The 72,089-nt window shown below is 40.3% G+C and overlaps 1 protein-coding gene across 1 annotated transcript; it reads left to right on the forward strand.

Moving 5' to 3' along the window:
• The first annotated feature begins 23,647 nt into the window (after positions 1 to 23,647).
• Positions 23,648 to 26,666, forward strand: LOC134944289 (olfactory receptor 2T1-like). The gene is made up of 2 exons (XM_063932868.1): positions 23,648 to 23,816; positions 26,056 to 26,666. The coding sequence occupies exons 1-2, from the start codon at positions 23,648 to 23,650 to the stop codon at positions 26,664 to 26,666; spliced, it is 780 nt and encodes a 259-aa protein (XP_063788938.1).
• Positions 26,667 to 72,089: the final 45,423 nt, after the last annotated feature.

Raw genomic sequence — 72,089 nt, forward strand, 5'->3', positions numbered from 1 at the left:
AGCGGACCCCGGCGCCTAACAGTACCCCCCCCTTGATAAGGGGTCAAGGAACCCCTAAAGCCAGGTTTCCGAGGAAATTCCCGAAAAAATTCCCTCTTGAGCCTCGGGGCATGGAGATCCTTATCCAGGACCCAAGACCTTTCTTCTGGACCATAGCCTCTCCAGTGTACCAGAAAATAAAGCCGACCCCAGGACAATTTGGAATTGAGAACCTTCTCCACCAAGAACTCCTGATGACCCTGTACATCTACTGGTGATTTCCCCTGAGAGATCTTCCGAGGAAATCTACTGGAAGAAACGTATGGTTTCAACAAGGAGCAATGGAACATATTTCCGATCCGGAGAGCTCTTGGTAAACGTAACCGGAAAGAAACTGGATTGATTTTTTTTATAATATGAAATGGTCCAATAAATTTGGGGCCCAATCTAGCTGAGGTTTGTCGAAGTTTAATGTTACGAGTCGACAACCATACCCTATCTCCCACCTTAAAAGTGCAAGGCCCCCGGAGCCTGTCAGAAATTTTTTTCTCTCGAAATGCCGCTTTTCTGAGAGCAAGGTGCACTTTTCTCCAAATGAGTCTGAGATGAGAGGTTAAGGTTAGCGAGAAGACAGAGGAATGTTGAAAAAAAAAATTAGCTCTAGGGTGAAAACCAAAAACTGAAAAGAATGGAGACACATTGGTGGAGGAATGACAGGAATTGTTGTAAGCAAACTCCGCCAAAGGAAGAAACTCGGACCAATCATTCTGGAGTTTGGCTGAGTACAAACGCAAATACTGTTTTAATGATTGATTAACTCGCTCGGTCTGCCCGTTGGATAGGGGATGGTAGCCGGACATTAAAGACAATTTCATCTTTAATGAGGCACAAAAAGACGTCCAAAATTGTGCAATGAATTGTGGACCCCGATCAGAAACAATATCAGTGGGTAACCCATGGAGTCTGAAAACATGGCGGAGAAACAAAACTGCCAATCCCTGGGCAGATGGCAGTCGGGGAAGAGCAATGAAGTGGGCCATCTTGCTAAAACGGTCCACAACCACCCATATGACTCGGAATCCGGCTGACAGAGGTAGGTCTACCACAAAATCCATGGAAATATGAGACCATGGCCTGAGAGGAACATTTAAGGGCATAAGTTGCCCGATAGGCAAGGAACGGGGAACTTTATGCTGTGCACAGACCTGACAAGAAAAAACAAACTCCTTAATGTCTTTAGAAAGACCAGGCCACCATACTGAGCGGGAGACTAATTCCAAAGTCTTAGAGATCCCCGGATGCCCGGCAACTTTGCTATCATGAAACTCAGTCAAAACAGTAGCTCTCAAAAACTCAGGGACATAAAGACGACCAGCAGGAGTATTTCCAGGAGCTTGATGTTGAAGCTGCTTTAACTGGGTAAATAAATCTTGTGTGAGGCCTGCCCGAATGACTGAAGACGGAAGTATGGGATTAACAGGACTGTTATTATGAACTGGAAGAAAACTGCGTGACAGGGCATCCGCCTTGGTATTCTTGGAACCTGGCCTGAAGGTGATAATAAACTTGAAACAAGTAAAAAATAAAGCCCAACGAGCCTGCCGGGCATTCAGCCGTTTAGCTGATTCGATGTACTGAAGATTTTTGTGGTCAGTCAATACTGAAATGGTATGTGTTGCTCCCTCAAGCCAATGCCTCCACTCCTCGAAAGCCCATTTAATAGCCAGTAACTCCCGGTTACCAACATCGTAGTTGGATTCAGCGGATGAGAATTTCCTGGACATAAAGGCACAAGGATGTAATTCTAGAGAGTCCGGATCCTTCTGAGATAGGATAGCCCCCACTCCAACCTCCGAGGCATCAACCTCAACAATGAAGGGCAATTCTGGGTTGGGATGTCTGAGGACTGGGGCTGAGACGAAAGCTTGTTTCAAGGCCTGAAAGGATAACTCAGCTTCACGTGACCAGTTGGTAGGATCCGCTCCCTTCTTAGTCAGTGCCACAATGGGAGCAACCAGGTCAGAAAAAGAATGAATAAATCTTCTATAATAATTCGCAAACCCTAAAAAGCGCTGAATTGCTTTTAAGTTGGTGGGTTGCGCCCAACAAAGGATGGCTTGGAGCTTCTTTGGTTCCATACAGAATCCCCGAGGGGAAATAGGATACCTCCGTGACATGAAACTCACACTTCTCCAGCTTGGCATATAGGTGATTTTCACGTAATTTTTGAAGAACCTGACGCACCTGGGTAACATGTTGTTCAATAGAATCAGAATAGATCAAGATATCGTCTAAGTAAACGACCACGAATCTTCCAAGAAAATCACGGAGCACATCGTTAATGAGATCCTGGAAAACTGCCGGAGCGTTAGACAAGCCGAACGGCATCACCAGATACTCGTAGTGACCCGACTGAGTACTGAACGCCGTTTTCCACTCATCTCCCAACTTGATTCGAATGAGGTTATACGCTCCCCTCAGGTCAATCTTAGAAAAAATCACAGCCGAACGTAGCTGATCAAAGAGGACAGAAATCAGCGGCAAAGGGTAAGTATTTTTAACTGAGATCTTATTCAGGGCTCTAAAGTCAATGCAAGGTCTGAGTGATCCATCTTTCTTCTCCACAAAGAAGAAGCCTGCACTTAAAGGGGATTTAGATGGCCTGATAAATCCTTTCCCTAGGCTCTCCTTAACATACTCATTCATGGCCGCAGTTTCTGGTCCGGACAATGCATATAACCTTCCCTTTGGCAATGTGGCGCCAGGAATTAGCTCAATAGCACAATCATAAGGCCGATGGGGAGGCAGAATGTCCGCATTGCCCTTTGAAAATACATCAACAAAGTCCTGGTATTCCACGGGAATGGAAAATACACAAGGAGTAGACCTGACAGGTGCTCCTTTTTCAGCCCTTCGCTCTCTGAGACGACGATCAATCTTAATAGAAAGCTCCAGGAGTTTATCGAGAGTCTCAGGAGCGTGATACTGAAGGAGACTGTCTTTTATAGACTCAGATAGGCCGAGGCGAAACTGACTGCGCAGGGCTGGGTCATTCCAGCCACAGTCATTCGACCAACGGCGAAACTCCGTACAATAAACCTCCGCAGGATCTCTACCCTGTCTGAGAGCGCGCAACTGACTCTCGGCGGATGCCTCTCTATCAGGGTCATCATACAAAAGCCCTAAAGACCCCAGAAAGGCGTCTACTGATAACAATGCCGGATCCTCTGCTTTTAAACCAAAAGCCCAGGTCTGGGGATCCCCCTGGAGCAAAGAAATAATAATTCTGACCCGCTGAGATTCAGTACCTGAGGAGATTGGTCTTAAACGAAAATAAAGCTTACAGGACTCTTTAAAATTAAAAAAACTGCTTCCTATCACCAGAAAAACGGTCAGGCAAGTGCATTTTTGGTTCAGGGACTACCCTCGGGGAAGTTCGTAAAAGATCTTCCTGCGACTTCACCCGAAGGGAAAGATCCTGAACCATTTGAGTAAGTTCTTGAATCTGGCTAACTAGAAGCTGGCCAGGATTTGGCCCTAAACCAGTGGGATTCATGAGGCCGACAAATCTTACCAAACTGAATAAGGAAAAAAATCAAACCCTGTTTAATTTTAAGTTTTGGTATGGCCGGTAATAATGTTATGATTCCAGCACTCTGGTCTGAGGTGGTCCTATTGCAAGGACCGGAGCACTGGAACGGAATGCTGGGGAAGGGAGCGGGAATAGAAAGTAGCCCCTGGCGCCCTAACTCCGTTGTCTCGCCCGTGTTGTCAGAAATCCCCTGCGAGACTTTGGTTGCTTGAGCCCATGGCAGCCGCGTTTGAAGGGCGGATTATGTCTGCCCAACTCCGATGCCCCCTCAGGTCTTAATGGGAGACAAAGGGAAATCCGAGACAGGGTGATAACAAGGGGCCCTCTGACTAAACAACCAGGCCAGGGGCTACAAGCTAACTGACTAAACCTGAGGTATGTGCGGTAACCCGCCAGGGAAAAGGACAACCAAAATCCACTAGTCCGTACTCCTACCCAGCACCGCTGGATACCAGAGTGGATCTGTGGGAGCGGAATCCTCCGCAAAAGCTCCGAAACACAAATAATAAATTATAAACAATAAAGCGGCCCAAGCCGCAACACACGGCTACGCCGTGACTCACGAACACCAGTGGATGTTCAAAGGTGCTCAGTCAGGACTCCAGGAACAGATGACGACTTCCGAGTACAGGACAACTGAGAACAGGAACGACCGGATACAGCAGGACTGGAAACACTCTCAGCAAACAGATTCAGCATGCAGGAAGCTATTACCGGCGTCTGTGAGAAGCCCAGGAAGTGTATTTAACAGGGAGTCCTCCAATCAGCTGTTTGGAGGCTGATTGGATTAGATGCCATACAGCTGCCAAGCTGCATGGCCAGGAAAACAGATATCTAATTAATTCAATTGAACCCAGCAACGGGGAAACGCAGTCCGCAAGTGGCGTCCCCGTTGCTAGGGTCCGTGCGGCTCCGTGCGCCCGGCGTCTAGCGTTGCCAGGGAGCCGGCGGCTGTACACGCACGGCGTCCCTGGTTGCTAGGCGCCGTGCCGCAGCGACGAGCGGACCCCGGCGCCTAACAAAGAAAGAGTTGTGGAATATCTTAAATCAAACCACTTCCAGGATCCAAAACAGCATGGATTTACTGGTGGTAGATCATGCCAAACAAATCTTATTGACTTTTTTGACTCTGTGACAAAAATAATAGATCAAGGGGGAACTGTAGATGTAGCATATCTAGACTTTATTAAGGCATTTGAAAATGTCCCACATCGCAGACTGCTAAAAAAAAACTTGAAAGCATGGGGGTGGATTATAAAACAGTTAAATGGATAAGAGCCTTGTTGCAGGATAGGAAACAGACAGTTGTAGTTAATGGAGTGCAATCTATGGAGGGAAATGTTACCAGTGGAATACCCCAGGGATCTGTACTTGGTCCAGTTTTCTTTAATATCTTTGTTGGTGACATTGCAGATGGTATTGAAGGGAAGGTATGCCTTTTTGCAGATGATACAAAGATATGCAAAAGGGTAGACACACCGGGAGGGGTAAAACAAATAATTGATGACCTAGGTAGGTTTGAGAAATGGTCAAGAACGTGGCAACTACAGTTTAATGCTAAAAAATGCAAAACCATGCACTTAGGTCTAAAAACCCCAAAGGCTAAATATAGTATTAAGGGTACTATAATGGAAACTACTGATGAGATAAGGGATTTAGGAGTCACTATTTCAAGTGACTTGAATGCAGGAAAGCACTGCAACAAAGCAATGAGAAAGGCAAATCAGATGCTTAGTTACATAGGGAGAGGAATCAGTAGTAGAAAAAAAGAAGTGATAATGCCACTGTAAACGTCATTGGTGCGGCCCCATCTAGAATACTGTGTCCAGTTCTGGAGACCATATCTCCAGAAGGATATAAATACATTAGAGAGTGTACAAAGAAGGGCAACTAAAATTGTGCATGGCCTACATCACAAAACGTACCCGGACAGGCTAAAAGATCTTAACATGTATAGTTTGGAGGAGAGAAGAGAAAGGGGGGACATGATAGAAACTTTCAAATATATCAAGGGTCTTAACAAAGTTCAGGAGGGAAACATTCTTCAAAGGAAGAGAAATATTAGAACTCGAGGACATTCTCTGAGACTGGAGGGGGGAGGTTCAGGGAAAATTTAAGGAAAAATTACTTCAAAGAAAGGGTAGTGGATAAGTGGAATAGTCTGCCATCAGAGGTGGTAGAGGCTAAAACTGTAAAGCAATTTAAACATGCTTGGGATAGGCATATGAATATCCTTACAAAGAATTAAGGTTCAAAAAGGGTTGAGATAACATAAAGGATAAAAAAAGGGGCAGACTATATGGGCCAAGTGGTTCTTATCTGCCGTCAAATTCTATGTTTCTATGTTTCTATGTATTTTTACAACATACAGGACAGGGCCAGTTTACCTTTATTTATGCAACACCACTGTATTTTTACAGCATACAGGACAGGGCCAGCACCCCTGTATTTTAACAACACCCCTGTAATTTTACAGGATACAAGACTGGACCAGTGTACCTTTATTTATACAACATCCCTGACATTTTTACAGCATACAAGACAGGACCAGCAACCCTGTATTTTTACAGCATACAGGACATGACCACCACCCTAGTGTTTTAACAACAACACCCCTGTATTTTGACAACATACAGGACAGGGCCAGCACCCCTGTATTTTGACAACACCACTGTAATTTTACAGCATACAGGACAGGACCAGCACCCCTGTATTTTCACAGTACTCCTGTAACTCTACAGCTTACAAGACAGGGCCACTGTATTTTTATTTATAAAAAAACCCTTTATGTTTATAGCACACAGGACTGGGCCAGCACCCCTGTATTTTGACAGCTCCCCTATAATTTTACAGCATACAAGACAGGGCCAGTGTACCTTTATTTATACAACATGCCTGTAGTTTTTACAGCATGCAGAACTGGGCCAGCACCCCTGTTTCTTTTAATAACTACACCCCTGTATTTTACAGCATACATGACAGAGCCAGCACCCCTGTATTTTCACAGCACCCCTGTAATTTTACAGCACACAAGACAGGGCCTATGTACCTTTATTTATACAACACCCCTTTATTTTTTACAGCATACAAGACAAGGCCAGCATACCTTTATTTATTCAATGCCCCTTTATTTTTTTACAGCATGCAAGACAGTGTACAGTACCCCTAACAGCACTGGACACAACAGGACAGCACCCCTAACAGCACACAGGATAGCACCTCTAAAGAGCACACACTGACCCTACCTGATGCCACCACCCACAGAGAGACAGAGATCTGTCTCCCTCACTCTCCAAATCTGGAGTGAAAATGGTGGTGACACATGGCTCTTTATGTGGAATACAAAGCCAGCGAGAATCTGACAGCAGGATTATGACATTTTGCCTCATCCTGGGATCTGAGTCTGGTGGGAAATCCTGAGCTGGACTAGGATCTCAGCTCAGATCTTGAAGTTAAGGGGGGTTCAGATCTCTGAGATCTGAACCTGCTCATCTACAATTTAAGTTCAATGTATTTGTAAGGCTTACAACATGACAGCTACTGTAACCATTTGATCAAAAGCAAACAATTACAAAAGCAAGTGGGATACTTCCAAAGATCCAAGATACTTCCCTTCCAGAAATCACTATTATAAACTAGTAAGAAAGGAAAGAAGAAATGTCCACCTATATGGCGCAATGCTGCCTGTCCACTATAAACACCAACGTAAAATCACCGTTTTACATACACAAATTAAACTGACAAAGGAGGCGGTGTTTAAATATGTCCAAAGCGCATAAGAGACAAATGATACAAAAAGTAAAAGAACTGGTACATTCCTTCCTTTTACTGGAGGTAACCGATGTTCTTCATAGGAGTTTCACTGATGTAGCTTTCCTCCTCAAGGTGTCATATTGTAATCATGCAAATGAAAGAAGAAGGATATATGTGTAGACCAATTTTCACACAAATTTCAAGGGTAATCTTCTATAGCATTAAGACAAAGGGGCGTACCCAACTCACACAAAGGCAAGTGGGTGGAAACCCATAAAGGTATCTTTAAGGGATTTCTTTCAAAATGGACGTGAAAATTTCAGGCGTACCCAGAACTCACACAAATGGTAAGATGGAAAATCATATAAAGGTATCTTTCAGGTCTGTCAGGGGCGTAACCAAACCCTCACGGAATGGGAATGAATTGCACAGATATACCAATATCTATCTCAGCAAACAATTAAATGCGTACCACAACTCACTCAGGGTTAGGGTAGATGACTCCTATCAAGGTATCTTTGGCTTTCCAGCACTTGGTCTTTGCAAGAGGATATTATCCCAGAGAATTTCAGGACAAAACCAGAAAAAAAATCCTCTTTGATAGTATAAAAGGAGGATTTATTAACAGCAGTCCAGAATACATCAAAGTACTTCCGAATAAAAACAAAATGATAAAATCACAAGAAGTAGATCCATAAAACAAAAAAATCAAGTGAAAAGATTAAAAAAAGTTTTAAAAATCCTGGTTAGGTTATCCAAACTACTAACAGTACAGCGGTTCTACGCGTTTCGGTCCAGGAAGGACCGAAACGCGTAGAACCGCTGTACTGTGAGTAGTTTGGATAACCTAACCAGGATTTTTAAAACTTTTTTTAATCTTTTCACTTGATTTTTTTGTTTTATGGATCTACTTCTTGTGATTTTATCATTTTGTTTTTATTCGGAAGTACTTTGATGTATTCTGGACTGCTGTTAATAAATCCTCCTTTTATACAATCAAATAGGAATTTTTTTCTGGTTTTGTCCTGAAATTCTCTGGGATAATATCCTCTTGCAAAGACCAAATGCTGGAAAGCCAAAGATACCTTGATAGGAGTCATCTACCCTAACCCTGAGTGAGTTGTGGTACGAATTTAATTGTTTGCTGAGATAGATATTGGTATATCTGTGCAATTCATTCCCATTCCGTGAGGGTTTGGTTACGCCCCTGACAGACCTGAAAGATACCTTTATATGATTTTCCATCTTACCATTTGTGTGAGTTCTGGGTACGCCTGAAATTTTCACGTCCATTTTGAAAGAAATCCCTTAAAGATACCTTTATGGGTTTCCACCCACTTGCCTTTGTGTGAGTTGGGTACGCCCCTTTGTCTTAATGCTATAGAAGATTACCCTTGACATTTTTTGTGAAAATTGGTCTACACATATATCCTTCTTCTTTCATTTGCATGATTACAATATGACACCTTGAGGAGGAAAGCTACATCAGTGAAACTCCTATGAAGAACATCGGTTACCTCCAGTAAAAGGAAGGAATGTACCAGTTCTTTTACTTTTTGTATCATTTGTCTCTTATGCGCTTTGGACATATTTAAACACCGCCTCCTTTGTCACTATTATAAACTAGCAACTCATCCCCAAAACTCCACCCCTTAACTGTACTAGGACTATAAAAATCATTCAGGGGCTGCTACAGAGGTGGGGCTGCATCTCAGTTCAAAATCCATATAGAGGAGCCACACCAACTGCCAGTGAGTCAGTTTGAAATGACAGTTGGAGGTAGTTGGTGTGGCTCCTCTATATGAAATTTGAACTGATCTGCAGCTCCTCCTCTGGAGCCACCACTGAAATAAACCATAAAAAAATTGTAATCCTCTGATCCTAAATGTAGTCTGATACAACCTTTGTATGCCAACATGTAGCTGAAATGCCTATGTTCTATTTTTTTATTAAAACTGATTATATTATAAATTTGGTAAAAAAACAAACATTATTTTAGAACAAACATAATATGGGAAGATATAATGTTTGAATTTTATATATATATATATATATATATATATATATATATTTAGTAGAATAAAAGTCACAATGTTACTGTATAACAAAACTAAATTGTAAATTAGTCTTAATAAGTAGAAATGTAAAAGGTTTTCTAATTTATCTCTAAAACCATTGTAATCAAACCCCAAAGGTAAAATGTATGGGTGATGCAATTCAATTATTTTCTAACCCACAAAGTCACATCTTAATTATAGTGATTACTCATTGATTATGGTTCCACACTGTATAAATAAGAGTCTTTCATTTTCTGTGTCTTTTCTTAAGGCAAAGTATAGGTGAGTTATGATCCATCAACTACATTATAATATAAAATGCAAAGAACATGGTCTATAGCTGTGATGGTTCTGGTATTGAAGAACATTTTGTGTAATATTTTACTTACTTTATCATTACTTTCAATGGTGCATTTTTTAAAATAATGTAAAACATATCTGCAACTATTTTATTACCATGTACATTACATATAGTTTACCCTATATAAAGTCTTGCTGCTATCATATTAAAACAATGTGTTTATTAAAGTACCAGGAGCTTATGTCAAATTTCATAAAAGATAAGATTGTGACTGACAGAGGAATATTTCCTATCTCTGTAGGACTCACCATTATGTGTGAGAGGCTGATTACACAGGATATTATGTTTGCACTAAGGTCTATACTGATGGTAAACACAATGCAAAATATTTCCATATTTCCAGATCTGTGAACTTTAACAAATTGATTAATATTACAAGATGTTATTAATGCTGAATATTTTTAAAACAGTTCTACATCAGCTATAGTATTATGGAATCTTAGTAGGGAAAAAGGGAAAATGTCAAATAGATTTGGACTAGAATTTTTTTTTTATTGGCCAGTAATTTTCCTATTGTTTTGCTAAATGCCATGTCTCTTTAGAAATACATCTCTGTCATTTACTGTTGTAGTTATGCTTAGTTACCCTGTACTTGTCCTATATTGTCTTCAACTGACAGCCACTGTTTTCCTGTTTTGATTATGTGAATATGTACTCTGTAATTGGGCTCAGCGGAAACCCTGTGGTGCCATATAAATAAAGGATAATAATAATAATAATAATAATAATAATAATAGTACATATTTAAATGTTAATATCTTTAAAGTTTGTTATCTGAATGGATGAGTGATGTTGTTTTAGTATGTTTAGTAATATTATTTGACTTACCAGGTAGCTGTAAACACATAAACTTCGATGTGCTGATCGATGTATATCCAGCTCATCACACATCATGGCATAACTCTATGTCCTGGCTAATCTGGGTGGCTTGATGCTATAAGAGCCGCTTGCTTTGTTTCCAATTTTTTATAGAAGATTTTGCAAGTAACACAATGGTCGGGAAATATACTGTAGAGTGATTTTCAGAATATAAAACTGGAGTATCTAAATAAACAGTTTTGCTTCTAAAAAAGACTACAAATGTCACACTGAGACAGTTGTAGTACAGTAATCTACAGTTTCTACATATCACTAGCACCAAAGTTTACTTTCGTTAAGACATGCATTAGTAACACTTATAATAATAGACAGATGAGATATATTATATAACCTGTATTTCATGTAGAGCTGTATTTGAAACCACAATCTCCCTACACCAGATTTAGAGAAGGGCTACCTTGCTCTTCCTTCCATCTACCTGTCCAGCAGGCGTGTCTAATCCTAATCACAGTATAACACTCTCTATTCAACAGACAGATCTGTCATCTCATAGAAAATCAGACAGAGAGACAGGTCCCTGTCTTCCACTGGCTAGCATACTTCTCTTTTTAAATTCTCTGCAGACATTCTAATGATTATTTATCATACTTGCCTACCTGACCCTCTCCATGAGGGAGAAAATTATCTGTTCCTGGAGTTACCTGGTAATGTATGATTGCCATCACCTGTGGTGAGCTAGTTAATTGATAAGAAAGGTGTTTCACCACAAGTGATGGCAATCATACATTACCAGTAAAGTCCAGGAACAGAGCACTTTTTGCCTCATGGAGAGGGTCAGGTAGGCAAGTATGTAATTTATCTGTCTATAGGTTGCTCTGTCCTCACATCCTGGGACTATGAATGTGCAGAAGATAAAGAGTGATTACACAAAGTGATTTTGGCCTCTTCTAGCACACCATAAATATTGAAATTAATAAAAATCTAATTATTGAATGAAGAATGAAAAATCACACTTATGTCTTATCAAATAGGGTGTTATTTATTTTTACTTAGACATAACAGGAACGTTTAAATTCCTTCTCATCTTTGTAAGTACAGCAAGCCACTAATAAATTATTCTTGTAAGTCTGACAAAGACAAGGTGATAAATCATAGGTACGTGTATTTTAATGTTCATTTTGCTTTAGATCCCATTTTATTTCAAATTAATTACTGATGTAAAATTATATGTTTATATATGATATTGTACTTTTTATCTGCAATCCTATCAGTTAATGGACTTTGTCAGTTGACTTGATTAATTTAGATTATGTATTAGATCTGCAGATCATTCTCTACCAATTTAGACAATGTATGCTATTTATCACTTTCTAAAGTCAACCTGCACTTTATTATACTTTTGGCCTGTTGAAGTTTTAAAGTTGTAATTTATTCATACTTGCCTACCTGACCCTCTCCATGAGGGAGAAAATACTCTGTTCCTGGACTTTCCTGGTAATGTATGATTGCCATCACCTGTGGTGAGCTAGTTATTTGATAAGAAAGGTGTATCACCACAGGTACAGGTAAGGTAGGTAAGTATGAATGTATTTATATAAGCACATAAGAATCTAAAGTCAGACTAACATATGTCAATTTATTTTACATTTTATACCCACAGTAGGCAAATATATGTTTTATCCAATCACATCATAATACAATATATTGTTTTACAGTGTTTCCACAACTGAATAACAACAACAAACATTTCCTATACTACTTCTAAATAGTTGTCACTAAATAATTTACTCTGGCTGGTAATCACAAGAAAATATAAAGCTTGGTATGTACTATATGATATATTGGCCAATCTTGCAATCTGCAATATAGTGAGTATCCCTATTTCAGTGTTTGATGAATGGTCTGATCATATCTTCCCATCTGATGTGCTGCACATAAGGTGGAATGTGACATATTGTATTATGCAGTAACTTTACACCAGTAATGATGCATCATGTCTTTATAAGGCAAATCACATATTTTTTATTTATTAATAGTTTCTTATATAGCGCAACATATTGCATTGCACTTTACAATTGGAACAACAGTAATAGATCAAAACTGAATAAAAACAGACAGACATAAACTTAAAATGTATAGGGAAACAGGCATTCATGCACAAGAATAGATGCTACCTATTGCATAGCTGCCTACCTGACCCTCTCCATGAGGGAGAAAATGCTCTGTTCCTGGACTTTCCTGGTAATGTATGATTGCCATCACCTGTGGTGAGCTAGTTTATTGATAAGAAAGGTGTTTCACCACAGGTGATTGCAATCATACATTACCAGGGAAGTCCAGGAACAGAGCATTTTCTCCCTCATGGAGAGGGTCGGGTAGGCAAGTATGACCTATTGCATAATGGTCCACCAGATTGCAAATGTTCTTAATGGGCTGTATGACATGGTCCCCCAGCAAATGGTGGCCTGAGGTCAGGAAGGTGTGAAAGTGAAGAAAGACAAAATATGTGAGGTTACATGTGGACTGAACATAAGGGATGTAATTAGATAGGGAGGCATGGTAGGTTATGTGGGTTGGTCCAGAATTTGATAAGCTTTCCTGAAAACGAGAGCTTTCAAGGAATGCTTAAAGATTTTGAGGCAAGAGGTGAGACTTATTGTACATGGGAGGGCATTCCATAGAGTTGGTACAACATAGATAAAGTTCTGTAATATTGGGGTAGATGTATGAACTTTTTTTCTGTGTAAAAACGGTAACTGCGCACGCTATTTGCTGCAGTTACCGCACCTCCCGATGTATGAATGAGGATTTGGATGTTTTTTTCGTGCTGCGCTATGGGCCCCTCCCCTTTTCGCTGTCACCACCCTCTAGCTGGCGGCGGCAGGACTTACCAATGTATGAAGGGCTTTTTCGGATCTCCCCTTCGGCGATTGCAGTCTTCGACTTCGCTGTTGTTTTCCATGCGGTGCGGCTCCCAAATGTCTTTTTTCTGCCGACGGCCATGTTTGTTTGTGAAATGTTGAATAAAGTTAATTGTTACCCGCCACCTCGGCACACATCCACAGCATCACAGGACAGAGGACGCGCATGCGCACTACTACAGGCGCGGTGGTCAGTGGGAAGGAGATGTCGTACGCATGCGCAGAGATGCACCGATGAACGTGGTTTTTTTTTAGAATGGGAGTAATAACTGCATTTTTAAACAGAAATGTAAAGATACCAGTAGACAGAGATTACAGATATAGTTAAAGTTGGGATGAGCACAGGAGACAGAGATTCACTTATTTGTGAGGGTATGGTATCAAGGGGAGAGGTAGTAGGGCAGGCAGAAGAATACAGATATTTCATCTTAATTTGTGAGATCAAGTGAAGGGAGGGTTCAGAAAGGGAATTTAGCAGGGCACTGGCTGTGGAAGAGCATACAATTTCATGTTTGATCTTATAAATCTTGTCCTTGAAATAGAAAGCAATATCTTGTGCACTGATAGTAGCTGGTGGAATTGGTGAGGGAGGTATAAGAAATGATTTAAATGTAATAAAAGTTGCTTGGGGTTAGAGGCTTGAGCAGAGATGAGAGATTGGAAATATGTTTGTTTGGCAGTGTCCAGAGCATTACGATAAGAGTGGAAAAAGTTTTTCTGTGTGAGGAACATGAACTACAAGATTTAAGCCACTGACTTTTTTATTTCCGTCAAAGTTTTTGTAGGTGTCTTGTGAATATACAGTAGAGTGTCACGGTTGACATCTAAGTCTACATGGAGTCTGATGGGTAGCTGGAGCTACTTCAATAGGTGCTGTTTCTAAACTCTGGTTCAGGTGTGATACATCCGTCTCAGGAGAGTTGAATGTAGAAATTGGTGAGAATATTTGTTGCAGAGAGGTGAATAGTTGTTAAAAATTGATAGCGTTTATATGTCCGTGGGTTTGAGGAGGTTTGGTGTAGTATGTATACTGTCACAATATATTGTTACATCATATTGGACCATTGCTAGATCAACACATCACTCAGGGATCCACCCAGCTTTAGACATCTCAGGAAATAGCTCCCATGGTTTTGTTAAACCACAAGGAACAATGGAAAATGAAATGCCATTTTTTTAAATATTCAATATATACATTTATTTTCCAATAAGTGAAACTTTCAAAATGCAATTGAAATAAATGTAATTTTTCCCCTCTCTGTTGACTTAAGTCAACAATACAGTACATGCTACATATGAATATCTATCAAAAGAGAAAACAAACCACAAAGTGAAGAGAAAACATACTGTAAAACAGGAATTCCTATACTTTGGAAACAGAGAGCTGACTAGATAGTGTGACGTGGGGGATATATTTTTCATAAACTTTTTCCTGTATATCCATATTTTTTTTTCCAAATCATAATAACCTAAGTGGTTGAGTATTTATTTTTATTTTTTTTGCACCTTCTGTGATATTACAACTATCATTATGTATCCATTTTTTCTGGAAGGTTAAAGTTTATTGGAAATTAATTCTCCTTCCCAGCCCTGTTTTGGCCCAAATTATAAAAAATTAAAATATGAAAAAACACATACATATTCTTCACATGCTCTTCACATATCAATTGTGGAACTAAGTAAACCCAGATAGGAGTACTCAGCTTTGTCGCTGAGCATCATTGTGGCAGCAAACCTGTGTCTTTTTGCCATAATCCTGTTTACTTTTTGACTCTTCCAATTACAAGACAGCTAGCAACACAATGGTATAGCAGAGTATGAGCTCAAAAGATCTCTATTTTACTGCAGATTGAGGTAGAATCGACATAATGAGGATGGTCTATAATAACCTTCTGATGTAAGCATTGGAACAAATCTGGTGACTTTGCCCGATGCCTTAATGTTGCAGACTCACAAGGAACTCAACAATGCTTATAAGTCACAGGCATTTACATTTCCCCCATGTTGAGAATTTGGACTGATTAGTTATGTTCTAGTAATTCAGTTTTGGACATCCCTCAACTACTATTGGTATAATTTGTTCAAATCTACATCTCTTGCCAACAATGTATTATTATTTTAACTTTAGGTTTTATCTTTTTATTTATACAACATAATGTAAATTTCATTAATTAAGTAGTCATTGATATTTGAAATTTTCAACAATCAGTGGTTTAAGTAAGAACATTATACTGGAAGTGAATATCTCAATACCATGGCAGCAAGAGCTTTAGATGATGATGATGATGATGATTAATTTAATTTTCTTTATTTTTTTATGGTGCCACTGGATCTGCAGCACCCAATTACACTGTATATAAACAAATAAACAAAACAAGTAACCAGTGACTTACAGTTTAATAAGATATAAGACCAGTATAGGGTTTATAAACATATTGTAGCTGCATCAGCAAACAAAACTAAAATAAGCATCAGGGTGGAAAAAAACCCCAAGGGATATGGTGCATTCGAAGGGAGTATGGAGTAGACAATATTTTAAGTAAAAGAAGGAAAAGCTCATAAGGAAAGAGGGCCCTGCTCATGAGAGCTTACATTCTAGAGGGGTCAGTAAGACAGACAGGGGTGACAGAGATGGGGTAGACAGTGAGCGTGGGACAGAGGGTTAGGATAAAAGTTTGCTTAATTTTGTTAAGAACTGGGTAAAGAGAGCCCATTTGAAGTTTTATAGAGAGGTGCAGAATCTGAGGAGAAGTGGTAGAGAATTCCAGAAAAAGGAGCAGCACAGCCTAAATCTTGGGAGTGGGATGAGGTAATTAGTAGGCAGAAGAAGCGGCATGAATTTGTGACATGAATAGGATGAATAGGAGTGTAAAGAAATATAAGGTCAGATTTGTATATGGAAGAGTAATGGGTGAAGGCTTTGTAAGTGAGTGCCAGTACATTGAATTGGATTCATAAGGGGAAGTGGTACTAGTGTAGGATTTGGAGTGTAGCTAGGCATTTTTGTTAGAGAGGCCAGATAGGTGGAGATTACAGTAGTCCAACCTGGAGATTACCAGTGAGTGGATGAGGATTTTACTAGCATCCATGGTAAGAAAAAGTTTGATCAAGTCAATATTTTTGAGATGAAAATGGCAGATTTGTGAGAGGTACTGAATGTGTGGTTTAAAGGAGAGAGAGGAGTCAAGGATTACTCCAAGAAAGTACATTTGTGGGCTAGATGAAACAGTAGTGCCATCAATAAATAATGAAATTGTGAAAGTTGAGGTTGTGCAGGAGGGTGGGGAGATGATCATCTCATTCTTAGACATGTTCAGATTAAGAAAGCATTGGGACATCCAAGGGGAGATAGTAGTGAGACAGTTGAATTATGAGTGTTAATAAAAGGGGAGAGGTCAAGGGATCAAAGAAAGATTTAAGTATATTCAGCAGAGAGATGATATTATAAGTCAAAATAGCTAATGATCTCACGTAAAAAGGAAGTATATAGAGAGAAAAGGAGCAAGCCAAGTACAGAAACTTGGGGACAATTACAGTTAGTGGGAATAGTGCAACGTGGAGTCATAAGAGGAGACAAAGCAGGAATGGTCAGAAAGGTAGGACAGCCAGGAGTGGGCAGTTTCATGCAGACCAAGGGTATGAATGATTTTCAGGAGGAGACGGTGGTCCACAGTGTCAAAAGCAGCATAAATGTGAAGGAGAACAAGCAAAGCCTAGTGGCCCTTGGATTTAGTGACAAGGAGGTCATTGCAGACTTTTGTGAGGCTAGTTTCAGTGTAGTGGAGTGGAGTGGATGGAAGCCAGATTTGAATATGTCAAGTGGGAGTAAAGAAAGACAGTTTGCTCAATGAGTTTGTAGGCAAAAAGGAGGATAGAGACGGGTTGATAGTTAGAAAGAGTATTTGAATCAAGGGTAGTTTTTTAAGAACAGGGCAGAAGAGTGCATGCTTGTATTCAGAATCTGCAATTCTCGATGAGAGTGAGAGATTGATCAGGTGGGCAAGATGGGAACATGCAGAAGGAGTGAGGTAGTGGAGGTGGCTGGAAGGGATAGGGTAAAGTAGTTAGGTGGAGGGGAGAGGAGTGGATGAGGGACACGACTTCCTCACCTGATGCATGGGAGAAAGTTGACAGCATTGGCAAGAGTGATGGGGAGGGGTAGTAAGGGAAATGATGGGGAGTGGTGGTAAAAGTGATGAGGAGGGGTGGTAAGGAGGTGGCTGGTTATAGATGGTCTGGTGGGATTTGATGTCCTGATGTACAGAGTAAATTTTCTATGTGAAGGAAGCAGCAAAGTCAGGATCAGAGAGTTAGGATGGCAGGTGAGGTGGGGATTGGCAGAGGAGTGAGTTGATAGTGTCAAAGAGGCTCAAAGACTGGGAGCAGACTAGGTACTTGAAGTATGACTGTTTAGCGAGGGAAAGGGCAGCACTGGAGGATGAGGGTATAAGTTTGGAATATAGCATGACTGTCTTAGAGTTTAACTTCCTCCACTGTTGCCCGATTGAACTCGAGCATTTTTATAGTTTTTTGGTGCATTTGGTGTGCCAGGGTTAAGGTGTTGATCTGCAAGTGTGAATAGTGGTCGATGGAGCAACAGAGTCAAAAGTAAAGATAAGAAATGCATTGTACAGGGAAGTGGGTTGTTCGGGGCATGAGAGAGATAGAATAGGAGAGATAAGTGAGTCTAACAGGGAGGATAGGGACATGGTCTCAATAGCCTGAAAGTCATGCTTAGTGATGGTGACTTAGGAGGTAGAGATGGAGAAGCAGAGAGAGATATTGATTTACCCATACTCATCTTTTCATCTTACTGCGATGTGGCATGTTGCATCAAGGCATGCTGTATGGCATGCCAGGCTGCGACTATTTGCAGCGGCTGTTCATTTAAATATTTCCTTTACAATTTATTGGCATGATTGCCAGCTGTGAAAAGTTCAGGGGTGAGTGATGTTTGATAGTGATTTCATTCAAGCTTTAATAGTCAATGTAATTATATAGAAACCTGTCTAATTTTTTAAAAATAAAAAAAAACACCAGCCAAAGAAGAGAAAGGGCAAATGAATGCTGTATCAAAACTTTCCTTTGTGTAATCTAACAGGGCCTCTGGCTCTTGTATTGATATAGGGTTTACTTGATCCTTGTAAGGAGTCTTGCCTGACAACAAATAGAAGGGGCAATCCCAGTACCTATAAGGAGAAGTTTTGTTTCTGCTGCTTGTTTGTTGAAAACATCCCGAAAAACTGTGTAGGTGGAGGAAGATGCAAATTATTCAAAGGAAGAGTAACTTGAGTAGGAAAAATACACTGAAAGCAAGGTATTTTGTATTTTTAACCCCAATCTAGAACTTGAGCAGCAGTAAAATCAATGTGAGGGTTGTGCTTCTAGAGCTACAAATAACTGAGCACCACATAATTTGAGGCTTTGGTGATAAGAAAAGTAAGCAATTCAGAATGCAGAATGACTACTGTGAGCCTTATTGCTGTAGTTTGATGAGTAATGACTCCACCTGGGATGCGGCTACCATCAGAAGTGCTGAGATGAATGGATATTGGCAAAGATGACACATGAACAACTGCTGAGGTAATACAATTCTTGGCTACTCTGAAACCAACAAATGTGGTTTAGGACTTTGTACCCTTAATATTTATTGGGTTATGGAATAAACAAAATCTGGACTGCATGAAGAGTTTACTACTATTATTAAACTGATGCTAGCTGCTGAAGTGTCCAGGATTCTTGGAACAGGATCCTAGGACGTGGCCTGAATCAGCACACTAAAAGCATACATTTTCATTAAAATGTTTCTGAAGTTCCTCAGTTGAAAAAGTGGTTAATTTGCTTTAGTTCCTCAGTGCTGGAAGGTTGCGATTGGAATTGAGGAAGGCAGTAAAAGCCTTGTTTTTCCATATTCATTCTGAGTAGAGTATGAAATTGAATGGCTTAACAAGCCACTGTATAAGATTGTTGATATAGTAATAATTCACTGTATATCACTCACCACTCTCCATTGCTCCTCAAAAAAATCCCATAAGGTGTCTATGAAGCTATCAAAGTCAGAGAGAAATGGATCAGAACTGTTTCTGACAGCAACACAATTATAAAAGCCATCATGATATGAGCTCAAATAAAAGTTTTTGGTTGCAGTTTCAAATAAATTCCACATTGATTAAGGAATCCTCTACAAAGTTTGAGGATGCAATTGAATTTCTCTGGTGTAGGCAGATTTAAACAAGGAATGGAGAAACTGGAAGTAGTTTGAAGTGTTTTATAAAAATAACTTGTTCTAATTTCCATAAGTTATAAAGAGTCCATATGGGTAGAATCCTCTTGCAGGAAGTGAATCACTTGACCTTGTGTCATTTTTATTTCCTCCAGTCGATTTCCCAGAATTTGCATTGAATATGACACTTGGGGGTATATTTAGTAAGAATCATATTTTCCGAAATTTGTATGAAGATTAAACACGATTGACATCGGGAGTGATGATGTGCAACTTTTTTTTTTTTACGCCTCATTTACTATGCTGTTGTATTTTTGATATGCGTATTTTCTGATGTCAATGTTATTATCAGTTTTTAAGGTACTAATGCGGCCGAATTTTGTTTTGCGGACGTATATATATTTTTTTTTTATGGGTTCATATATTTTTTATCATGGCCGAGATTTGACTCCCTTCCTGGCCACGTTTTTTCTGACTTTCGTTTTCGTCACTCGTCCGTGATTGGATGGGTTTGTGATGGAGGAGTGTCTGTGCAGCATAGTATAAATATGCCCCAAACCGGACGGACCTCGTGGGTTTAGCTAGTGGAGAGGAGAGAGGTAGTGTTGTTTGCAGTAGGATATGTGGAAAGTTGTTTAGGTGAGTTTAAGTGATTGCTGAGTGGTGTATTTGGTTTGTAAGACATCTTGTGATTATTGTTGTGGTGTTGTTTTGAAGTGTGTCATATTTTTAGTGCTTGTGTTTTTATTTCAGTCTATTGTTGTTTGTGTGTGTGTGTGTGTGTGTGTGTGTGTGTGTGGGGGGGTTTGGGTGTGTTTGGTGTGTGGTGTGCTGTGTTAGTGGAGTGGTGTGCTGTGTTATGTGTATTACGTTATTTGTGTTATTTGTTGTGTGTGTCAATTATGTCTCAGTCAGAGGTCAGTGAGGTGGGGGAGGTGAGTGAAGTGGAGGTGTTGAGTGAGGCAGAGGGGGTTAGATTGAGGGAGGAGGTGAGTGAGGCTGAGGGTGTTAGTGAGAGGGAGGGGAGTAGTGAGTCGGAGGGTGATGAGGAGGGTGAGGTTGCTGCAGCGGACTCTAGTGAGAGTGATGGTGCTGTGGCTCTGCAGCCATGCACCACTATGAAGACCGGGGGCAACCAGAAGTTTTGTTATGCAGAAAATGTTGCACTGGTTGGTGAGCTGATGCGCCATCATCGTCAGCTCTTTGGTGCTGAGGCCTCCAAAGTCACTTCTCGCAGAAAGAGTGCTATTTGGTCTAAAGTTGTAGTGGCTATGAATAGCGAGGGAGTTGTTCGCAGGACAGAGGACACATGTCGTAAACATTTTTACGACATAAAGCGCTGTGTCAAGGCCAAGATAGCCAAGGAGGCCAAGTCTGCCCGTCAAACCGGTGGTGGGCATCTGTCTATCGCAACTTATGTGGAGTGAGAGGAGCCAGTGCGGAGATTTATTCCTCACGAAGTGGTTGGGGCCACTTATGTGCGTTCTTCATATTGGCCCAGGAGGGATGGTGAGTAGTGTTTTTGGTCATTTTTTTGTGTAAAATTGTTTTTTAGATGAAACATTGGAGTCCTGCTATGTGTTTTATTTGGACTATGCTAGTTTAGTGTGTATTAGTGTGTGTAATTGTGTATATCATTATTGTTTGTGTTAAATATCCTGTATGTTAGTATTGTGTGTTACTAATTAGTTAAGGTCTTTATTAATGTACCTGGTGAAAGGTACCTTATTTAGAATTGATTGTATTGGTTATTGGTCAGACATACCATTTATCTGCAAAGGTGTAAGTGTGGTGTCTTCATGATTTATTTGATAAGGACACATGTTTGCATGATGCTTAGTGATTTTTTAACAGAGACGCTTTACTAGGTGGAGTTTTGTTTTTTCACAAATTGTTTTATATTTCCAAAGTATTTTTAAAATGTTATGTATGCATTTGGTATGTAGTTTGTTTTTCAGTCAAAATTGTATGTGTTCTGATATGTGTTTGTAACATGAATCTGTTTTATTTTGTATGCTATGCACATGTTGCCAGGTGTGTTGCATAGTTGTTGCAACATTTTGATGAAGTTTCATTACCTGTTTATGTTTTAGTTTAGAGGATTTGTTTTATAATGTATGGTTATGTATGTGTTTGTAAATACTTAATGAGAAATGCTGTTTGTTGTTATTGTTTGTTGCAAATGCATTTGTGTGTTCAAATCATATGTTTCTTTGTATTACAGTGGCTCGGAAACGCACACGCTAAACCACTCCTTCAAATGTTGAACGTGGTGCTGATGTTGCAGAAGGTATATTTGTAACACATTAAAACTTAAGGAGGACTTCAAATCATTGCCAAATATAGACAAGTTCATTTGTTTCTCATAGGTCCATCCCGCCATCATCCGACTGCGCAAATGCGCACAGGCCACGGATCCACAACGCGTCAACACGTGGCACAGAAAAGACCACAACGCGATCTGCCCAGAGCACAATCTGCCTCTCCACCAATGCGACGCATCAGTACGGTCGCATCAAGGCCACCGTCCGATTTGCTGGCACCCTCCCCACCACTTCAACTGCAATCTCCTCAAATTCCAGGTGAGTCCAAAAATATACACCAAAAAATAAAACACAAACCATTACAAAAATTGAGGAGAAAAAAAACCCACAGAGTAATCTTAGATTATTGTCTGTACATTTGAAGCTAACACTAGCATATTGTGCAGAAGTATACTACCAAATGTGAAAGTAACGTTTGCACACATAATCATATTGGGACCTTGAGTAAATATTTCAATATAAATTTATTAAAATTAGTTTAGTATAGCTATCACAGATGTACTGTAACATACTGACCAAGTTATTTAGTCAGAATCACACTAAACCAGGGTTTGGAATAGCAAATGTCACTTGACATTATGTTTAGGCTTAAGGTTGTGTTGCTTAATATACTGGGACAAAATAACAACAATAGCAGGCCATAATGCAGTGGTATTCCAACTTTATGTAATCACGTTGCCCTAGAGTTTGCTACATTTAAACATGGCACCCATAGCCAAAATAAGACTTATTGGGAAATTTAGGATGAAATATTAAAATAATGAGATTGTGTTTATATGACATCCTTAGCCTCAATTGTGTGTTGTGTGAAAATATTTACTTCTGTTTCTTCCCATATTTTAGGACTGACAGCTACTAGCACTAGTTTAGCTTATTATATTGAGCATAAAAAATTGATTTGGTCATGGCCCACCAACCCAAGGCACCCCTGCAAGTGCTCCGACACACCACAGGGAGCCACGGCTCACAGTTTGAGAAACACTGGCATAATGGGTAGGCCAAATTTCTGCTTATGTAGGTATAGACTTGAAAAAAAATTATATTTCACTTGTTGGTATTATTTTAAAAAATATGTACAAAAGATAATTAATACAAAACCAAAAAAACTAAAATATTATTCCATTCATACACACACAGATCAAGGCAACATGACCCCCGAACACCAGTCAGATGTAATGGAGGAAACTTATGTCCTTAATCTGCTGCCGGTAGACCCGACAACACCAAGCACACCACCTATGGCTGGTCCTCCGCCTCCAACTACTCCACCTCCACAATTGAGCACAGCCACACCACCGACACAAAACACATTCCAGATATTTTGTGACAGCTGGACAACCCAGCAACCACAACATATGGAGTGTCTTCGCAGGCAGACCCAGCTGCTGTCAAGTCTTTAACATTATCTCCCCAGATTAAGTCGCACTGTGTGCAGACAAAATTCTGAGATCAGCAGAATTGCCACATGCATGGAACAAATGCGGCTGATACCAGCAACATGATGCTCACCATGGCCAGGATTATGGACGACCAAATGAGGCAACATCAGAACTACCTCAATCTCCTAGATTCTAACAATCGACTATCTGAAAGTCTTGCCAGAATAATATAAAATAACATGGCATCAAAAATCCAACTGAATGCTACATTAAGCAACCTCAGCCACATTATTGCCAACCTACACAACCAACAACCCAGCACAAGCTCTGAAACCACAACTAAGCCTATTTCATCCCCAGTTAGAAGATCAAGAAGAAGAGCTAAAGTCCCTGGCCCCGACTCTGCCGGTTCTAAGGGCCACACCAAAAAAATAATTTAAAGCAGCAACAGGTGTTGGTTTGTTAGGGGGGGGTTAAGTTTTTCTGTGTTTCTATTTGATATTTTTGAATATTTATAAACAAAAAAATAAACACATTTGTTTGTTTGCACAATAAACACCTGATTTGTGGCCCAAATGAATATGGTTATAATGATTTAAGACATATTATGTTATTATTGATAAAATGTGTTGTACAAAAAAATAAAATACAAAAGAACACATAAATTTAATGAAACACAGGGCAACATCCATTTGTGTGGGATTGTAATCATGTAGTTAGGTACTGTTTTATGTTTCAACAAATGTAGGCTGAACTTAGGTTTTACATGAAACACATCTAAACACGCTTCTCAAAAGCAGGTCTATTTGAAAAACATATTTTTTTATGAAACTCTAAATTTCATGGACGAAATGGTCCTTTCACGGTGGTAATTAGAAATAAGATTTTTTTTTTAAATGAACGAGTTCTATTTTTAAACAGCCGTGTTTGACCGATGGTGTATTTATTCATATTTTTTTACACAGGCCACACAAAAAAATATGAATACCCTCATCACTGCTGAGATTTGAGTTTAGTAAATTCCCAAGATGACACTTTGAAGAAAAAACACAAACTCGGTCAAAATCGAGACTTTAGTGAATATACCCCTTGGGGTTATAGTCCATTTGGCCAGTATCAACTGTAATATTCAAAGTTTAATTTTGGCTCTGGACTGGGACCACTGGGCAGGACTGGTTAGAACTGGAGAGAATGAAGGTACATGGTCTAATTTCAATAATTCTCATTCAGTGCTTCTGTACAATCTAGTCTAGTTAGATAACTGAGCAGGAAGAGAACTGAAATAAAGACCAAGGCTTCAGAAATGATATATCAACATGCAACTGAAGCATGCCCTAGCTGAAAGCCTTGATCACAGGTAACTGGGGTGCTTTCTGTCAGCAACACACATGTATGAATACTGTTGGTTAGAGCAGTAATGCACATTGGTAATGGATGTGTATTGTACTCTGCAGGTACATAATACATGCTGGTGTTGTATGGAGTATTGCAGATCACTGTGAAGAATACAGGGATTGGCAGGAAGCTGGAGTATGAAGATAGGAGCTGGAGAACTCATGACATCTGATGTGCAAAATGGATTGTGCACCGGACAACAATAAGCACGGTATCAAGACGTGGAAGTCCTGATGTAGTCCTGGTAAAGAGAAGAAGGACAAAATGCATTGAGGCTGTGTGGTCCTCCTGCTCTGGGATTCATATGCTTGTGTCTTTCCTTGATCTTAGATAAGCTTTTATTGCACTGACCAAAAATCTGTGCATATTTTATCATGTATGCTTAACCTATTTTTTTGCATATGTGTGTAATACATTTTTTTTAAATATATTGCACTATATATGATGGTATAAGCTGAGAATCAGTTCCTGGTTTTATTATTCATACAAGCCCTCTTAGCCCGAATGGTATGCCCTGGACTTTAATTTGGGTACATGTGGATGAATACCTTTTATATGTCACCTAGAAAAATCATATTTAATGCCTTTTTGCCACTTTTTTTACCATATATATATATATATATATATATATATAGACAGTATGTACAGATGGCACTCCTCGGTTATTCAAATAAGCAGAATTGCTACAACAGCATTGCCATCAACGTTTCAGATGCATTTATTCAAGCATCTTTCATCAGGATACATATATATAAATAAGAGGAAGGTGGCACTCTGGAGTCTTTTCAGTGGTGAAATGCTATACTTTATTCAACATATCTTTTGAGCAGCCACCCGTAGCCCATGACAGCAATTGCAGAGTTTGGGAAACTCTTGGTTAAAGTAATATGTACTGAATGTTTCTTTACAGAGTAACCTGTATATGACATGGAGAACCAGACTAACATCAGTGGATTTCTCTTGTTACCGTTCTACACAAAATCAAATTATATATTGTCAACTATATGTTTATTTTTCTTCCTATATATATATGGAGTGCTTATTAATGCTATTATAATAACAGTGATATATATGGATGCTCAGTTACACACCCCCATGTATCTATTTCTCTGTAACCTGGCATTAGTAGATATCTGTTATACAACCACTACTGTCCCAAACCTGCTGTACATGTTACTATCTGGAGATAATACAGTGTCCTTCATACAATGCTTCACCCAGATGTACTTTTATTTTTTGTCTAATTCCTCAGAGATTTATCTAATATTCATTATGGCATATGACCGATATGTTGCTATATGTGATCCTTTACACTATCAAACTATTTTGAATAGGAAACATTGTCTCTTATTGGCATCTGGCACTTGGATATCAGGAAGCTTAAACTCTTTTGTGATTATAACCCCAGTATCACACATGTCCTTCTGTCATTCTCGGACTATACACCAGTTTTTCTGTGATGCTAAAGCTCTGATTAACATCTCCTGTGCTGGCAGTAAAGATGCTTATATTGTAATCTATATGGAATTATTGACATATGGAGTTTTCCCAGTCATGTTCTTTTTGACATCTTATGTAAAAATTATTAGGGTCATCTTACAAATAAAATCTAAGGAAGGAAGAAAGAAAGCCTTCTCCACCTGCTCATCCCACCTCACCATTGTCATCATGTTCTATATGACAGTTTTGTCTGTGTACATGACACCAACATCAGAATACACTGATGTCCTAGAACCAGTATTTAGTGTACTGTACTCAGTTGTAACTCCCATGATGAACCCTCTGATCTACAGTCTACGAAATAAAGATGTGAAAAGGGCTCTGCTGAGACTACTGGGGAGGAAAAAAAGTATTGAACAGTAAGAGAGAATGAGCAAAATGTTTAAATAAAACTATGTGATTGATAACTCAATTTTATCAATTTGTTGTGAATGACTATAAAATAAATGGTAATATTCTGTGAATTTGTTCTCCTTGTTAGTTTATTGTGTGAAATATTTCTAATCCATTTGTTCTGTCTGCTTAATCCTTTTAAATTCACTAAGCCTGAATTTTAGTGCTATATCTGTGGCCAATTTAGCAAGTGGTATATGCTTTCATTTCAACAAATGACAGGGATGGTTCCATTCCTAGTTTCAGAATCAGAATCAGCTTTATTGGCCAGGTATACATGCATATACTAGGAATTTGTCTTTGGTTTGCTATATAACAGCCAAGTAAGTAACAGATAAGCAGTTGGTGAGGGGGGGGGGGGGGGGCAAGTAAAGTCACACAGATAGGTATACCATAGGGACACAAGTTAGTCACATGTACGGCTATGTCAGTCAATGTTTAAGAGTTCAGCAGGCGGACCGCTTGGGGTAAGAAACTTTTGAAACTTTTGCTCAGCAAGCAGCAGTTTTACAGATATACTGTAAACTTAATTTTGCATCGGAATTATTTCTGGGACCAAGGAAAGTATTATTATCAAGTGAAAGGGATAGCTATGGGAAGTTTGTTCGCACCAAGTTACTCTAATGTATTCGTGGCTAAGTGAAAAGAAAAAAAAATATGTCAGAACAGCCCTTTTGGTCACCATTTATTCGTATAGAAACAATATATAGATAACCTGTTCTTTGTGTGGAATGGCCCAGAACAAACACTGACTGAATTCCTCATGTACATGAACTCAAATACATATGGCATGCAGTTCCCATCTACAAACAGCAGCAAAATGGCAGTACAGTATATCTAGGTCTGGAAGTATACAAAGAGGACAATAACATACACACACAAACCCATACAAAAAACGTAAGTAGTAACAATATGCTCCCAACTTCAAGCAACCACCATATAAAATGGATAGAAAACATCCCTGGCAGACATTTCATGAGAGTCAAAAGGAACTGTTCACAGCCACATATATTTAAAGATCAAGCACAAAGGATGAAAGTTAATTTTACACAGAAGGGTTACAAATATGAGGACTTACAGAAACATATTGAGAAAATCCAACTTCTGGATAGAACACAACTCTTACAATACAAATAGAGAACTGAACAACAGGACTCCGGTGTATGTTTCATAACCCAATTTAACAGCCAACATATGGTCATGAAAAAAAATTCTGGCAAAACACTGGCACATCTTAAACTTGGACAAACAGCTAGATCCATTAATTCAGGAAAATCCACAAATCATATACAAAAAAGCTTCTCATTTGAAAATAGTAATAAGTTATGTACCAGAAAAAATTGAATCAGCTTTCGCAGAAAGAAAAAGACATTTTGCCTGCTTTAATTGTTCAGAATTTAGAACATTAAAGAAAGCTTCCACTCAACCTGTATCAAATTTTATCTGCAATGTATCAAAAAAGGAATACAAAATAAAAGAGACAATTTCTTGTGAAACAGATGGTGTAATTTATTTATTAAAATGCCCTTACGAGTTTCAATATGTAGGACAAACAAAAATGAAATTAAAGAGAATAGCAGAGAACATCTATAACATCAAAAGAGGACTTCAGACACATAGTGTTTTAAAACATTTTTATGACAAACATCAGAAGAATCCATCAGGATTACAATTCTTTGGAATACCGAAACTCACCCAGACTGGAGAGGCGGTGATGTCACACAAGACTTAAAAAGAAAGGAATCAAAATGGATCTATTACCTGCAAACATTGAAACCCATGGGGTTAAATATAGTTTTTTATTTTTATGCTTTTTCATAAGTGCTGCTTTCTTATGAATATTTTTTTCTTACTTTCCCTATTTTATTAAATACAAACTATTCAAGACTTCCACTTTTTAATACAGTATACACACTAAAAAATGAAATACCTGTATTTTTAATCCCATTTAGTAACATATTTGTTGCTAAATGTTTTATTGATACTTAATTAAAAGTTAATCAACTAATCAAGATTTCCTATTAAAGAGGAGACCTCAGACTATTGCGCTATCCTTGTCAAAGGTCTCACTGCCCAAAATGTATTGGTGAAGCGCTGTTACGGAGATCCCAAACTCAGAACCATGACATCATATTTCAGGCGGCGATGGGCAAACCGAGATACATTGAGGGAACCAGCTGAAGACTCGTGGTGAAGGATGGAGAGCAGTGATAAGCTGTGCAGGTAGACAGCAATAGTAACACATATTTAGTTCCCACAAGTGCCTCATACACACTGCAGCTCTCACACCCAGAGGGTAAAGGAACCCAGGCAGCAGTGTTTGGACGGACTCCCTTACTGAAACAAAAAAGTTCTGTAAACATTGTTTCAATCTCCCCCCTTTTTTTCTTTACAGATTATTTTATTTACCACACTATATTCAAAGCGCTCTATTGTTATTCTTTCACTAACGAGGTATTGCCTTGTTATACATTACGTGTTATCTGTAAACAACTACATATACATAACTTTACAATTAAGAATAAAGACAGGGACAAAAGTGCTGGTGTTTAAATTCTTTGTCAATTTTTTTATTAACGAATACAATTTTTACATTTCAATTTAAAAAGGTGTTGTTACTAAAGAACGGACAGGAAAACCAAACACACACACACAGAACCAAATGTTGGTATTCAACTATCTATTCCACATCCCAACCATTCAGGTTGTGTAATAATTTTGCTCTCCTTGCACTGGGGTATGTCATAAACAATGAGTTTATGATATACCCCAATGCAAGGAGAGTGCACCCACTAAGCCTGAAACTTAACAAACTACCTTTTGTTATGATCCACGGCTGTGGCTCATTCTTGTTTTGCATGTCAGTTAGGTATTTTATGTTATTCTTCTGTTCATGTTCCCCGTGGGTGTCATGGGGTGCTCGGAGCTCACCCTTAAGGAGGGGATACTGTTATGAACCACAGGTAGTGGTTCATTCCTATTTTATGTTTATAAGTTGTTTTGCAGGACAGGATTTCCCGTTGCTCTGTTTAAGAATACTCTTGGTTGCTGCCGCTGGTAATTCTGTGTAATTGCAGCTTGTTCCCATGTGTTCAGCCTCACCTGGCTGCTAATTGCATCTTGTCAGTCTGGAGTCATGCAACAGGGCAGCTGCATGACATTATTAATTAGGCCTCTCTGTTATATGCTGGCTCAGTGCAATTCACAGACGCTGGTGATATTTCTAGGTTTCCAGTCTGCTTGAGTGCTGAGCTTGGTTCCTGCTAGTTCCTGAGCTCCTGTGTAGCAGTGTCAGTCGAGCTGCTTCCTGTGTCGATTCCTGTGTCAGTCCCTGTGTCGATTCCTGTGTCTGATCGTGTGTCCTGCCATGAGGCGCTCCTGTCCTGAGGTCCAGTGGCTTTGCCTGTGCCTGGTAAAGTTTCTGGCTACTTGGTGACAACCGGTTTGTCGTTTGGGATTCTGCCTGTCCACCAGTTCTGAGAGTCTGTGTCAGCAGCATTGGCAGTTCCTGTCCGTTTGCCAGTATTCAAACCAGTTCCGTGAGTAGCGGCTCTGCCGCGTCCATCGGCCTAGGCGCTGTATTCTGTTATTATTTTTGTCACTGGTGTTTTACAGAGGGTTCTGCTTATGCTGTCACCGCCGGTACACAAAAGTATTGTGTCGGCGTGTGGTCAGCATTTCCTTTGTTGTTCTTTTCCTTTGGCGGCAAGCCGTACATAGATTTAGTTTTAGGCTAGTTAGTAGCCCCTGGCTTTGGTTGTTTCAGTTAGAGGGCCCCTTGTTATCACCCTGTCTCGGTACACTCTTTGTCTCTCATTAAGACCTGAGGGGGCATCAAAGTTGGGCAAGCGTAATCCGCCCTTCAAACGCGGCTGCCATGGGCTCAAGCAAAAAAAGGGGAATTGGATAGGTTAATTTGCGCAACAAACTGGAGATACTGCAGCAATGACCTCACATCTAGAAACAAGCAAACACCTAAGCTTGTAAGGATTCTGACGGACAAAGGTTTAGATGATAGGGCTTTGCGCTGTTACCAGAAAGATGTGCTGTACCCCAAATAAATACCACCAATCTCACTATTGTTTTATCAATATGGATGGGATATTCACAGTTTTATTGGGAACAGATATACATGAAGGTGCAGAAGATCTTTATAGCAGTATTAAAGTGTCACAGTGCACATGCTGCTAAAAATTCATAGCACTAAAATTTAACAATTCAAGACTTAAAAAACGTAGTTAAAAAGACATAGAGAAAAACTCCTTATTTTCGTACCCTCTTGGGCTAGTGTTGTTGCCTTAGTGTGGTGATAAGGGTCCTGGTTAGGCCGTCCAGCAACACACCACTAAGCTTTGCCCAGATGTTAGGAGAGTCTTTAGGAGTCCACGAAGGTGTTCAGCATCACCAGCATGACGCGTTTCGGATCCTCAAAAATCCTTTTTCAAATGCATGTGTTACTGAACAAACTTAGGGTATTTATACCCTGAATCCGGATAAGGCCACCTGCACTTCCTGTTTGTTCTTCCCGCCTTTTTTGCGGCAAACGGCACAGCGGAAGTTCGTCATTTGCGTTCCAGCATTTTACCGGAAGTCCGTCTTTTGCGTTCCATTTGCCGGCGGAAGTTCCAGATGTCAGTGCTTTGTTTGCGTTCCACGACAGTACCGGAAGAGCCTGACAATCTTTTTGATCCAATAGGTTGAAATACTTCATCAAAGGCATGTCGTATTTTTCAGAGGGATATTTTTCAGAAGAAACAAACACACCAAATTCTCTCATAAAAACTATCACGGTACTTAGTATTCCCGCTTTGTCCATCCCTAATATGAGAATTGGAGGTTTATTTGATCTTTTTAGTGGTATCCCATTTCCGATATGCAAAACATGTAAAAGATAAAAAATGTAAAAATTAGAGATATTAAAAAACATACATCACGTTAAGAACCATTTAAGCTCGAAGTCTGCATTTAGACCTCTCGGAGTAAGACTGTTTAACATATATATCCATTATATATATATATATATGGGCTCAAGCAACCATAGTCTCGCAAGAGTGTACTGACAGCACGAGTGAGACAACAGAGATAGGGTGCCAGGGGCTATTCCCTTTCCATTCCCCTTTCCCAGCATTACGTCCTGTGCTCTGGTCTCACTTCATAACATCTTCCTTGTTCTGAGCACCAGGAACCTAACATTATCACCAACCCTACCACAAAAAAGAAATAAAACTTTTTTTTTCTTTTTTGGCCCAGTCCAGTGTCTAGTCTAGAATCCAGTCCTGTCTAGAATTCAGTTTGCAGAATCCAATCCGGTGTTTAGAATCCAGTCTTGTCTAGAATTCCGTGTGCAGAATCCAATCCGGTGTTTAGAATCCAGTCCTGTTTAGAATTCCGTGTGCAGAATCCAATCCGTTGTTTAGAATCCAGTCCTGTCTAGAATTCAGTATGCAGAATCCAATCCGGTGTTTACAAATCCAGTCATGTCTTGTCTAGTTTAAAATTCCAGTCTTGTTTAGTCGTGTCTTGTCTTGTCTAGTGTTAAATCCTCCTATGTCTACTATGCAAGCCCTGCAGGCATCTCTCGCAGCCCTGAACTCTGCTTTCAGTGCTTTGAGACCAGAGCGACTAGAAGTTTTGCAGCAATCCCTAAAGCAACTGCAAAACCTTCTGACTAAAATCTTGCTCATCTTTCCAGAAGTCATTGAGAGTACATCTATCTCTAAAGAGACTCTTGTTCACAGTATGGTGACAAGAGAATCCTCTGGTTTAATTGAAGAGAAAAGGTTTAAAAGTTTTCTGCGGCCCAGGCTCTCAGAAGAGGAGCATCTGCGTCGCAGAAACTTAAACTTATGCCTATATTGTGTGGGTTTAAGCCACTATCTGCAGACCTGTGAGTTGCGTAAGCCAAAGTGTGGTGACGAGTCTTGCCCTCTGGCCAAGTTGAGTCAGGATACAAGACCTACTCCTGTCTCTACTGTGGCAGAGGTACTTGTCACACAACCCACATTAAAAAGCTCTCTGTCCTATAATTGGGTTCCTTGGGCAAGGGAGCCCCATTATAGATTCAGGAATCAAAAGAGAATGTTTCTCTCCTCTCTTGAGGTTCCTGTTGAAGCAGAGTTGCAAGCCCCTGGAGTGGTGCCCGTTGCCCAGGGTCCTGGTGTGGTGCCCATTGCCCAGGGTCCTGGAGTGGTGGCCGTTGCCCAGGGTCCTGGAGTGGTGCCCGTTGCCCAGGGTCCAGGAGTGGTGCCCGTTGCCCAGGGTCCTGGAGTGGTGCCTGCAGCCCAGGGTCCTGGAGAGGTGCCCGATGCTCGGGATCTTGGTGCGGTGCCCGATGCCCAGAGTGCTGGAGCGGTACCCAATGCCCAGAGTGCTGGAGCGGTACCCGATGCCCAGAGTGCTGGAGTGGTACCCGATGCCCAGAGTGCTGGAGCGGTACCCGATGCCCAGAGTGCTGGAGTGGTACCCGATGCCCAGAGTGCTGGAGCGGTACCCGATGCCCAGAGTGCTGGAGTAGTACCCGATGCCCTAGCTTATAGAGGGACATCAAATATTATAGCTCAGGTTTCCATACCAGAAGGGGTCTCAGAAGCTGTTGCCCCAGGTGGGGACTTGAGGAGCGCAACCCCAGAAAGGGTATCTAAAACCATAGTTCTTGAAGGGAACTCGAGAAGCAAAACCCCAGAACGGATCTTTGAAGTAATATCCCCAAGTGGGGTCTTGAGAGACGCAGCCTGTAAGAAGGGTCTAGAGGTCGCTTCCCCAGGAAAGAACTTAAGAGGCGTAGCATTAGTGGAGGTGCTGAAGGTTATAGCTTCAGCAAAAGTCCCGGAAGTCATAGTCCCGGGAGTAGTTTCGATAATTATCGACTCAGAGAGGGAGGCCGATGGCTCGGTCCCAGTAAAAGAATCCGAGGTGCTGACCCCAGCGGGGTTCCCGGAGGCCTCTGCCCCAGCGGGGTTCCTGGAGGCCCCTGCCCCAGCGGGGTTCCCGGAGGCCACTGCCCCGGCGGGGTTCCCAGAGGCCACTGCCCCGGCGGGGTTCCCGAAAGTCACTGCCCCGGGTGGGGTTCAGAAAGTCTCTGCCCCGAGTGGAGTTCAGAAAGTCACTGCCCCGGGTGGGGTTCAGAAAGTCACTGCCCGGGTAGGGTTCAGAAAGTCACTGCCCCGTGTGGGGTTCAGAAAGTCACTGCCCCACGTGGGGTTCAGAAAGTCACTGCCCCACGTGGGGTTCAGAGAGTCTCAGCCTCGAGTAAGGTCAATAGTGACCAGGTCCTAGCAAAGCACTCCAGTCAGTCAGATGGGAAGGAAACAGATCCTGACTCTGTTGATATCTCAACTTCCATAATCTTTGATGGGGACTTAGCCCAATTTCTGGCGCTTTTCAAACACTATTACACTATTATGTTGTCTAGACCATTTCTGGGCATCACTTCAGAGAACCTTGTGCTCTATCTGATTTATTCTTTTATCTAATGAAAGCTGAAGTTCCCATTCTTCAGTATTCCCTAGCATTCAGTGATACAAATATTAAAAGATATGGTTCCAAAGAAATTGGTTCAGGTTCCTCTAAGTCACCCGTCGGGTCTGCTGAGAGTCCACCAAATACTGTAAACTCGGCAAAAGAGTCTCAGCCCGTTGTTTTGACTGCATGATGTGCTTTTCTGAATTCTTCTTCTAATAGGAGTACTTTGCCAGAAAGTTCAGCTCCCATGGGTAAGAAACCTGTCTCTGATTTGAACGCAGCCTTGCTGGGTGGTACCATCAGTTCAGATAATGTTTGGGGAATTACCTTGGTCAGACCTAAAGAGCTTTGTAAAAAGAAGAAGAAAAATAAATAATTTTTGACTCTTGCCTTGATAAAAAAAAAATATTTTTTTTCCTTGTCTTGTGTTCAGTGGCCACCGTCAGGGGAGGGCACTGTTACAAGCTGTGGTTGCAGATTGTTTCTGTTTTCGTGTCTGTTAGACCAGTGTGTCAGGTCTTTTTTTTTGTATCCCTTGTTTTGGATAGTCTGTATTTTGGGGTTCTTTGACCCCTCCTCAAGGGGGGGTACTGTTATGAGCCACGGCTGTGGCTTATTCCTGTTTTGCATGCCAGTTAGGTATTTTATGTTATTCTTCTGTTCATGTTCCCCGTGGGTGTCATGGGGTGCTCGGAGGTCACCCTTAAGGAGGGGATACTGTTATGAACCACAGGTAGTGGTTCATTCCTATTTTATGTTTATAAGTTGTTTTGCAGGACAGGATTTCCCGTTGCTCTGTTTAAGAATACTCTTGGTTGCTGCCGCTGGTGAGTCTGTGTAATTGCAGCTTGTTCCCATGTGTTCAGCCTCACCTGGCAGCTAATTGCATCTTGTCAGTCTGGAGTCATGCAACAGGGCAGCTGCATGACATTATTAATTAGGCCTCTCTATTATATGCTGGCTCCGTGCAATTCACAGACGCTGGTGATATTTCTAGGTTTCCAGTCTGCTTGAGTGCTGAGCTTGGTTCCTGCTAGTTCCTGAGCTCCTGTGTAGCAGTGTCAGTCGAGCTGCTTCCTGTGTCGATTCCTGTGTCAGTCCCGGTGTCGATTCCTGTGTCTGATCCCGTGTCCTGCCGTGAGGCGTTCCTGTCCTGAGGTCCAGTGGCTTTGCCTGTGCCTGGTAAAGTTTCTGGCTTCTTGGTGTCCACCGGTTTGTCGTTTGGGATTCTGCCTGTCCACCAGTTCTGAGAATCTGTGTCAGCAGCATTGGTAGTTCCTGTCCGTTTGCCAGTATTCAAACCGGTTCCGTGAGTAGCGGCTCTGCCGCGTCCGTCGGCCTAGGCCGCTGTATTCCGTTATTATTTCTGTCACTGGTGTTTTGCAGAGGGTTCTGCTTATGCTGTCACCGCCGGTACACAAAAGTATTGTGTCGGCATGTGGTCAACATTTCCTTTGTTGTTCTTTTCCTTTGGCGGCAAGCCGCACATACATTTAGTTTTAGGCTAGTTAGTAGCCCCTGGCTTTGGTTGTTTCAGTTAGAGGGCCCCTTGTTATCACCTTGTTTCGGTACACTCTTTGTCTCTCATTAAGACCTGAGGGGGCATCGAAGTTGGGCAGACGTAATCCGCCCTTCAAACGCGGCTGCCGTGGGCTCAAGCAACCATAGTCTCGCAAGAGTGTGCTGACAGCACGGGTGAGACAACAGAGATAGGGCCCCAGGGGCTATTCCCTTTCCATTCCCCTTTCCCAGCGTTACGTCCTGGTGCTCTGGTCTCACTTCATAACATCTTCCTTGTTCTCAGCACCAGGAACCTAACACCTTTCTGTACAGCCTTCCAGATCTTCTGTGGATGTAGTCTCATCCTCACTATGATGGAAACAAACATGGGAGAGAAACATGTGGGGCAATTTGGCTGAATAAATCATGACATTTAAAGGCACAGCAAATGCTTTAATAATATTATCAATATGCAAATTAGCACAGGAATGAAGGTGTTTGTGGGTAATAAAGTGCACGTGACCGTGCATGTGGCCAATAGAAATGCTTTGGCATAATTTTGTCTATTTTGGGTTACATTTTTAATTGATTTGTTATAGATTTTTATTGATTTTTGGTGAATAAAATACATTCAGAACTTCAAATAGAACCCATATTACACAGTGATTTTAAACTGGAACTAAAAATTGACATTTAATAAATGAGCTATTTGGTTCTATTCTGGTTGATTTTAAATAGACTTTTAGTAAATATACCCGTAGGTCCTAGTGCACAGCTTTTATGCAGTGCTTCTTTCTCTACAGTTACTAGTGTTCATACAGTGTGTACAAAAAAGGGCTTCCATTGCATACACAGCAGGTAGACCCTTGTACGTACAGTACATACTGTATGATTGGTAAGCTGGAAGAGGAAAGTAAAAGTAAGTAAGAATCAAGTTTTATCTTTTTCTACAGTAAATTTGTTGTATCAGCCAAAAATAAGTTCTCAAAGCCTAGGGATAATAGCTAATTTGGGGGATGAGCAGCACAAAAAGTCTGTGTCACTATAATAGAGAGAACTGCAGCATGGTTTGTATAATGTTTCTCAGTCCTAGCCAACTAAATGTAATAATAGATGCAAGGCCACAAAAAAATGCCCCCAAATTGTGCAACTAGAGACTTGTTCTAGTTATAATTTGTCATTGTATTTTGGTTTTCGCTTTGGAAAAACCAGCTCAAGTGTTTTGTTTTGGATTCAGTTTTTGGTTCCATTTTGGATTCCTTTAACATTTATAAAAATTGATAAACATTGATAAAAAATGTGAAGAAAACCACCAGATAAATCAAAAAATTTAGACCTGTTTACATGCAATCCAAAACCCGAGATTGGTTTTTAAATCCAAGTTTAGAGTTGAAAACAGACCCAAGCTGGGGCTCGGTTCCACTCAGAACCCCAAAGTAAACAGGGAATTTATTCAACTAGGAACCCTTAAGTTTGGGTGTGTTCATAATTCAGGAAAACCAAACCGCACATCTCTACTCCCTAAACACAGCTTTTATTTTGGTAGGTCTCCAGCTGTTATTATTCACAGCAAGCCCTGGAATACGTACTGTATAAATTATAGTGCCAGCCTACTTACAACTAGCAAAGCATATCGGTATTTGGAGAAATTAAAGCACCAGTTTACCTGGGACTTGTAATACAGATGAAGATGCACTCATCTAGTGTGGCTTCATCGCATAAGTGCACTCCCAGTGGGGACTAGGCGATCCAGCATTTAGCTTCACCATGGGAGTGCACAGAGAGGCTCTCATTCGATTAACATGGCTCCATCTGTACACCTGCAATAAATTACTATAAAGTAAAATCATAGGTTTTCACTGTTCCATTAACAGTCAAGGTAACAATAAAGGTATCTAGTCATATAGTCAACCAGTGCCATGCCATCATTCATAATGATGATACCACATTGTTGATGATAGAATGTCTACATAGTTCTAAATGTTAACAGTCACATGTCAACATCCACAGAATATAAACATGTTGAAAATGTTGACATCTGAAATGTCACCATGTGAAATGTTGACATTATCAGAATGTTTACTGCTAGTTTTAGGCACCACCAGGAAAGTTCCTTTTAGTCATTAGGGGGAGGTTTAGGTTAGGCTGCAGTGGTGGGGTTAGAGTTAGACACTAGGGCAGTGTTTCCCAAACTTTAATGAGTCACAGTGCATTCGAGTATCAGAATATTTTTCATAGCACCCCTAGGCCAAACATTTTCTATGGAGAAATTCAGAAAAAAATGAATTAAGTAGATTGTGGTGTGGCACAAACATTTACTTCCAGGTGCTAAAAAATACACCTTCTCTTTATATTGTTCTCAGTATAGCTGCAGGGTGTAATTATGCCTGTGTTTGCAAAAAAAGATATCCTTGTGTACACAAGAAACCATAAATTCTACAATATATCACCTTGTGCAAATAATCCAATTTTGCACTGGTGTGGGTGAAAACACATGGGACAAATTTTGCTAATTTTATTTTTTATTTTACCAAAAATAAATGAATATTTAACAACATACATATAGTTTTTTATTTTTTCAGACAAATTTTATAAATTTTTCAGAAGTAAACAAGAAATTAAAGCAGGGCAATACAGTGATTCAAAACATTAAAGACACTGTAGCCAACAATACAGTGTCCTGACAGAAATGGGAGAACACAGTCAAAAATAGTCAGCAGTACATCACATATTGGCCCTCATTCCGAGTTGTTCACTCGCAAGCTGCTTTTAGCAGCAGCTTTACACACGCTAAGCCGCCACCTACTGGGAGTGAATCTTAGCTTATTAAAATTGCGAACGAAAGATTCGCAATATTGCGAAAAGACATCTCTGTGCAGTTTCTGAGTAGCTCGAGACTTACTCTGCCAGTGCGATCAGTTCAGTGCCTGTTGTTCCTGGTTTGACGTCACAAACACACCCAGCGTTCGCCCAGACACTTCTCCGTTTCTCCAGCCACTCCCGCGATATCACTAAGCTAATTGAGCATTTACCAATCTATATGTCTGTTGTGTGAGGCAGAGAGGTTCTGCATTAGGAGGAGGTGCAGGCCCTGACATGCCACATGGAGCATTATGGGGTTGCTCCAAGGTAAGTAGCTCTTAGCTTAGACATATTTTAGTAAGGAGACATTATCATGTGACTCCTTGCTGGTTAATATTAGACCCAGAATGGGGTAATGGAGGTGTGAGGTGTGGTGCCTCTGGACTGGCTGAGCTGGATGGCTTTAGTGTGGCATACCTTTACATTCTATTAACACTTTTCACTTATTAATTTTCTAACACTATTTCTCTATTTTAATTACATTTCATGTTTGTATCACCCCCTCTATAGCTTCGGCTTCCTAAATACTAATTTATTAACACTATAGTTTTTTACACTGGTATGTCACGCTGTGCTTTCTGGCTCATTCTGGTGTTTTGGGGTGCCACACCCTGCACCTATATATAGCGCTAGGGACCCCAAATATACAGAGAGGCCTTGATGCGGCTTTGGGGCTTAACCACACATTTGCGCAAATATGTGTAACGAAGATCTCTGAATTCTATTATTATGTGGGATTTATATCTGGTTACTGTTATCCATTCAGTGTGCTGGGGAAACAATTGCTTTTTTTCTTGCTCAGAAATACCCCTTCCTTTCAAGCACCTGAATGATATCACTAAGCTAATTGAGCATTTACCAATCTATATGTCTGTTGTGTGAGGCAGAGAGGTTCTGCATTAGGAGGAGGTGCAGGCCCTGACATGCCACATGGAGCATTATGGGGTTGCTCCAAGGTAAGTAGCTCTTAGCTTAGACATATTTTAGTAAGGAGACATTATCATGTAACTCCTTGCTGGTTAATATTAGACCCAGAATGGGGTAATGGAGGTGTGAGGTGTGGTGCCTCTGGACTGGCTGAGCTGGATGGCTTTAGTGTGGCATACCTTTACATTCTATTAACACTTTTCACTTATTAATTTTCTAACACTATTTCTCTATTTTAATTACATTTCATGTTTGTATCACCCCCTCTATAGCTTCGGCTTCCTAAATACTAATTTATTAACACTATAGTTTTTTACACTGGTATGTCACGCTGTGCTTTCTGGCTCATTCTGGTGTTTTGGGGTGCCACACCCTGCACCTATATATAGCGCTAGGGACCCCAAATATACAGAGAGGCCTTGATGCGGCTTTGGGGCTTAACCACACATTTGCGCAAATATGTGTAACGAAGATCTCTGAATTCTATTATTATGTGGGATTTATATCTGGTTACTGTTATCCATTCAGTGTGCTTGGGAAACAATTGCTTTTTTTCTTGCTCAGAAATACCCCTTCCTTTCAAGCACCTGAATGATATCACTAAGCTAATTGAGCATTTACCAATCTATATGTCTGTTGTGTGAGGCAGAGAGGTTCTGCATTAGGAGGAGGTGCAGGCCCTGACATGCCACATGGAGCATTATGGGGTTGCTCCAAGGTAAGTAGCTCTTAGCTTAGACATATTTTAGTAAGGAGACATTATCATGTGACTCCTTGCTGGTTAATATTAGACCCAGAATGGGGTAATGGAGGTGTGAGGTGTGGTGCCTCTGGACTGGCTGAGCTGGATGGCTTTAGTGTGGCATACCTTTACATTCTATTAACACTTTTCACTTATTAATTTTCTAACACTATTTCTCTATTTTAATTACATTTCATGTTTGTATCACCCCCTCTATAGCTTCGGCTTCCTAAATACTAATTTATTAACACTATAGTTTTTTACACTGGTATGTCACGCTGTGCTTTCTGGCTCATTCTGGTGTTTTGGGGTGCCACACCCTGCACCTATATATAGCGCTAGGGACCCCAAATATACAGAGAGGCCTTGATGCGGCTTTGGGGCTTAACCACACATTTGCGCAAATATGTGTAACGAAGATCTCTGAATTCTATTATTATGTGGGATTTATATCTGGTTACTGTTATCCATTCAGTGTGCTGGGGAAACAATTGCTTTTTTTCTTGCTCAGAAATACCCCTTCCTTTCAAGCACCTGAATGATATCACTAAGCTAATTGAGCATTTACCAATCTATATGTCTGTTGTGTGAGGCAGAGAGGTTCTGCATTAGGAGGAGGTGCAGGCCCTGACATGCCACATGGAGCATTATGGGGTTGCTCCAAGGTAAGTAGCTCTTAGCTTAGACATATTTTAGTAAGGAGACATTATCATGTGACTCCTTGCTGGTTAATATTAGACCCAGAATGGGGTAATGGAGGTGTGAGGTGTGGTGCCTCTGGACTGGCTGAGCTGGATGGCTTTAGTGTGGCATACCTTTACATTCTATTAACACTTTTCACTTATTAATTTTCTAACACTATTTCTCTATTTTAATTACATTTCATGTTTGTATCACCCCCTCTATAGCTTCGGCTTCCTAAATACTAATTTATTAACACTATAGTTTTTTACACTGGTATGTCACGCTGTGCTTTCTGGCTCATTCTGGTGTTTTGGGGTGCCACACCCTGCACCTATATATAGCGCTAGGGACCCCAAATATACAGAGAGGCCTTGATGCGGCTTTGGGGCTTAACCACACATTTGCGCAAATATGTGTAACGAAGATCTCTGAATTCTATTATTATGTGGGATTTATATCTGGTTACTGTTATCCATTCAGTGTGCTGGGGAAACAATTGCTTTTTTTCTTGCTCAGAAATACCCCTTCCTTTCAAGCACCTGAATGATATCACTAAGCTAATTGAGCATTTACCAATCTATATGTCTGTTGTGTGAGGCAGAGAGGTTCTGCATTAGGAGGAGGTGCAGGCCCTGACATGCCACATGGAGCATTATGGGGTTGCTCCAAGGTAAGTAGCTCTTAGCTTAGACATATTTTAGTAAGGAGACATTATCATGTGACTCCTTGCTGGTTAATATTAGACCCAGAATGGGGTAATGGAGGTGTGAGGTGTGGTGCCTCTGGACTGGCTGAGCTGGATGGCTTTAGTGTGGCATACCTTTACATTCTATTAACACTTTTCACTTATTAATTTTCTAACACTATTTCTCTATTTTAATTACATTTCATGTTTGTATCACCCCCTCTATAGCTTCGGCTTCCTAAATACTAATTTATTAACACTATAGTTTTTTACACTGGTATGTCACGCTGTGCTTTCTGGCTCATTCTGGTGTTTTGGGGTGCCACACCCTGCACCTATATATAGCGCTAGGGACCCCAAATATACAGAGAGGCCTTGATGCGGCTTTGGGGCTTAACCACACATTTGCGCAAATATGTGTAACGAAGATCTCTGAATTCTATTATTATGTGGGATTTATATCTGGTTACTGTTATCCATTCAGTGTGCTGGGGAAACAATTGCTTTTTTTCTTGCTCAGAAATACCCCTTCCTTTCAAGCACCTGAATGATATCACTAAGCTAATTGAGCATTTACCAATCTATATGTCTGTTGTGTGAGGCAGAGAGGTTCTGCATTAGGACGAGGTGCAGGCCCTGACATGCCACATGGAGCATTATGGGGTTGCTCCAAGGTAAGTAGCTCTTAGCTTAGACATATTTTAGTAAGGAGACATTATCATGTGACTCCTTGCTGGTTAATATTAGACCCAGAATGGGGTAATGGAGGTGTGAGGTGTGGTGCCTCTGGACTGGCTGAGCTGGATGGCTTTAGTGTGGCATACCTTTACATTCTATTAACACTTTTCACTTATTAATTTTCTAACACTATTTCTCTATTTTAATTACATTTCATGTTTGTATCACCCCCTCTATAGCTTCGGCTTCCTAAATACTAATTTATTAACACTATAGTTTTTTACACTGGTATGTCACGCTGTGCTTTCTGGCTCATTCTGGTGTTTTGGGGTGCCACACCCTGCACCTATATATAGCGCTAGGGACCCCAAATATACAGAGAGGCCTTGATGCGGCTTTGGGGCTTAACCACACATTTGCGCAAATATGTGTAACGAAGATCTCTGAATTCTATTATTATGTGGGATTTATATCTGGTTACTGTTATCCATTCAGTGTGCTGGGGAAACAATTGCTTTTTTTCTTGCTCAGAAATACCCCTTCCTTTCAAGCACCTGAATGATATCACTAAGCTAATTGAGCATTTACCAATCTATATGTCTGTTGTGTGAGGCAGAGAGGTTCTGCATTAGGAGGAGGTGCAGGCCCTGACATGCCACATGGAGCATTATGGGGTTGCTCCAAGGTAAGTAGCTCTTAGCTTAGACATATTTTAGTAAGGAGACATTATCATGTGACTCCTTGCTGGTTAATATTAGACCCAGAATGGGGTAATGGAGGTGTGAGGTGTGGTGCCTCTGGACTGGCTGAGCTGGATGGCTTTAGTGTGGCATACCTTTACATTCTATTAACACTTTTCACTTATTAATTTTCTAACACTATTTCTCTATTTTAATTACATTTCATGTTTGTATCACCCCCTCTATAGCTTCGGCTTCCTAAATACTAATTTATTAACACTATAGTTTTTTACACTGGTATGTCACGCTGTGCTTTCTGGCTCATTCTGGTGTTTTGGGGTGCCACACCCTGCACCTATATATAGCGCTAGGGACCCCAAATATACAGAGAGGCCTTGATGCGGCTTTGGGGCTTAACCACACATTTGCGCAAATATGTGTAACGAAGATCTCTGAATTCTATTATTATGTGGGATTTATATCTGGTTACTGTTATCCATTCAGTGTGCTGGGGAAACAATTGCTTTTTTTCTTGCTCAGAAATACCCCTTCCTTTCAAGCACCTGAATGATATCACTAAGCTAATTGAGCATTTACCAATCTATATGTCTGTTGTGTGAGGCAGAGAGGTTCTGCATTAGGAGGAGGTGCAGGCCCTGACATGCCACATGGAGCATTATGGGGTTGCTCCAAGGTAAGTAGCTCTTAGCTTAGACATATTTTAGTAAGGAGACATTATCATGTAACTCCTTGCTGGTTAATATTAGACCCAGAATGGGGTAATGGAGGTGTGAGGTGTGGTGCCTCTGGACTGGCTGAGCTGGATGGCTTTAGTGTGGCATACCTTTACATTCTATTAACACTTTTCACTTATTAATTTTCTAACACTATTTCTCTATTTTAATTACATTTCATGTTTGTATCACCCCCTCTATAGCTTCGGCTTCCTAAATACTAATTTATTAACACTATAGTTTTTTACACTGGTATGTCACGCTGTACTTTCTGGCTCATTCTGGTGTTTTGGGATGCCACACCCTGCACCTATATATAGCGCTAGGGACCCCAAATATACAGAGAGGCCTTGATGCGGCTTTGGGGCTTAACCACACATTTGCGCAAATATGTGTAACGAAGATCTCTGAATTCTATTATTATGTGGGATTTATATCTGGTTACTGTTATCCATTCCGTGTGCTGGGGAAACAATTGCTTTTTTTCTTGCTCAGAAATACCCCTTCCTTTCAAGCACCTGAATGATATCACTAAGCTAATTGAGCATTTACCAATCTATATGTCTGTTGTGTGAGGCAGAGAGGTTCTGCATTAGGACGAGGTGCAGGCCCTGACATGCCACATGGAGCATTATGGGGTTGCTCCAAGGTAAGTAGCTCTTAGCTTAGACATATTTTAGTAAGGAGACATTATCATGTGACTCCTTGCTGGTTAATATTAGACCCAGAATGGGGTAATGGAGGTGTGAGGTGTGGTGCCTCTGGACTGGCTGAGCTGGATGGCTTTAGTGTGGCATACCTTTACATTCTATTAACACTTTTCACTTATTAATTTTCTAACACTATTTCTCTATTTTAATTACATTTCATGTTTGTATCACCCCCTCTATAGCTTCGGCTTCCTAAATACTAATTTATTAACACTATAGTTTTTTACACTGGTATGTCACGCTGTGCTTTCTGGCTCATTCTGGTGTTTTGGGGTGCCACACCCTGCACCTATATATAGCGCTAGGGACCCCAAATATACAGAGAGGCCTTGATGCGGCTTTGGGGCTTAACCACACATTTGCGCAAATATGTGTAACGAAGATCTCTGAATTCTATTATTATGTGGGATTTATATCTGGTTACTGTTATCCATTCAGTGTGCTGGGGAAACAATTGCTTTTTTTCTTGCTCAGAAATACCCCTTCCTTTCAAGCACCTGAATGATATCACTAAGCTAATTGAGCATTTACCAATCTATATGTCTGTTGTGTGAGGCAGAGAGGTTCTGCATTAGGAGGAGGTGCAGGCCCTGACATGCCACATGGAGCATTATGGGGTTGCTCCAAGGTAAGTAGCTCTTAGCTTAGACATATTTTAGTAAGGAGACATTATCATGTGACTCCTTGCTGGTTAATATTAGACCCAGAATGGGGTAATGGAGGTGTGAGGTGTGGTGCCTCTGGACTGGCTGAGCTGGATGGCTTTAGTGTGGCATACCTTTACATTCTATTAACACTTTTCACTTATTAATTTTCTAACACTATTTCTCTATTTTAATTACATTTCATGTTTGTATCACCCCCTCTATAGCTTCGGCTTCCTAAATACTAATTTATTAACACTATAGTTTTTTACACTGGTATGTCACGCTGTGCTTTCTGGCTCATTCTGGTGTTTTGGGGTGCCACACCCTGCACCTATATATAGCGCTAGGGACCCCAAATATACAGAGAGGCCTTGATGCGGCTTTGGGGCTTAACCACACATTTGCGCAAATATGTGTAACGAAGATCTCTGAATTCTATTATTATGTGGGATTTATATCTGGTTACTGTTATCCATTCAGTGTGCTGGGGAAACAATTGCTTTTTTTCTTGCTCAGAAATACCCCTTCCTTTCAAGCACCTGAATGATATCACTAAGCTAATTGAGCATTTACCAATCTATATGTCTGTTGTGTGAGGCAGAGAGGCTCTGCATTAGGAGGAGGTGCAGGCCCTGACATGCCACATGGAGCATTATGGGGTTGCTCCAAGGTAAGTAGCTCTTAGCTTAGACATATTTTAGTAAGGAGACATTATCATGTGACTCCTTGCTGGTTAATATTAGACCCAGAATGGGGTAATGGAGGTGTGAGGTGTGGTGCCTCTGGACTGGCTGAGCTGGATGGCTTTAGTGTGGCATACCTTTACATTCTATTAACACTTTTCACTTATTAATTTTCTAACCCTATTTCTCTATTTTAATTACATTTCATGTTTGTATCACCCCCTCTATAGCTTCGGCTTCCTAAATACTAATTTATTAACACTATAGTTTTTTACACTGGTATGTCACGCTGTGCTTTCTGGCTCATTCTGGTGTTTTGGGGTGCCACACCCTGCACCTATATATAGCGCTAGGGACCCCAAATATACAGAGAGGCCTTGATGCGGCTTTGGGGCTTAACCACACATTTGCGCAAATATGTGTAACGAAGATCTCTGAATTCTATTATTATGTGGGATTTATATCTGGTTACTGTTATCCATTCAGTGTGCTGGGGAAACAATTGCTTTTTTTCTTGCTCAAAAATACCCCTTCCTTTCAAGCACCTGAATGATATCACTAAGCTAATTGAGCATTTACCAATCTATATGTCTGTTGTGTGAGGCAGAGAGGTTCTGCATTAGGAGGAGGTGCAGGCCCTGACATGCCACATGGAGCATTATGGGGTTGCTCCAAGGTAAGTAGCTCTTAGCTTAGACATATTTTAGTAAGGAGACATTATCATGTGACTCCTTGCTGGTTAATATTAGACCCAGAATGGGGTAATGGAGGTGTGAGGTGTGGTGCCTCTGGACTGGCTGAGCTGGATGGCTTTAGTGTGGCATACCTTTACATTCTATTAACACTTTTCACTTATTAATTTTCTAACACTATTTCTCTATTTTAATTACATTTCATGTTTGTATCACCCCCTCTATAGCTTCGGCTTCCTAAATACTAATTTATTAACACTATAGTTTTTTACACTGGTATGTCACGCTGTACTTTCTGGCTCATTCTGGTGTTTTGGGATGCCACACCCTGCACCTATATATAGCGCTAGGGACCCCAAATATACAGAGAGGCCTTGATGCGGCTTTGGGGCTTAACCACACATTTGCGCAAATATGTGTAACGAAGATCTCTGAATTCTATTATTATGTGGGATTTATATCTGGTTACTGTTATCCATTCCGTGTGCTGGGGAAACAATTGCTTTTTTTCTTGCTCAGAAATACCCCTTCCTTTCAAGCACCTGAATGATATCACTAAGCTAATTGAGCATTTACCAATCTATATGTCTGTTGTGTGAGGCAGAGAGGTTCTGCATTAGGAGGAGGTGCAGGCCCTGACATGCCACATGGAGCATTATGGGGTTGCTCCAAGGTAAGTAGCTCTTAGCTTAGACATATTTTAGTAAGGAGACATTATCATGTGACTCCTTGCTGGTTAATATTAGACCCAGAATGGGGTAATGGAGGTGTGAGGTGTGGTGCCTCTGGACTGGCTGAGCTGGATGGCTTTAGTGTGGCATACCTTTACATTCTATTAACACTTTTCACTTATTAATTTTCTAACACTATTTCTCTATTTTAATTACATTTCATGTTTGTATCACCCCCTCTATAGCTTCGGCTTCCTAAATACTAATTTATTAACACTATAGTTTTTTACACTGGTATGTCACGCTGTGCTTTCTGGCTCATTCTGGTGTTTTGGGGTGCCACACCCTGCACCTATATATAGCGCTAGGGACCCCAAATATACAGAGAGGCCTTGATGCGGCTTTGGGGCTTAACCACACATTTGCGCAAATATGTGTAACGAAGATCTCTGAATTCTATTATTATGTGGGATTTATATCTGGTTACTGTTATCCATTCAGTGTGCTGGGGAAACAATTGCTTTTTTTCTTGCTCAGAAATACCCCTTCCTTTCAAGCACCTGAATGATATCACTAAGCTAATTGAGCATTTACCAATCTATATGTCTGTTGTGTGAGGCAGAGAGGCTCTGCATTAGGAGGAGGTGCAGGCCCTGACATGCCACATGGAGCATTATGGGGTTGCTCCAAGGTAAGTAGCTCTTAGCTTAGACATATTTTAGTAAGGAGACATTATCATGTGACTCCTTGCTGGTTAATATTAGACCCAGAATGGGGTAATGGAGGTGTGAGGTGTGGTGCCTCTGGACTGGCTGAGCTGGATGGCTTTAGTGTGGCATACCTTTACATTCTATTAACACTTTTCACTTATTAATTTTCTAACCCTATTTCTCTATTTTAATTACATTTCATGTTTGTATCACCCCCTCTATAGCTTCGGCTTCCTAAATACTAATTTATTAACACTATAGTTTTTTACACTGGTATGTCACGCTGTGCTTTCTGGCTCATTCTGGTGTTTTGGGGTGCCACACCCTGCACCTATATATAGCGCTAGGGACCCCAAATATACAGAGAGGCCTTGATGCGGCTTTGGGGCTTAACCACACATTTGCGCAAATATGTGTAACGAAGATCTCTGAATTCTATTATTATGTGGGATTTATATCTGGTTACTGTTATCCATTCAGTGTGCTGGGGAAACAATTGCTTTTTTTCTTGCTCAAAAATACCCCTTCCTTTCAAGCACCTGAATGATATCACTAAGCTAATTGAGCATTTACCAATCTATATGTCTGTTGTGTGAGGCAGAGAGGTTCTGCATTAGGAGGAGGTGCAGGCCCTGACATGCCACATGGAGCATTATGGGGTTGCTCCAAGGTAAGTAGCTCTTAGCTTAGACATATTTTAGTAAGGAGACATTATCATGTGACTCCTTGCTGGTTAATATTAGACCCAGAATGGGGTAATGGAGGTGTGAGGTGTGGTGCCTCTGGACTGGCTGAGCTGGATGGCTTTAGTGTGGCATACCTTTACATTCTATTAACACTTTTCACTTATTAATTTTCTAACACTATTTCTCTATTTTAATTACATTTCATGTTTGTATCACCCCCTCTATAGCTTCGGCTTCCTAAATACTAATTTATTAACACTATAGTTTTTTACACTGGTATGTCACGCTGTGCTTTCTGGCTCATTCTGGTGTTTTGGGGTGCCACACCCTGCACCTATATATAGCGCTAGGGACCCCAAATATACAGAGAGGCCTTGATGCGGCTTTGGGGCTTAACCACACATTTGCGCAAATATGTGTAACGAAGATCTCTGAATTCTATTATTATGTGGGATTTATATCTGGTTACTGTTATCCATTCAGTGTGCTGGGGAAACAATTGCTTTTTTTCTTGCTCAGAAATACCCCTTCCTTTCAAGCACCTGAATGATATCACTAAGCTAATTGAGCATTTACCAATCTATATGTCTGTTGTGTGAGGCAGAGAGGTTCTGCATTAGGAGGAGGTGCAGGCCCTGACATGCCACATGGAGCATTATGGGGTTGCTCCAAGGTAAGTAGCTCTTAGCTTAGACATATTTTAGTAAGGAGACATTATCATGTAACTCCTTGCTGGTTAATATTAGACCCAGAATGGGGTAATGGAGGTGTGAGGTGTGGTGCCTCTGGACTGGCTGAGCTGGATGGCTTTAGTGTGGCATACCTTTACATTCTATTAACACTTTTCACTTATTAATTTTCTAACACTATTTCTCTATTTTAATTACATTTCATGTTTGTATCACCCCCTCTATAGCTTCGGCTTCCTAAATACTAATTTATTAACACTATAGTTTTTTACACTGGTATGTCACGCTGTACTTTCTGGCTCATTCTGGTGTTTTGGGATGCCACACCCTGCACCTATATATAGCGCTAGGGACCCCAAATATACAGAGAGGCCTTGATGCGGCTTTGGGGCTTAACCACACATTTGCGCAAATATGTGTAACGAAGATCTCTGAATTCTATTATTATGTGGGATTTATATCTGGTTACTGTTATCCATTCCGTGTGCTGGGGAAACAATTGCTTTTTTTCTTGCTCAGAAATACCCCTTCCTTTCAAGCACCTGAATGATATCACTAAGCTAATTGAGCATTTACCAATCTATATGTCTGTTGTGTGAGGCAGAGAGGTTCTGCATTAGGACGAGGTGCAGGCCCTGACATGCCACATGGAGCATTATGGGGTTGCTCCAAGGTAAGTAGCTCTTAGCTTAGACATATTTTAGTAAGGAGACATTATCATGTGACTCCTTGCTGGTTAATATTAGACCCAGAATGGGGTAATGGAGGTGTGAGGTGTGGTGCCTCTGGACTGGCTGAGCTGGATGGCTTTAGTGTGGCATACCTTTACATTCTATTAACACTTTTCACTTATTAATTTTCTAACACTATTTCTCTATTTTAATTACATTTCATGTTTGTATCACCCCCTCTATAGCTTCGGCTTCCTAAATACTAATTTATTAACACTATAGTTTTTTACACTGGTATGTCACGCTGTACTTTCTGGCTCATTCTGGTGTTTTGGGATGCCACACCCTGCACCTATATATAGCGCTAGGGACCCCAAATATACAGAGAGGCCTTGATGCGGCTTTGGGGCTTAACCACACATTTGCGCAAATATGTGTAACGAAGATCTCTGAATTCTATTATTATGTGGGATTTATATCTGGTTACTGTTATCCATTCCGTGTGCTGGGGAAACAATTGCTTTTTTTCTTGCTCAGAAATACCCCTTCCTTTCAAGCACCTGAATGATATCACTAAGCTAATTGAGCATTTACCAATCTATATGTCTGTTGTGTGAGGCAGAGAGGTTCTGCATTAGGACGAGGTGCAGGCCCTGACATGCCACATGGAGCATTATGGGGTTGCTCCAAGGTAAGTAGCTCTTAGCTTAGACATATTTTAGTAAGGAGACATTATCATGTGACTCCTTGCTGGTTAATATTAGACCCAGAATGGGGTAATGGAGGTGTGAGGTGTGGTGCCTCTGGACTGGCTGAGCTGGATGGCTTTAGTGTGGCATACCTTTACATTCTATTAACACTTTTCACTTATTAATTTTCTAACACTATTTCTCTATTTTAATTACATTTCATGTTTGTATCACCCCCTCTATAGCTTCGGCTTCCTAAATACTAATTTATTAACACTATAGTTTTTTACACTGGTATGTCACGCTGTGCTTTCTGGCTCATTCTGGTGTTTTGGGGTGCCACACCCTGCACCTATATATAGCGCTAGGGACCCCAAATATACAGAGAGGCCTTGATGTGGCTTTGGGGCTTAACCACACATTTGCGCAAATATGTGTAACGAAGATCTCTGAATTCTATTATTATGTGGGATTTATATCTGGTTACTGTTATCCATTCAGTGTGCTGGGGAAACAATTGCTTTTTTTCTTGCTCAGAAATACCCCTTCCTTTCAAGCACCTGAATGATATCACTAAGCTAATTGAGCATTTACCAATCTATATGTCTGTTGTGTGAGGCAGAGAGGTTCTGCATTAGGAGGAGGTGCAGGCCCTGACATGCCACATGGAGCATTATGGGGTTGCTCCAAGGTAAGTAGCTCTTAGCTTAGACATATTTTAGTAAGGAGACATTATCATGTGACTCCTTGCTGGTTAATATTAGACCCAGAATGGGGTAATGGAGGTGTGAGGTGTGGTGCCTCTGGACTGGCTGAGCTGGATGGCTTTAGTGTGGCATACCTTTACATTCTATTAACACTTTTCACTTATTAATTTTCTAACACTATTTCTCTATTTTAATTACATTTCATGTTTGTATCACCCCCTCTATAGCTTCGGCTTCCTAAATACTAATTTATTAACACTATAGTTTTTTACACTGGTATGTCACGCTGTGCTTTCTGGCTCATTCTGGTGTTTTGGGGTGCCACACCCTGCACCTATATATAGCGCTAGGGACCCCAAATATACAGAGAGGCCTTGATGCGGCTTTGGGGCTTAACCACACATTTGCGCAAATATGTGTAACGAAGATCTCTGAATTCTATTATTATGTGGGATTTATATCTGGTTACTGTTATCCATTCAGTGTGCTGGGGAAACAATTGCTTTTTTTCTTGCTCAGAAATACCCCTTCCTTTCAAGCACCTGAATGATATCACTAAGCTAATTGAGCATTTACCAATCTATATGTCTGTTGTGTGAGGCAGAGAGGCTCTGCATTAGGAGGAGGTGCAGGCCCTGACATGCCACATGGAGCATTATGGGGTTGCTCCAAGGTAAGTAGCTCTTAGCTTAGACATATTTTAGTAAGGAGACATTATCATGTGACTCCTTGCTGGTTAATATTAGACCCAGAATGGGGTAATGGAGGTGTGAGGTGTGGTGCCTCTGGACTGGCTGAGCTGGATGGCTTTAGTGTGGCATACCTTTACATTCTATTAACACTTTTCACTTATTAATTTTCTAACCCTATTTCTCTATTTTAATTACATTTCATGTTTGTATCACCCCCTCTATAGCTTCGGCTTCCTAAATACTAATTTATTAACACTATAGTTTTTTACACTGGTATGTCACGCTGTGCTTTCTGGCTCATTCTGGTGTTTTGGGGTGCCACACCCTGCACCTATATATAGCGCTAGGGACCCCAAATATACAGAGAGGCCTTGATGCGGCTTTGGGGCTTAACCACACATTTGCGCAAATATGTGTAACGAAGATCTCTGAATTCTATTATTATGTGGGATTTATATCTGGTTACTGTTATCCATTCAGTGTGCTGGGGAAACAATTGCTTTTTTTCTTGCTCAAAAATACCCCTTCCTTTCAAGCACCTGAATGATATCACTAAGCTAATTGAGCATTTACCAATCTATATGTCTGTTGTGTGAGGCAGAGAGGTTCTGCATTAGGAGGAGGTGCAGGCCCTGACATGCCACATGGAGCATTATGGGGTTGCTCCAAGGTAAGTAGCTCTTAGCTTAGACATATTTTAGTAAGGAGACATTATCATGTGACTCCTTGCTGGTTAATATTAGACCCAGAATGGGGTAATGGAGGTGTGAGGTGTGGTGCCTCTGGACTGGCTGAGCTGGATGGCTTTAGTGTGGCATACCTTTACATTCTATTAACACTTTTCACTTATTAATTTTCTAACACTATTTCTCTATTTTAATTACATTTCATGTTTGTATCACCCCCTCTATAGCTTCGGCTTCCTAAATACTAATTTATTAACACTATAGTTTTTTACACTGGTATGTCACGCTGTGCTTTCTGGCTCATTCTGGTGTTTTGGGGTGCCACACCCTGCACCTATATATAGCGCTAGGGACCCCAAATATACAGAGAGGCCTTGATGCGGCTTTGGGGCTTAACCACACATTTGCGCAAATATGTGTAACGAAGATCTCTGAATTCTATTATTATGTTGGATTTATATCTGGTTACTGTTATCCATTCAGTGTGCTGGGGAAACAATTGCTTTTTTTCTTGCTCAGAAATACCCCTTCCTTTCAAGCACCTGAATGATATCACTAAGCTAATTGAGCATTTACCAATCTATATGTCTGTTGTGTGAGGCAGAGAGGTTCTGCATTAGGAGGAGGTGCAGGCCCTGACATGCCACATGGAGCATTATGGGGTTGCTCCAAGGTAAGTAGCTCTTAGCTTAGACATATTTTAGTAAGGAGACATTATCATGTAACTCCTTGCTGGTTAATATTAGACCCAGAATGGGGTAATGGAGGTGTGAGGTGTGGTGCCTCTGGACTGGCTGAGCTGGATGGCTTTAGTGTGGCATACCTTTACATTCTATTAACACTTTTCACTTATTAATTTTCTAACACTATTTCTCTATTTTAATTACATTTCATGTTTGTATCACCCCCTCTATAGCTTCGGCTTCCTAAATACTAATTTATTAACACTATAGTTTTTTACACTGGTATGTCACGCTGTACTTTCTGGCTCATTCTGGTGTTTTGGGATGCCACACCCTGCACCTATATATAGCGCTAGGGACCCCAAATATACAGAGAGGCCTTGATGCGGCTTTGGGGCTTAACCACACATTTGCGCAAATATGTGTAACGAAGATCTCTGAATTCTATTATTATGTGGGATTTATATCTGGTTACTGTTATCCATTCCGTGTGCTGGGGAAACAATTGCTTTTTTTCTTGCTCAGAAATACCCCTTCCTTTCAAGCACCTGAATGATATCACTAAGCTAATTGAGCATTTACCAATCTATATGTCTGTTGTGTGAGGCAGAGAGGTTCTGCATTAGGACGAGGTGCAGGCCCTGACATGCCACATGGAGCATTATGGGGTTGCTCCAAGGTAAGTAGCTCTTAGCTTAGACATATTTTAGTAAGGAGACATTATCATGTGACTCCTTGCTGGTTAATATTAGACCCAGAATGGGGTAATGGAGGTGTGAGGTGTGGTGCCTCTGGACTGGCTGAGCTGGATGGCTTTAGTGTGGCATACCTTTACATTCTATTAACACTTTTCACTTATTAATTTTCTAACACTATTTCTCTATTTTAATTACATTTCATGTTTGTATCACCCCCTCTATAGCTTCGGCTTCCTAAATACTAATTTATTAACACTATAGTTTTTTACACTGGTATGTCACGCTGTGCTTTCTGGCTCATTCTGGTGTTTTGGGGTGCCACACCCTGCACCTATATATAGCGCTAGGGACCCCAAATATACAGAGAGGCCTTGATGTGGCTTTGGGGCTTAACCACACATTTGCGCAAATATGTGTAACGAAGATCTCTGAATTCTATTATTATGTGGGATTTATATCTGGTTACTGTTATCCATTCAGTGTGCTGGGGAAACAATTGCTTTTTTTCTTGCTCAGAAATACCCCTTCCTTTCAAGCACCTGAATGATATCACTAAGCTAATTGAGCATTTACCAATCTATATGTCTGTTGTGTGAGGCAGAGAGGTTCTGCATTAGGAGGAGGTGCAGGCCCTGACATGCCACATGGAGCATTATGGGGTTGCTCCAAGGTAAGTAGCTCTTAGCTTAGACATATTTTAGTAAGGAGACATTATCATGTGACTCCTTGCTGGTTAATATTAGACCCAGAATGGGGTAATGGAGGTGTGAGGTGTGGTGCCTCTGGACTGGCTGAGCTGGATGGCTTTAGTGTGGCATACCTTTACATTCTATTAACACTTTTCACTTATTAATTTTCTAACACTATTTCTCTATTTTAATTACATTTCATGTTTGTATCACCCCCTCTATAGCTTCGGCTTCCTAAATACTAATTTATTAACACTATAGTTTTTTACACTGGTATGTCACGCTGTGCTTTCTGGCTCATTCTGGTGTTTTGGGGTGCCACACCCTGCACCTATATATAGCGCTAGGGACCCCAAATATACAGAGAGGCCTTGATGCGGCTTTGGGGCTTAACCACACATTTGCGCAAATATGTGTAACGAAGATCTCTGAATTCTATTATTATGTGGGATTTATATCTGGTTACTGTTATCCATTCAGTGTGCTGGGGAAACAATTGCTTTTTTTCTTGCTCAGAAATACCCCTTCCTTTCAAGCACCTGAATGATATCACTAAGCTAATTGAGCATTTACCAATCTATATGTCTGTTGTGTGAGGCAGAGAGGCTCTGCATTAGGAGGAGGTGCAGGCCCTGACATGCCACATGGAGCATTATGGGGTTGCTCCAAGGTAAGTAGCTCTTAGCTTAGACATATTTTAGTAAGGAGACATTATCATGTGACTCCTTGCTGGTTAATATTAGACCCAGAATGGGGTAATGGAGGTGTGAGGTGTGGTGCCTCTGGACTGGCTGAGCTGGATGGCTTTAGTGTGGCATACCTTTACATTCTATTAACACTTTTCACTTATTAATTTTCTAACCCTATTTCTCTATTTTAATTACATTTCATGTTTGTATCACCCCCTCTATAGCTTCGGCTTCCTAAATACTAATTTATTAACACTATAGTTTTTTACACTGGTATGTCACGCTGTGCTTTCTGGCTCATTCTGGTGTTTTGGGGTGCCACACCCTGCACCTATATATAGCGCTAGGGACCCCAAATATACAGAGAGGCCTTGATGCGGCTTTGGGGCTTAACCACACATTTGCGCAAATATGTGTAACGAAGATCTCTGAATTCTATTATTATGTGGGATTTATATCTGGTTACTGTTATCCATTCAGTGTGCTGGGGAAACAATTGCTTTTTTTCTTGCTCAGAAATACCCCTTCCTTTCAAGCACCTGAATGATATCACTAAGCTAATTGAGCATTTACCAATCTATATGTCTGTTGTGTGAGGCAGAGAGGTTCTGCATTAGGAGGAGGTGCAGGCCCTGACATGCCACATGGAGCATTATGGGGTTGCTCCAAGGTAAGTAGCTCTTAGCTTAGACATATTTTAGTAAGGAGACATTATCATGTGACTCCTTGCTGGTTAATATTAGACCCAGAATGGGGTAATGGAGGTGTGAGGTGTGGTGCCTCTGGACTGGCTGAGCTGGATGGCTTTAGTGTGGCATACCTTTACATTCTATTAACACTTTTCACTTATTAATTTTCTAACACTATTTCTCTATTTTAATTACATTTCATGTTTGTATCACCCCCTCTATAGCTTCGGCTTCCTAAATACTAATTTATTAACACTATAGTTTTTTACACTGGTATGTCACGCTGTGCTTTCTGGCTCATTCTGGTGTTTTGGGGTGCCACACCCTGCACCTATATATAGCGCTAGGGACCCCAAATATACAGAGAGGCCTTGATGCGGCTTTGGGGCTTAACCACACATTTGCGCAAATATGTGTAACGAAGATCTCTGAATTCTATTATTATGTGGGATTTATATCTGGTTACTGTTATCCCTTCAGTGTGCTGGGGAAACAATTGCTTTTTTTCTTGCTCAGAAATACCCCTTCCTTTCAAGCACCTGAATGATATCACTAAGCTAATTGAGCATTTACCAATCTATATGTCTGTTGTGTGAGGCAGAGAGGTTCTGCATTAGGAGGAGGTGCAGGCCCTGACATGCCACATGGAGCATTATGGGGTTGCTCCAAGGTAAGTAGCTCTTAGCTTAGACATATTTTAGTAAGGAGACATTATCATGTGACTCCTTGCTGGTTAATATTAGACCCAGAATGGGGTAATGGAGGTGTGAGGTGTGGTGCCTCTGGACTGGCTGAGCTGGATGGCTTTAGTGTGGCATACCTTTACATTCTATTAACACTTTTCACTTATTAATTTTCTAACACTATTTCTCTATTTTAATTACATTTCATGTTTGTATCACCCCCTCTATAGCTTCGGCTTCCTAAATACTAATTTATTAACACTATAGTTTTTTACACTGGTATGTCACGCTGTGCTTTCTGGCTCATTCTGGTGTTTTGGGGTGCCACACCCTGCACCTATATATAGCGCTAGGGACCCCAAATATACAGAGAGGCCTTGATGCGGCTTTGGGGCTTAACCACACATTTGCGCAAATATGTGTAACGAAGATCTCTGAATTCTATTATTATGTGGGATTTATATCTGGTTACTGTTATACATTCAGTGTGCTGGGGAAACAATTGCTTTTTTTCTTGCTCAGAAATACCCCTTCCTTTCAAGCACCTGAATGATATCACTAAGCTAATTGAGCATTTACCAATCTATATGACTCCCGCGTTTTTCCCAGAAATTGTAGCATTTTTTCCCACACGCCCATAAAACGGCCTGTTTCCGCCCAGAAACACCCACTTCCTGTCAATCACATTACGATCGCCAGAACGAAGAAAAAAACGTGAGTAAAATACCTAACTGCATAGCAAATTTACTTGGCGCAGTCGCACTGCGGACATTGCGCATGTGCACTAAGCGGAAAATCGCTGCAATGCGAAAAAATTTACTGAGCGAACAACTCGGAATGACCACCATTGTCCGATGAAAAAGCAATTAAAAGTGACAATTGAAAGAAGAAAAACCAATAGGAAAAGGGGAGAAAGATAGGGAAGGGAAACTCAGTGAGATCTGGTGGTAAGAGAGAGTTTAAAATTGCCAATAGAGAGGAGAGAGTATCATAAATGTAGAAGCAGAGAGGTATTAGTTAGTAAATCTATAGGAATATCATTTGATTACCCAGTACAGCAATATTACATCACCAAATGGAACATAAAAGAAACCATCTGGTGTTAATAAATGGTTTCAAGATATCTGTGACATTGTTAGGAGAAAGTACAGTATATTTTTATAGCATTCCCATTTTGCAAAAACTTTGACACTCCAAGTACAACATCAAACTGCATTAAAGACCACATATCAAAGTACATCAGCTGGAATAATTTTTGCTTAACCTCATTTAGAGTGAAGTAAAATTACTTTTTTTGCAACAGTAATAATCATAACCAGTAAGGGGAGAGAAATACTTTGCAAATGAACTGTTCACCAATTACCAAAGTGTAGGAAAATACAAGCAATAATATCAGGGTAACATCATTTTTAAATATGGCATTAATATATGCCATTACCTTGTATCAAAAATGTTTAATGATGCCACACTCCCAAATACAATGAAGTAAAGAAACCAAGGAGTGGTGACACTTTTGGCAAGCTTCAGTTTCCTCTGCACCCAATGTTTCTTTTGGGCAAGTGAGATAAATGACCTATGAAGAAAATGGAAATGAACCTCCTGTAGATAAGCTAATTGTACATAACAATAGGCCTCGTCAAAATGTTTATGTACAGATATAAGTGAGGAAATGGTAGGGAATACAGAAATCCAAGCACATATGGAAGATTCCAAGTGTTTATCTGAGTCTAGGCAGGGTAAGTAATTGGGCATACAAATTCCTGGTACCGTATGGTATTGTTAGCAAAGAATTTAAATGGGAGTATAGGAAATCTTTGTATTTAGTAGAACATTGTATCTTGTCAAGGAAGAATACATAATGGCGAGCTTGTAAATACATCTAGAACTGTGTATTAGGAAAAGAATATACTTCCTTGAGGGCAGCAAACCAATAGATTGTGCCTCCAGGGTCAAAGACTTTGGAAATATATTACAAGCCTTTGTCTCTCCAGCAATAAAAGAAGGGATTGGTCAACTAATGGAGAAAAGCAGGGTTGCCCAGAGAGGGACGTATGGAGAACTGCAATGATCTCTCAAGAGTTTTTTATTAATAGTGAGCCACGCATATCAGGTATCATGAAACAATACTTTATTATGTAGGGAATTAGGAATGTCAGCTGGTTTTGTATCATGTAAAGCTGCCGTGGAATATGGATGAAATAAGGCCTGATCTAGAGAGGGGGAGGTGTACAATGACATGTTCAGAAGCCTTGGGGCCATCAAGCCACCATGTGATCGGGGAAGCTGTAATTTAGCAAGGGAGATTCTAGCTTTTTTCCCTTGCCAAAGAAAGTGAGTCACAGATTTGTTAAATTTACGTAAATCCAATTTGTGTAAGCCAATAGGTAGCATTAGCATAAAATAAAATATTTTTGGAAAGATTATGCTTTTTATTATTGCTAAATGACCTAAAAGTGACAAAGGCAGGGAGAACCATGTATCAAGTGACGTAGATATTTTATTGAGTACAGGGATGAAATTGTACTTATATAATGTGTTGAGAGAAGAGATGATGTGACTACCTAAATATTTGATGATATCCACGACTATATTAAAGGAGAAAAGAGAACGGTTCAACACCAGTAAGAGTAAGGGAAAGGTGATGGGAAGCATTTCCGATTTGTCAATGTTATTTTATATCCCGAAAATTGTCCGAAAGAAGAAATCAGGTTCATAATCTCAGGAATGCTAGAAGTTGGATTGGAAAGAATAAGCAACAAGTTATCAGCATATAATGAAATCTTAAATTCAATATTTCTAATCAAAATGCCTGTAATAGAAGGTGTGATGCATATCGCTATTGCCAGAGGTTCAATTGCAACAGCAAATAATAGGGGAGAGAGTGGGCATCCCTGTCGAGTACCCCTGGTGATAGGTGAAGGCATAGAGAGAAAGCCGTTGCAATATACATGAGAAGATGAACCATGATACAATGCTTTGAGCAAATTTATAAACATGGGTGTGAAACCAAAATGCAATAAAGACTGAAGGAGATGTGGCCACAATATCATATCAAAGGCGTTTTCGGCATTTAGAGCTAGTATGAAATTATCAGTAAAAGGTGGGAAGTCTGAAAGATGCTGAATAACTGAAAGAATTAATTGAACATTAATTGGGGAATGTCTACTTGTAATGAATCCAGTCTGGTCATTATGAATAATAGAAGGTAGAAAATTTTTGAGGTGATTCGCCAGAATTTTAGTTAAAATTTTATAGTCAAGATTCAACAAAAATAGATAGGTCTATAAGAATTCAGGGAAGAGAGGTCCCTTCCAGGTTTAGGAATAAGTTTAATAATAGCTGTGTTAAATGTAGGGGGAAAGAGGAGTTAGAAATCATAGCATTATAAGCTGAAACAAGGGAATTTATTATCTGGAGAAGAAGGATCTTGTAAAATTCTGAAGAGAATCAATCAGGGCCAGGGGCTTTTAATGGTTTAAGATGCCGAATAGTAAAAGCCATTTCCTCGAGGGAGACTGGACTAGTCAAAGTATCTAGATAAGAAATATGGACTTGCGGGAAGTGAGAGAGATATGGGACAGAGAATTTGGAAGTGGATGAATCAAAGGTAGGGGAAGTATTAGACTGGTCAGAGTAAGGCGTTATTACTGTGGTAGAAGGTGAGGAGGTATATAGGCATTCATAGAAGGAGCTCATTTTGCGAGCCACTTGGGCATTGTAATTGGTTAAAAAACCATTTGGTAACTAAAGAGGATGAACTACCATAGGTGGATGAGAACCTCTGAGAAGGGACATCAGTAATTTACCAGTCTTGTTTCCAAATTTGTGAAATTTATGTTCAATGACAAATAAATATTTATCACTCATGGTCTGCAATAAGTTATCAAATTTGGTCTAAGTCGTGATATAGGAGGTTTTATTGTCAGGTGTGGGATGAAGTTTAAAAATTTGGTAGGAATCAGATAAGGATTGTTGAAGAGAGAGCTAGCATTGTTCGTATTTTTTCTGGGTCATAGAAGTATGAGAAATTATAGCACCTCGGCGAACCATTTTTGCCATCTGCCAAAATAGAATGGGATAAGAGGTTGTGTGTTGTTCATTATTAAAAGTATAATTATTCCAAGCCATTTGCAACTTATCACAAAAAAGATTGCAATCTGATAGGCCAGTAGGAAAACGCCAAGGTTTGGTAGAGTGGGATGGGGGAATTAAAGAGAGAGAGAACCAGGTGAGTGCATGGTCTGAGACTTTTGGTAAAAAATTTGAGGAGAGAAAGGTATAATCAATTCTTGAAAGAGCATTGTGTGCTGCGGACAACTGGTTAGAGAAAGAAGAAATCCCTAATTTAGGAGTAGAAAGGGTATTGTTGGAGGAATTAGAATGGTCCAAGTAGGGTGAGGAGACTAAATTAAAGTCACCACAAATAATGAGATTGTCATGTTGTATAGGGGTGAGCATCATCAACAAGGAGGGAAAAAATGATTTTTTTTGTAAATATTAGGAGAATATATATTACACAAAACAAAGGGCATGTCTGCTAATACTACAAAGATAAGAACAAATCTACCATCTAGGTCTGTATGAACATTAGTAGGAGTCAGAGACATAGATTTCCTAGATAAAATTACCACTCCTCTGGATTTAGAATTGTAAGTGGACTTTGCAATAACTTTCCAACCTTGTCTTGCAAGCTTAGCAATTTCTAGGGTAGTGAGGTGGGATTCTTGTAAAAAGCTAAGTTTAAATTTTGCTTTGAAAGATATTTATAATTTTGCTGTGTTTTTCCAGGGAATTAATACCTCCTACATATAAATAACCTATTTTCATATCTAAGTGGGCCATAGGCAATGAGGGAGTATGAACAAAATAAATAAATACCTTGACCTAGCCACCAGGAACATTGAAAAAACTAGGGCAAAAAGGGAAAGAAAGAGCAGGGGTAGTGGAGCATATAATAAGGAGTGAAAACACGGGGGGCTTGGCCTGGCTGGCAGCTGAACGAGATGCACTCTGCCTGAGCTCCTGTATATGGGCTCATAATAACCCCTTTTTTCCCCCTCCATCTGCTCTTAACAATTTCACCTGGGTGCTTAAACCCTCACCTGGCACATATACTAAGACGAAGGTGGGCTGTGGAGTCGGGGGGCAGCATGCGCTGTCTCTGCGGATTGCGGCCTTCCTGTTCAGCAGAAGCCGGGACCTAAATTTTAGAGGAGTTCCGGGACACTCGTCGGACCTGCTGGTGGGAGTTTGGGAGTGCCGCACTGGTCATCGGCTCGTCGGAGCCTGCAGTCCTCCCTCTGTGCGCCGCTCGGTCACCCATCAGGCGGCTAGGACGGACGCTGGCAGGAGTGAGAGGTGGCAGGATCGTGAGAAGCCCATAGCGGCGGACATTTTATTTTCCCTACGGAGGCGTTGGCGGGTGGCCAGACACCGCAGACACTTGTGCTTTGTTACCAGGCAAGCTCTCTTCTTCTCCCCTACTCTCACAATACATATGCCTGCTGAATGACTGACTAGATCCTCCTGACCCCTGTTTGCTTTACCTACAGTTACACTTAGTAATATCATCCCTGCTTCAATTCAAGTATACAGTGTGGATACAGTATTTTTGTTCATCGATCTAAGTCCCCCTCCCCTCTTAATTGTGATTTACTGAAATTGCCAGGCGTCCACTGTGACTTATTACCATCCTGTCACCCCCCCACTTCACCCTGTTTATACTGCATTTGTTTACACGGAGTGCAATATTGCTCTTCCCCCCCTGGAAGGACACTGCTGGTCGGGTCCTCCCGGTGAAGGGGATTTCTATGCTTCTCTGTATGAGATAATTTAATGGCTCCTGCAATAGTACCTATTTTCTTTGAGATAACTTCCAGCTCCGTCCTCATGCGGTGAGCAGCTTCTCCGCCTTGCTCCGGTGACACCCGGCTACTTACACTACAGCACAACTGAGTCTCAATTTACTTAAAACCAGCGACCTATACCACTTTATAATACAGCCCTATTGACAAATTTTTGTCACCCGGTGCTACCGCTAAACCGGCGCCCACTGCGCCACTTGGACATCAGGAGAAACGTAGAGCTGCATTAGACATGGCACCTGGTATTACAACACCACCGGCATCGCCGGCATCAAAGAAAGCTGCAGCTACACAACCTTTTGCAGATTTTCCTAAGGTCAGTCATCCTCCGTACTCACCTATTACTTTTGCTGATCTTACTGATGCTATTACTCAAGCAGTGACATCCTTGTTGGCACGGGCAGTATCTGATATAACCTCTCAACTGCACCAACTGTCACAAAAGGTGCAGGTGAATGAAAATAGAATTGGCGGTCTAGCTCATGATATCTCTGAAGTTCAGAGTCGAGTAGTACGCCTAGAAAAAGAAAATTTTAAACTGTGGAACAAGCTAGATGATCCAGAAGAAATAACATACGCCTGGTGGGCCTACCGGAAACAGTAACGGGAGTTGAATTAGTGACTTTTGTGCAAACAACATTACCCTCTATTTTGGGCATCTCTGATGTTTGCAAAGATCTCATGATTGAGCAAGCTCATAGGGTTGGACCTCCTCCACGCTCGTCAGACAACCGCCCTCGGGTAACGATCTTCAGATGTCTGAATTATCTGCATAGAATGGCATTCTGGATGGCTTCTAGGAAACTTAAACAAATCCAATGGGAAAATAACCGCCTCTACATATTCCAGGACTTTTCGGCAGAACTGACCCGTGCAAGGAAGGCTTTCACTCCGGTCTGCCCTAGACTTGTAAAGGCCATACGTAAATTCTCATTATTCTACCCAGCTAAATTACGTATCTACATGGGCGACTCTCACTTAGATTTCACTTCTCCTGAAGACACCATGGCATACTTAAATGAAGATTCTTCTGAAGAACAGGAGCACATCTCAGATGCATCAGAGATTGCGCAACACTGAAGCTATAGCTGGCAATATAGGTCATCGTTTTACTGTTGTATATTTCTAATATGTTTGCTATATATATATATATATATATGTATATATATTTTCTCTACGCTTTAGGTTCAGTCTCACTTGCGCTTTGTTCCTGGCTTCTATTACGGAATCTATAATTATGAATACCATGCTATAGACAATTTCTCGCTACAATAGCTCGCTTCTCTGCATATATCAATAGGCATTTTCAAGCAGCTTTATAGATTACCGTGTTCATCAGTATTCTTCATGCTAATATTTTGGTTAATCAGCAGATTTCTGTTAATGTTCGATCTTAGATTTACTCTGAATGGGTCAGCGATTTCATATGTGCTATATATTTTACATTTTATATTTTATGTACTTTTCTTTTTTTTTTTCCTCTCGGTCGATTTGACTGTGAGGTAGTCGTGGTGAAACCGGTAGCGCCTCTGCCGGACCATGTTGATTTTCTTTTATGTTCAATTTTATTATGTCTCTTTTATCCTGGAAGTTATGTTTGTATATCCAAACTTCTCACTTTATAATTTTTTTAATGTGTAGACATCTCCTCTGTACCTCCCTATCCTCTCCCCATTTCCCTGCAGCGATTATTACGACTGACGCAGCGATTAATATAGCTCCGACTTTGCAGTGCATCTCCTCATGGATCATGGATGGCTGAGATCAAGATTGGCACACTCAACGTGAGAGGTATCAAAACCCCGGTGAAACGCCGTAAGATCTTATTGTATTTATCTAGATCAGACATTGATTTCGCACTTATTCAGGAAACTCATATGACCCAGGCGGAATCACAGAAACTGCAGGCGTTAGGTTGTTTACTACTAGCAGACGCCCCCTTTAATTCAAAGTCTCGAGGTGTAGCTCTCCTAGCTAGACGCCACCTTAAGAGTAACCTCTCATACACTAATTTAGACCCGCAGGGGCATTTCTTAATTGTTCAATTAACACTGGAAAACTACCCGCTAACTCTTTGTTCGGTTTATGCCCCTATTCAATATGATGTTTTTTTCCAGAATTAAATTACCAAATTGACCCCTTTTTGCTCGGATAATATTATTGTGTGTGGGGATTTTAACCTTGTTTCATCTTTAGTCCTGGATCGCCCTCACCACTCCCATACTTCACTTAATCTCCCGAAATTCAGAATGCTGCACTTTTTTAGAGCTTTACAATTGATTGATATTTGGCGGGCCTTATACCCTATTGACAAAGACTTCTCTTGCCACTCATCTACTCACAATACATTTTCACGTATAGACTATGTCTCTATATTGCACCAACTGTTTCCACAGGTTACCTCTTCTCATATTGAACCTATAGTTATCTCTGATCATGCCCTGGTATGGTTCTCATTAAAATTGAGATATAACTCCCCCCCAACACCTCATTGGAGATTTCCATCTCATCTGATTACTTCTACTAAATTTCGTGATATGTTGCATGGGGCCTGGGACTCCTACTACTTCTGTAATAAACTACACTCGGAAGTAAACCCCCCTCTATTCTGGCAGGCAGCTAAATCCGTCCTTAGAGGAGACATAATATCATATAATTCAGTCCTGAGAAAGAAATATGCTCAATCATACTTGGAAATGCAACAATCCCTGTCGGATGCGTTTCAAGTTTTTAAAACTAATCCTACACCACTTAATAAACAAACATACTCTACTTTGAAATGGCAGTTTGACAAATTTCTTTCAGCTATGGGATATAAATATAAATTTAATGTAGATTTCCGTTTCCATAGATTTGGAAATAAAACTGGGAAACTATTGACAAATTTATTGAAAGGCTCTTCGAATCCCATGATAGTTCATCCTTTGTGACTGCCTGATGGCTCCCTTACTACGGATCCACTGCAAATATCTGAAATCATGAGATCATATTATGAATCTTTGTAGTCCGACTCTGAGGTCATTTGTCAAAGAAAAATTCCAAAGTCTATCCACTCAACAATTTCTCCTTCCTTACCTAACCTAGAAAGTACAACTCCGTGGAAATGTCCACACTACCACAGGTTCCTTCTGATTATGTCACGTCACTATCTATGCCAATTACCCTGACGGAAGTCAGAGAGGTAATTAAACATCTTAAAATGAACAAGGCACCTGGACCCGATGGCCTCACTTATGAATTTTACAAGCTCCTTATAGACAAAATTGACGTCCATTTACTTGCTCTTTATAACTCTATTATAGAGTCTAACTCCTTGCCTTTACATTTTAATTCAGCTATCATTAAGATCCTCTTAAAGCCCGGACGAGATACTGCGTCTCCTAATTCATATCGCCCTATATCTCTCTTGAATGTAGATTTTAAAATATTTACAAAGATTCTCGCAGAACGCCTCAAACATTCCCTCCCATCTGTAATTCATACTGATCAAACAGGTTTTATTTGGGGACGCCATTCGGTCACAAATGTCCGTAAAGTACTGTCCGTTATAATACATTGTTCCCAACAGTCCTCACCAGATCAAAAAGCAGTATTGGCTTTAGATGCCGAGAAGGCTTTTGATCTTATCACCTGGCCCCACCTTTTTCAATCTTTATGTAATTTTGGTTATCCCCCGTCTTTTATACATATTATAAATACATTATATTCCTCACCAAAATCACAAATTAATTGTAACGGCCATCTCTCTCAACCCTTTGATATTTGTAAAGGTACACGTCAAGGATGCCCCCTTTCACCCCTGCTTTTTGCACTCGCCATTGAGCCCCTTGCAGTCGCAATCCGTAACACGTCCTCGATTCTGGGTGTATCAATTAATGATGTAGAACTGAAATTAGCTTTATACGTTGATGATCTGCTCTTGTTTATTTCAAATCCATCTTCTTCCCTTCCCTCTTTACTATCTTTGATCAAAAACTTTGGAAGGCATGCAGGTTTTAAAATCAACACTTCAAAATCTGAAATACTCACCATATCATCTCTCTCTATGCCTACCCAATCGCCTTTACAGGAATTTCCCTCATCAGTGTATAAATACCATATAAAATATCTGGGTTTAAACATTCCATCAGATATTACTCAGCTTTATAAATTAAATTATACTCCCACTTTTATAAAAATATTTTCTTTATATGAGACCTGGGTGATCCTCCCCTTATCTCTATTGGGCCGAATTGCTGTAGTGAAGGCGATATTCTTTCCTAAGATATTTTACTAACTACAAATGTTACCTATCAGTTTAATGAAATCAGATTTGAAACGCTTTGACCAATTTACCTCCCAATTCATTTGGAATAAAAAACGTCCAAGGATTGCGTTCCATAAACTCCAAACTCATAGATCTAAAGGTGGGTTATCGCTTCCTAATCTGCACCTATATTCTCTAGCTATACATTTTCATTACATTACTGATTGGTTACTCAATAAGTCTTCCTATACTGACATTCACGTAGACAAGGCATTATTATATCCCTATTCCCCAAGTGCTCTTATCCATACCAAAAAACAAGATATCCCGAAACAGATTTTACAAAATGTGATGTTTGCAGACACTTACAAGGCATGGCAATCCATCAACAGAAAACTTAAACGAGATCCTCAATCATCTTCTTTTATCTCAATTTGGGGTAATCCGGCATTCCCTCCTTCTTTACATAATCCCACTTTCTATGTTTGGCATACTAAAGGATTGTCATTTACCTCACAAGTCTTTGACCCAGGGGGTGCACTATGATCCTTCCAGGACCTACCATTACTATTCCGTATACCCAAACAAAACCTTTTTATGTATTTACAACTCAGGCATTTTGTCTTGTCCCTGGTTCCCACTACACGTTTTGCACACTCAACTGATCCTCTCAACGCACTGCTTTCCCTAATGTTATGAGTTCCGTGATGCATTAAGTTCTTATACACTCTGTTATCTCCGGAATCTGATAGCAAATCCTGGGAATCTCTACGTAATTCCTGGCATGCGGACATTCCAGAAATTGTCTCGATTGCTGATCTAACTAAACACTATTTCAACACTCTTAAATGTTTAAAATCTTCATATTTACAAGAAGTACATATCAAAACTGTACATAGAGCATATATTTCCCCTGCGCAGAGATTTCACATATGCCCTGACTCCTTATCCTCATGCCCAAAATGTAATATCTCTAAAGTCTTGAATTACATAAATATTTTGTTTCACGTTTCCCTTCCTTTAGACCCTTTGGCATGTATATGTGCAAATTTTAAAAATTGGACTTCTAGATTTCCTATATCAAACTACATCCCTTTAATAACCATAATAGTAACCGTAGCAAAGAAAATTATTTTAATACACTGGATATGTCGGTCATCTCCTTCTTTGCAAGAAGTCAAAACTAAATTACTTCAACTTTTATATTTTGATAGGAAGGATACTCTGTCTGATATAGATAAATACATAGACACATTTTATCAGAAATGGTCTCCATTTATTGAATCGCTTAATTCGGAAACACAAAGATGCATTATGCAAGTTTTTGAAAATTCTGAATGGCAATTACTTCGTAACATTACGAATTCTTAATCCTTTTACCTCGCCCGTGGGTTATGGCCGAACTTAACCCTTTGTTTATCTACCATGTTTCGCTGTCTGGAGCTTTAGTTATAAGATATTTGGTGAATTGCTGCTACATTCCCCTCCCCCCACCCTCTCCCTCCCCACTCTCTTAGACGTTTAGGGTTGATACTATTTTATTTTATTACTATGTTTACTCATATTTTGAGTACTTAGATAGTATACATCTAATTTCAGAATCATATCCGTACGGCAGATACATACAGCTTTGGCTAGATACGGGTGTCTGCAGAAACTGGCTTCTCTGAGGATTATCAGAGATTTCTCATATTGTTTCCTTAATTTCAGCTCGTAGGGTATTGTTAAACACATGTTTATGTATGCCTCTCTGTATCCTTTTCATTATTCAATTTTGAATCCGATTCTGTATCATATTATATGATATTTTGTGCTTGGAACCTGTCTTTCAATAATACAAAATAAAAAAAAAGCGTTTGAAAAAAAAACCGGAGTGAAAACATAGAAATGTTGGTGCAAAAAGCAGTATATGAGTGAGATAAAGGACTTCTGGCGAATAACAATAACAAATGCATAATGTATATACATAATAGATAAATTCTAGATCCGGGAATGCCCTATAATAGGAAAACAAAAAACAAACCCAAACCATCTTGAAGTGGGACATTTTTGAGAGAAAGGGAAAATATGACAACAACATATGTTATCACAGCACATAACAGTAAAGTACTGTAGCTTCAAACACTATGAGAGGCTTATGAAACCTCAGGGAGATAATATTTATACATTTAGTAAATAATTTAAACACAAGGAACCTTGAGATTCCTGCAAGAAACAATTAAAAAACAGGTGTTCGTAAACCGTAATACAAATCAGAGAAATGAGAACCATGTAATTGATATTTGGCTTGTAGCCTGAGCAGGTAGACAATGGTACCATCATTTAAACAAGTGTCCAAAGGGTAAGCTGCTAGGTCATGAAATGCAATCTAAGGGTCAGCAATATCTTGGGATTGGGAATGATCCTATTCTTGGAGGTATGCTTCCGCATCAGATATATCTTGAAAATCCACAAATGAGTCAACTGAGTAAAGACGAAGCTGTGATGGTTATAATAATGCAAACTTCTGCTTTTCCTGTACTAGGCATGAACAAAGAGGCAACAAAGCTTTCCTGGCTCTTGTCTATTCAACAGAAAAGTCTTGAAAAAGTAGTAGCTTCGTATTCTCCCACATGATGAGGCGACGTTTTCTAGAAGGTGCGCCTTGTGTAAATAATTCAAACATCTGAAAATTACTACTAAATGATTCAGGAAGGCCAACAATCCTGTTGTTGTTTTGTCGAGATCTATTTTCAACATCGTCTAGCTTCTTCCAAAGCTGGTAATTTTCCTTTTGAAGCTTGACCATTGCAGTTTGTACTGAAGCCATATAATGAGAATTTTTCCAATATTATTTTCAGCAACACTAACTTTATGTGAGATGTGTCGCAATTGTGAAGTTATATCAGAGACAGCTTGTGTAAGAAGTGGACTAAACGTGGATTTGATTGTGTTAACCATATCTGTATAGGTGATGGGTGAGTCAGTCACACAGTGTACCTTAGAGGAATCTGAGCGGTCCGGGGTTGGAGCAGCCTTTTTAGACACAAGAGAGGAAGGTGCTGTTTCCTTGCCTGGTGCCATATTGGAAGCAGCGTTGCGTTATTCCTGTCTCGGCGGAGTGGACTTTGCAGCAGGCACCAGAGATAAGTATCTTTTCATGCAAGATGATACAGTGCAGGAGAGGCAGAGTAAATAAGACACACAGTGTGTGTATTGCGCTATATCACAGTGGAGCACTGCCAAATTTCAGAGAAGTGTGGAGCCTGTTATTAATAAATCCTCCAGCCTGAGTGTGACAGATGTGAGTGGTGTTTGGAGGGGATTGGAGGGTAGAGGCAGTGCAAATGTGGTGATATAGTCGTTCTGTGCTGTGTCCATTGAGGGGACTGCATGCAGGACCGCATGCAGCAGACACTGGAAGTCGTCTGAGTGTACACTGTAAGTATAGGTGCGTCAGTGGAAAACAAATGCTACTATCATCTGGCAGTCAGATCTCGGAAGGGGGGGCAATGTCCACTGCAGGGGGGCTTGTTTGGAAGTCTTTAATGCTGTAAGATGAAGGGCTTTCCGAGAACTCAGCTGTGGGGCTGCTTACCACATTAAGCCGGAACCGGAAGTGACATACATATAGTTTTTAATATTCTCAAATACTGTATAAAAAATACTCTCAGCAATTCCTATAAAAATTCATATTTGTATATATACACCCCTGAGGTGGATCTTTTTGAATTGTATTTGTACACAATGAAAAAAAAATATAAAAAAATCTATAAAAAATGTATAGAGGATTATATAGATGAGTACGTCAAAATCCTTATACAATATATGCAGAATAATAGCATCTAAAAATTCATGTCCAAAGTGCAGTCACATTAACAAACACTGCGTCATATAACTTAATCCAGGTGAGAGAGCATTGAATTGCTTCACACTGCCTTGATTAAGGTATAAGGAACATGCACTTATAAATCAGCATTTGGAGCCAAGGAATGGTACTTTATATTTTTATATTCTATCATTCTGCATATATTGGATACAGATGTGGACATACTCATCCTATATACATCTTTAATTGGGTTTTTATTGGTTGTTTGGTTCCAAGAAAATCAACCCTTATGTGTGTGTGTGTGTGTGTGTGTGTGTGTGTGTGTGTGTGTATACATGGACACACTAGATGTGCCAAGTGGCTCTTATCTGCCATCAAGTTCTATGATTCTAAGAAAGACTGGTCCTATATAGCTTTGCCATTTTACCCAAATAATCCAATATAGTTCAGGCCTACTGCCAACCCATCACCAACAACTCAAGGCTTAGTTGGGTGCCATCTGCCAGCCTAATACTAACAAGTCAAGGGGCCAACTAAACACTGCCAGCCCATCAAAAAAAACTCAAGGCTTCGATGACAGCCTATCTTCAACAATTCAAAGCTTAGATGGGGGCCAAATGACATCCTATCACCAACAATGCAAGACTTTAATGGAGGCAAACTGCCTGTCCATCATGAACAACTCATTGCTTAGATGGGGGCAGACTTCCAGCCCATCATGAATAAATCATTGCTTATATAGAGGCCAAATGCCAGCACATTGCCAACAACTCAAGGTTTAGATGAAAGCCAACTGCCATCCCATCACCAACAATTCAAGGCTTAGATGGAGGGCATCTGCCAACCCATTGCCAGCACCTCACTGCCTGGATGGGTTCCAACTGACAGACCATCACAAACTCAAGATAGGGACCCACTGTCTATTCATCTCCAGCAACTCAAGGTATACAAACTACCCTGCAAATGATGAACAAAAAGGCTTTTTGGTACCAGTGGTGTCATTGCCCCAATTAGGGTAGAATCAGTTTAAACCCATATATTCACAAGGCTTACAACAAGTCAGGCACTTTTACCATTCAACTACAAGCAAACAATTTAAAAAAGCAGGTGGGATGGTGGAAACTTACTAATAAGCGAGATTCTTCCCAACCAGGAAATCTCCATTATAAGGTAGAGACTAATGCTCAAATGTCCACCCCTTAATTGTACTAGTACTATAAAAATCAACCATAAATATTTTTGTAATCCTTGTTCCTAAATATATTCTAACATAGCCTAGTAATTTGTACTCCAACAGGCAGATGAAATGCATTCTGTCTTCCCATGTTGTATGTTTTTTATTGAAACTTATTATATCAGAAATTTTGTAAAAAAAAAAATATTATAGAACAAACATAATATAATAAAATATAATGTTTGAATTTTATAAATATTTTACAGTATTTTGTCTAAAATTAA

The sequence above is a fragment of the Pseudophryne corroboree genome, chromosome 7, assembly GCF_028390025.1.
Source record: "Pseudophryne corroboree isolate aPseCor3 chromosome 7, aPseCor3.hap2, whole genome shotgun sequence".
Classification (NCBI taxonomy): domain Eukaryota; kingdom Metazoa; phylum Chordata; class Amphibia; order Anura; family Myobatrachidae; genus Pseudophryne; species Pseudophryne corroboree.

Coding starts and splice junctions, on each gene's coding strand:
- LOC134944289 (XM_063932868.1), top strand. CDS start 23,648: ATGGCATCAAAAATCCAACTGAATGCTACATTAAGCAACCTCAGCCAC. Junction 23,817..26,055: donor CCCTGGCCCCGACTCTGCCG/GTTCTAAGGGCC, acceptor CTAATTCCTCAG/AGATTTATCTAATATTCATT.